Genomic DNA, 72089 nt, shown 5'->3' with positions numbered 1-72089 from the left:
TATTTATTTTGTATTTTATTCTTCTGGTGTTGACTTCTTAGGCCCTAACTATTCGATCTGGTGGAACAACGCCGTAGAGTGAAGCCTAGGTTGCCCGGAACGTAGAAATGACCATTACTTTCACACTGTTTGCAATTATTCCGTTTATACGATGGAAAAGCTGCTGTATTTATATTGTATTTTATGCTACTGGCGTTGACTTCTAAGGCACTAACTATTCGATCTGGTGGATCAACGCCATAGGGTGAAGCCTAGGTTGCTCGGAAAGTAGAAATGACCATAACTTTCACACTGGTTGCAATTATTCGTTTTATACGATGGAAAAACTGTTGTATTTAAAATGTATTTTATGCTTCTGGCGTTCACTTCTTAGGCCCTAACTATTCGATCTGGAGGAACAACGCCCTAGGGTGAAGCCTAGGTTGCCCGGAACGTAGATATGACCATAACTTTTACACTGGTAGCAATTATTCGATTTATACAATGGAAAAACTGTTCTGTAGCGCACATCTGCACCTACAAAGGAAAACATTTGGCGTGCAAATGGTGACAGGGTTTAGGACGCCAGTAACAATGGAAAGCTATTTTTGAGAAAGCCAAGTAACTGTCTCTTTTATAAGCATGTTGTCGTCAAGTTTCGTTTTAGGCCTCAATAGCTAATACAGGCATCATAAACCCCAGAATTTCTGAAAGGCCCAACGGTGCTGGGTCCGCGAGAGCGAGGCCGGCGGTGGACGCCGAGGTCAACCGCGCCGTCGAGCGAGGGCCTAGAGGAAATTCCGATGAGTCATCGGGGTTTTCCCTGGGGGTGTTTTCCCCCAAATTGTCACGCGCTTGTTCTTAGGTTAAGCTTACGAATTAAGAAAATAGAGGGTGCGGAAGTACTTCGGTGAGCCGGCTGATTGGTCAGCACTCGCGTCCGAAACAGAAAAAAGAGGGCGCAAGTTTTCCGCGCGCAGTTTTCGAGCGAGCGAGAAGCGCGGCCAACGACAGTTGACTCGATCACTTCCAACTGTAACTATCGAGAAAATAAATACACTGTTAGAACGGCACCTAAAATTAAAAGCGGCAATAAAGTGTCACTCAGATGAGAGTTGGTCCGACGTCCTCCCACTAGTGTTATTAGGAATACGCGCGGCATACCGGGAAGATTTAAATGCATCGGTCGCTGAGTTAGTTCTGGGGGAGACCATTCGTTTACCTGGCGAATTCTTTACAAATTCAGCAGGAAGTAACACAGAGCCTGTAGAATTGATTAAACGACTTCGTGACAGATTTCGACAAATACGACCAGTCGCGGGTTCAAGACACGGTAATCGGAAAATTTTTGTTTATAAGGATTTAGCTACCGTGTCTCATGTATTTTTGCGAGTAGATGCAGTAAAAGGTCCATTAGAGAATTCATATACAGGTCCTTTCCGTGTTATATCCAGATCGGATAAAACGTATGTAATTCGGATAAAAGACAAGGATGTTAGAGTAACAATTGACAGAATTAAGCCTGCGTATTTGTTTAAGAGTACAGATGACACGAAGGAGCCCATATCTAGGGTATCTTTGCGTTCTTCAGAACAAGCGGTAGAACAACATATTCAGAATAGCGAGCCAGTGCAGACTCGTTCGGGTAGACGTGTACATTTTCCAGTACGTTTACAAGTAGGTAAATAAGGAATTAATGTATATAGATAGGTTATCCTTAAGTTTGTATATATTAGTAGTACCGTAGTGTTAAGTTAGTTTTATTTAGTTTGTAAAATTTCGTTTGCACTGGCGAGGGGGTAATGTAGCGCACATCTGCACCTACAAAGGAAAACATTTGGCGTGCAAATGGTGACAGGGTTTAGGACGCCAGTAACAATGGAAAGCTATTTTTGAGAAAGCCAAGTAACTGTCTCTTTTATAAGCATGTTGTCGTCAAGTTTCGTTTTAGGCCTCAATAGCTAATACAGGCATCATAAACCCCAGAATTTCTGAAAGGCCCAACGGTGCTGGGTCCGCGAGAGCGAGGCCGGCGGTGGACGCCGAGGTCAACCGCGCCGTCGAGCGAGGGCCTAGAGGAAATTCCGATGAGTCATCGGGGTTTTCCCTGGGGGTGTTTTCCCCCAAATTGTCACGCGCTTGTTCTTAGGTTAAGCTTACGAATTAAGAAAATAGAGGGTGCGGAAGTACTTCGGTGAGCCGGCTGATTGGTCAGCACTCGCGTCCGAAACAGAAAAAAGAGGGCGCAAGTTTTCCGCGCGCAGTTTTCGAGCGAGCGAGAAGCGCGGCCAACGACAGTTGACTCGATCACTTCCAACTGTAACTATCGAGAAAATAAATACACTGTTAGAACGGCACCTAAAGTTCTTTTTATTTTGTATTTTATGCTTCGGGCGTTGACTTCTAAGGCCCTAACTGGTTGATCTGGTGGAACAACGCCCTAGAGTGAAGCCCAGGTTGCCCGGAACGTAGAAATGACAATTACTTTCACACTGTTTGCAATTATTCCTTTTATACGATGCAAAAGCTGTTGTATTTATATCGTATTTTATGCTTCGGGCGTTGACTTCTAAGGCCCTAACTATTCAATCTGTTGGAGCAACGCCCTAGAGTGAAGCCTAGGTTGCTCGGAATGTAGAAATGACCATAACTTTCACACTGGTTGCAATTATTCGTTTTCTACGATGGAAAAACTGTTGTATTTATATTGTATTTTATGCTTCTGGCGTTCACTCCTTAGGGCCTAACTATTCGATCTGATGGAACAATGCCCTAGGGTGACGCCTAGGTTGCTCGGAACGTAGAAATGACCACTACTTTCACACTGTTTGCAATAACTCATTTTATACGATGGAAAAGCTGTTGTATTTAAATCGTATTTTATGCTTCTGGCGTTGACTTCTAAGGACCTAACTATTCGATCTGGTGGAGCAACGCCCTACAGTGATGCCTAGGTTGCCCGGTACGTAGAAATGACCATCACTATCAAACTGGTTGCAATTATTTGTTTCATACGATGGAAAAGCAGTTGTATTTATATCGTATTTTATGCTTCTGGCGTTGACTTCTTAGGCCCAAACTATTCCATCTGGTGGAACAACGCCCTAGGGTGAAGCCTAGGTCGCCCGGAAAGCAGAAATGGCCATAACTTTCATACTGGCTGCAATTATTCGTTTTAAATGCCGGAAAAACTGTTGTATTTATATTGTATTTCATGCTTCGGGCGTTGACTTCTAAGGCCCTAACTGTTTGATCTGGTGGAGCAACGCTCTAGAGTGAAGCCTAGGTTGCCCGGAACGTAGAAATGACCATAACTTTCACACTGGTTGCTATTATTCGTTTTATACGGTGGAAAAACTGTTATATTTATATTGTATTTTATGCTTCTGGCGTTGACTGCTTAGGCCCTAACTATTCGATCTGGTGGAACAACGCCCTTGAGTGAAGCCTAGGTTCCCTGGAACGTAGAAATGACCATCACTTTCACTCGGGTTGCAATTATTCCTGTTATAGGATGGAAAAACTGTTGTATTTCTATTGTATTTTATGCTTCGGGCGTTGACTTCTTAGGCCCTAACACTTCGATCTGGTGGAGCAACGCCCTACAGTGAAGCCTAGGTTGCCCGTAACGTAGATATGACCATAACCTTCACACAGGTTGCAATTATTCGTTTTATACGGTGTAAAGGCTGTTGTATTTATTTTGTATTTTATTCTTCTGGTGTTGACTTCTTAGGCCCTAACTATTCGATCTGGTGGAACAACGCCGTAGAGTGAAGCCTAGGTTGCCCGGAACGTAGAAATGACAATTACTTTCACACTGTTTGCAATTATTCCTTTTATACGATGGAAAAGCTGCTGTATTTATATCGTATTTTATGCATCTGGCGTTGAATTCTAAGGACCTAACTATTCGATCTGGTGGAGCAACGCCCTCCAGTGAAGCCTAGGTTGCTCGGAATGTAGAAATGACCATAACTTTCACACTGGTTGCAATTATTCGTTTTATACGATGGAAAAACTGTTGTATTTAAAATGTTTTTTATGCTTCTGGCGTTCACTTCTTAGGCCCTAACTATTCGATCTGGAGCAACAACGCCCTAGGGTGAAGACCTGGTTGCCCGGAACGTAGAAATGACCATAACTTTTACACTGGTAGCAATTATTCGATTTATACAATGGAAAAACTGTTCTTTTTATTTTGTATTTTATGCTTCGGGCGTTGACTTCTAAGGCCCTAACTGGTTGATCTGGTGGAACAACGCCCTAGAGTGAAACCCAGGTTGCCCGGAACGTAGAAATGACAATTACTTTCACACTGTTTGCAATTATTCCTTTTATACGATGGAAAAACTGTTCTATTTATTTTGTATATTATGCTTCGGTCGTTGACTTCTTTGGCCCTAACAATTCGATCTGGTGGAGCAACGCCCTAGAGGGAAGCCTAGGTTGCCCGGAACGTAGAAATGACCACCACTTTCAAACTGTTTGCAATTAATCCTGTTATACGATGGAAAAACTGTTGTATTTTTATTGCATTTTATGCTTCGGGCGTTGACTTCTAAGGCCCTAACTGTTTGACCTGGTGGAGCAACGCCCTAGAGTGAAGCCTAGGTTGCCCGGAACGTAGAAATGACCATTACTTTCACACTGTTTGCAATTATTCCTTTTATACGATGTAAAAGCTGTTGTATTTATATCGTATTTTATGCTTCTGGCGTTGACTTCTTAGGCCCTAACTATTCGATCAGGGGGAGCGATGCCTCAGAGTTAAGTGTAGGATGCCCGAAACGCCGAAATGATCATTACATTCACGCTTGTTGCAATTATTCGTTTTATACGATGGAAAAACTGTTGCATCTTTATCGTATTTTGTGCTTCTGGCGCTGACTTCTTAGGCCGTAACTATACGATCTGGTGGAGCACCGCCCTGGAGTGAAACCTAGGTTGCCCGGAACGTAGAAATGACCACTACTATCGCACTGGTTGCAAATTATTCCTGCCATACGATGGAAAAGCTGTTGTATTTTTATTGCATTTTATGCTTCGGGCGTTGACTTCTAAGACCCTAACTATTCAATCTGTTGGAACAACGCCCTAGAGTGAAGCCTAGGTTGCTCGGAATGTAGAAATGACCATAACTTTCACACTGGTTGCAATTATTCGTTTTATACGATGGAAAAACTGTTGTATTTATATTGTATTTAATGCTTCTGGCGTTCACTTCTTGGGCCCTAACTATTCGATCTGGTGGAACAACGCCCTAGGGTGAAGCCTAGGTTGCCCGGAACGTAGAAATGACCATAACTTTTACACTGGTAGCAATTATTCGTTTTATACAATGGAAAAACTGTTGTATTTATATTGTATTTTATGCTTCTGGCGTTGACTTCTTAGGCCCTAACTATTCGATCTGGTGGAGCAATGCCTCACAGTTAAGTCTAGGATGCCCGAAACGCCGAAATGATCACTACTTTCACGCTTATTGCTATTATTCCTTTAATACGATGAAACGACTGTTGTATTTTTATTGTATCTTATGTTCCTGGCGTTGACTTCTAAGGCCCTAACTATTCGATCTGGTGGAGCAACACCCTGGAGTGAAGCCTAGGTTGCCCGGAACGTGGAAATGACCAGAACTCTCACACTGGTTGCAATTATTCGTTTTATACGATGTAAACGCTGTTGTATTTATATCGTATTTTATGCTTCTGGCATCGACTTCTTAGGCCCTAACTATTCGACCTGGTGGAGCAACGCCCTAGAGTGAAACCTAGGTTGCCCGGAACGTAGAAATGACCATTACATTCACACTGGTTGCAATTATTCATGTTATACGATGGAAAAACTGTTGTATTTTTATTGTATTCTATGCTTCTGGCGTTTAATTCTAAGTCGCTAGCTATTTGATCTGGTGGAGCAACGACCTAGAGTGATGCCTAGGTTGCCCGGAACGTAGAAATGACAATTACTTTCACACTGTTTGGTATTATTCATTTTGTACGATGGAAAAGCTGTTGTATTTATATTGTATTTTGTGCCTCTGGCGTTGACTTCTAAGGCCGTATCTATTAGATGCGGTGGAGCAACGCCCTAGAGTGACGCCTAGGTTGCCCAGAACGTAGAAATGACCATGACTTTCACAGTGGTTGCTATCATTCGTTTTATACGATGGAAAAACTGTTATATTTATATTGTATTTTATGCTTCTGGCGTTGACTCCTTAGGCCCTAACTATTCGATCTGGTGGAACAACGCCCTAGGGTGAAGCCTAGGTTGCCCGGAACGTAGAAATGACCATAACTTTTACACTGGTAGCAATTATTCGTTTTATACAATCGAAAAACTGTTCTATTTATTTTGTATTTAATGATTCGGGCGTCGACTTCTAAGGCCCTAACTGTTTGATCTGGTTGAGCAACGCCCTAGAGTGAAGCCTAGGTTGCACGGAACGTAGAAATGACCATAACTTTCACACGGGTTGCAATTATTCCTGTTATAGGATGGAAAGACAGTTGTATTTTTATTGTATTTTATACTTCAGGCGTTGACTTCTGAGGCCGTAGCTATTCGATGTGGTGGAAGAACGCCATACAGTGAAGCCTAGGTTGCCCGGAACGTAGAAATGACCATAACTTTTACACTGGTAGCAATTATTCGTTTTATACAATGGAAAAGCCGTTGTATTTTTATTGCATTTTTTGCTTCGGGCATTGACTTCTAAGGCCCTAACTATGCAATCTGTTGGAGCAACGCCCTAGGGGGAAGCCTAGGTTGCTCGGAACGTTGAAATGACCATAACCTTCACACTGGTTGCAATTATTCGTTTTATACGATGGAAAAGCTGTTGTATTTATATCGTATTTTATGCTTCTGGCGTTGACTTCTTAGGCCCTAACTATTCCATCTGGTGGAACAACGCCCTAGGGGGAAGTCTAGGTTGCCCGGAAAGTAGAAATGACCATAACTTTCACACTGGTAGCAATTATTCGTTTTATACGATGGAAAAACTGTTCTATTTATTTTGTATTTTATGCTTCGGGCGTTGACTTCTAAGGCCCTAACTATTCGATCTGGTGGAGCAACGCCCTAGAGTGAAGCCTAAGTTGTCCGGTACGTAGAAATGACCATCACTTTCAAAATGGTTGCAATTATTCGTGTTATATGATGGAAAAACTGTTGTATTTTTATTGCATTTTATGCTTCGGGCATTGACTTCTAAGGCCCTAACTATTCAATCTGTTGGAGCAACGCCCTAGGGTGAAGCCTAGGTTGCCCGGAAAGTAGAAATGACCATAACTTTCATACTGGTTGCAATTATTCGTTTTATATGGTGGAAAAACTGTTGTATTTATATCGTATTTTATGCTTCTGGCGTTCACTTCTTAGGCCCTAACTATTCGATATGGTGGAACAACGCCCTAGGGTGAAGCCTAGGTTGCCCGGAACGTAGAAATGACCATAACTTTTACACTGGTAGCAATTATTCGTTTTATACAATGGAAAAACTGCTGTATTTATATTGTATTTTATGCTTCTGGCGTTGACTTCTCAGGCCCTAGCTATTCGATCTGGTGGAGCAATGCCTCAGAGTTAAGTCTAGGATGCCCGAAACGCCGAAATGATCATCACTTTCACGCTTGTTGCAATTATTCCTGTTATACGATGAAAAGACCGTTGTATTTTTATTGTATTTTATGCTTCAGGCGTAGGCTTCTAAGGCCGTTGCTATTCGATCTGGTGGAGCAGCACCCTGGAGTGAAGCCTGGGTTGCCCGGAACGTGGAAATGACCAGAACTCTCACACTGGTTGCAATTATTCGTTTTATACGATGTAAAAGCTGTTGTATTTATATCGTATTTTATGCTTCTGGCGTTGACTTCTTAGGCCCTAACTATTCGATCAGGGGGAGCGATGCCACAGAGTTAAGTCTAGGATGCCCGAAACGCCGAAGTGATCATTACATTCACGCTTGTTGCAATTATTCGTTTTATACGATGGAAAAACTGTTGCATCTTTATCGTATTTTGTGCTTCTGGCGTTGACTTCTTAGGCCGTAACTATACGATCTGGTGGAGCACCGCCCTGGAGTGAAACCTAGGTTGCCCGGAACGTAGAAATGACCACTACTATCGCACTGGTTGCAAATTATTCCTGCCATACGATGGAAAAGCTGTTGTATTTTTATTGGATTTTATGCTTCGGGCGTTGACTTCTAAGACCCTAACTATTCAATCTGTTGGAACAACGACCTAGAGTGAAGCCTAGGTTGCTCGGAATGTAGAAATAACCATAACTTTCACACTGGTTGCTATTATTCGTTTTATACGATGGAAAAACTGTTATATTTATATTGTATTTATGCTTCTGGCGTTCACTTCTGAGGCCGTTGCTATTCTATGTGGTGGAAGAACGCCATAGAGTGAAGCCTAGGTTGCCCGGAACGTAGAAATGACCATAACTTTTACACTGGTAGCAATTATTCGTTTTATACAATGGAAAAACTGTTCTATTTATTTTGTATTTAATGCTTCTGGCGTTGACTTCTTAGGCCCTAACTATTCGATCCGGTGGAGCGATGCCTCAGAGTTAAGTCTAGGATGCCCGAAACGCCGAAATGATCATTACTTTCACGCTTGTTGCAATTATTCCTGTTATAGGATGGAAAGACTGTTGTATTCTTATTGTATTTTATACTTCGGGCGTTGACTTCTGAGGCCGTAGCTATCCGATGTGGTGGAAGAACGCCATACAGTGAAGCCTAGGTTGCCCGGAACGTAGAAATGACCATAACTTTCACACTGGTTGCAATTATTTGTTTTATACGGTGGAAAAGCTGTTGTATTTATATCGTATTTTATGCTTCGGGCGTTGACTTCTAAGGCCCTAACTGTTTGATCTGGTGGAGCAACGCCCTAGAGTGAAGCCTAGGTTGCCCGGAACGTAGAAATGACCATAACTTTCACACTGGTTGCAATTATTCGTTTTTTACGATGGAAAAGCTGTTGTATTTGTATTGTATTTTATGACTCTGGCGTTGACTTCTAAGGCCCTAGCTATTCGATCTGGTGGAACAACGCCCTAGGGTGAAGCCTAGATTGCCCGGAACGTAGAAATGACCATAACTTTCACACTGGTTGCTATTACTCGTTTTATACGATGGAAAAGCCGTTATATTTATATTGTATTTTATGCTTCTGGCGTTGACTTCTGAGGCCGTTGCTGTTCGATGTGGTGGAAGAACGCCATAGAGTGAAGCCTAGGTAGCCCGGAACGTAGAAATGTTCATATCTTTCACACTGTTTGCAATTATTCATTTTATACGATGGCAAAGCTGTTGTATTTATATTGTATTTTCTGCTTCTGGCGTTGACTTCTTAGGCCCTAACTGTTTGATCTGGTGGAGCAACGCCCTAGAGTGAAGCCTAGGTTGCCTGGAACGTAGAAATGACCATAACTTTTACACTGGTAGCAATTATACGTTTTATACAATGGAAAAACTGTTGTATTTATATTGTATTTTATGCTTCTGGCGTTGACTTCTTAGGCCCTAACTATTCGATCTGGTGGAGCAATGCCTCAGAGTTAAGTGTAGGATGCCCGAAACGCCGAAATGATCATTACTTTCACGCTTGTTGCAATTATTCCTGTTATACGATGAAAAGACCGTTGTATTTTTATTGTATTTTATGCTTCAGGCGTAGGCTTCTAAGGCCGTAGCTATTGGATATGGTGGAGCACCGCCCTAGAGTGAAGCCTAGGTTGCTCGGAATATAGAAATGACCATAACTTTCACACTGGTTGCAATTATTCGTTTTCTACGATGGAAAAACTGTTGTATTTATATTGTATTTTATGCTTCGGGCGTTGACTTCTTTGGCCCTAACAATTCGATCTGTTGGTGCAGCGCCCTAGAGTGAAGCCTAGGTTGCTCGGAATGTAGAAATAACCATAACTTTCACACTGGTTGCAATTATTCGTTTTTTACGATGGAAAGGCTGTTGTATTTGTATTGTATTTTATGCCTCTGGCGTTGACTTCTAAGGCCCTAGCTATTCGATCTGGTGGAACAACGCCCTAGGGTGAAGCCTAGGTTGCCCGGAACGTAGAAGTGACCATATCTTTTACACTGGTAGCAATTATTCGTTTTATACAATGGAAAAACTGTTCTATTTATTTCGTATTTTATGCTTCGGGCGTTTACTTCTAAGGCCCTATCTGTTTGATCTGGTGGAGCAACGCCCTAGGGTGAAGCCTAGGTTGCCCGGAACGTAGAAATGACCATTACCTTCACACTGGTTGCAATTATTCATGTTATACGATGGAAAAACTGTTGTATTTTTATTGTATTCTATGCTTCTGGCGTTTAATTCTAAGTCGCTAGCTATTTGATCTGGTGGAGCAACGCCCTAGAGTGACGCCTAGCTTGCTCGGAACGTAGAAATGACCATTACTTTCACACTGGTTGCAATTATTCGTTTTATACGATGGAAAAGCTGTTGTATTTATATCGTATTTTATGCTTCTGGCATTGACATCTTATGACCTAACTATTCGATCTGGTGGATCAACGCCTGGAGTGAAACCTAGGTTGCCCGGAACGTAGAAATGACCATAACTTTTACACTGGTAGCAATTATTCGTTTTATACAATGGACAAAACTGTTTTATTTATTTTGTATTTTATGCTTCTGGCGTTGACTTCTGAGGCCCTAACTATTCGATCTGGTGGAACAACGCCCTGGAGTGAAACCTGGGTTGCCCGGAACGTAGAAATGACCATAACTTTCACACTGGTTGCTATCTTTCGTTTTATACGATGTAAAGGCTGTTGTACTTAATTGGTATTTTATTCTTCTGGTGTTGATTTCTTAGGCCCTAACTATTCGATCTGGTTGAACAACGCCGTAGAGTGAAGCCTAGGTTGCCCGGAACGTAGAAATGACCATAACTTTTACACTGGTAGCAATTATTCGTTTTATAGGATGGAAAGACAGTTGTATTTGTATTGTATTTTATACTTCAGGCGTTGACTTCTGAGGCCGTAGCTATTCGATGTGGTGGAAGAACGCCATACAGTGAAGCCTAGGTTGCCCGGACCGTAGAAATGACCATAACTTTTACACTGGTAGCAATTATTCGTTTTATACAATGGAAAAACCGTTGTATTTTTATTGTTTTTTTTGCTTCGGGCATTGACTTGTAAGGCCCTAACTATGCAATCTGTTGGAGCAACGCCCTAGGGGGAAGCCTAGGTTGCTCGGAACGTTGAAATGACCATAACCTTCACACTGGTTGCAATTATTCGTTTTATACGATAGAAAAGCTGTTGTATTTATATCGTATTTTATGCTTCTGGCGTTGACTTCTCAGGCCCTAACTATTCCATCTGGTGGAACAACGCCCTAGGGGGAAGTCTAGGTTGCCCGGAAAGTAGAAATGACCATAACTTACACACTGGTAGCAATTATTCGTTTTATACGATGGAAAAACTGTTCTATTTATTCTGTATTTTATGCTTCGGGCGTTGACTTCTAAGGCCCTAACTATTCGATCTGGTGGAGCAACGCTCTAGAGTGAAGCCTACGTTGCCCGGTACGTAGAAATGACCATCACTATCAAAATGGTTGCAATTATTCGTGTTATATGATGGAAAAACTGTTGTATTTTTATTGCATTTTATGCTTCGGGCATTGACTTCTAAGGCCCTAACTATTCAATCTGTTGGAGCAACGCCCTAGTGTGAAGCCTAGGTGGCCCGGAAAGTAGAAATGACAATAACTTTCATACTGGTTGCAATTATTCGTTTTATATGGTGGAAAACCTGTTGTATTTATATCGTATTTTATGCTTCTGGCGTTCACTTCTTAGGCCCTAACTATTCGATATGGCGGAACAACGCACTAGGGTGAAGCCTAGGTTGCCCGGAACGTAGAAATGACCATAACTTTTACACTGGTTGCAATTATTCGTTTTATACGATGTAAAAGCTGTTGTATTTATATCGTATTTTATGCTTCTGGCGTTGACTTCTTAGGCCCTAACTATGCGACCTGGTGGAGCAACGCCCTAGAGTAAAACCTAGGTTGGCCGGAATGTAGAAATAACCATAACTTTCACACTGGTTGCAATTATTCGTTTTTTACGATGGAAAAGCTGTTGTATTTTTATTGTATCTTATGTTCCTGGCGTTGACTTCTAAGGCCCTAACTATTCGATCTGGTGGAGCAACACCCTGGAGTGAAGCCTAGGTTGCCCGGAACGTGGAAATGACCAGAACTCTCACACTGGTTGCAATTATTCGTTTTATACGATGTAAAAGCTGTTGTATTTATATCGTATTTTATGCTTCTGGCGTTGACTTCTTAGGCCCTAACTATTCGACCTGGTGGAGCAACGCCCTAGAGTGAAACCTAGGTTGCCCGGCACGTATAAATGACCATTACATTCACACTGGTTGCAATTATTCCTGTTATACGATGGAAAAACTGTTGTATTTTTATTGTATTCTATGCTTCTGGCGTTTAATTCTAAGTCGCTAGCTATTTGATCTGGTGGAGCAACCACCTAGAGTGATGCCTAGGTTGCCCGGAACGTAGAAATGACCATAACTTTTACACTGGTAGCAATTATTCGTTTTATACAATGGAAAAACTGTTCTATTTATTTTGTATTTTATGCTTCGGGCGTTGACTTCTAAGGCCCTAACTGTTTCATCTGGTGGAGCAACGCCCTAGAGTGAAGCCTAGGTTGCCCGGAACGTAGAAATGCCCATTACTTTCACACTGTTTGCAATTATTCCTTTTATACGATGGAAAAACTGTTCTATTTATTTTGTATATTATGCTTCGGTCGTTGACTTCTTTGGCCCTAACAATTCGATCTGGTGGAGCAACGCCCTAGAGGGAAGCGTAGGTTGCCTGGAACGTAGAAATGACCATCACTTTCACACGGGTTGCAATTATTCCTGTTATAGGAAGGAAAGACTGTTGTATTTTTATTGCATTTTATGCTTCGGGCATTGACTTCTAAGGCCCTAACTATGCAATCTGTTGGAGCAACCCCCTTAGGGGGATGCATAGGTTGCCCGGAACGTAGAAATGACCATAACTTTCACACTGGTTGCAATTATTCGTTTTATACGATGGAAAAACTGTTATATTTATATTGTATTTTATGCTTCTGGCATTCACTTCTTAGGCCCTAACTATTTGATATGGTGGAACAACGCCCTAGGGTGAAGCCTAGGTTGCCCGGAACGTAGAAATGACCATTACTTTCACACTGTTTGCAATTATTCCTTTTATACGATGGAAAAGCGGTTGTACTTATATTGTATTTTATGCTTCTGGCGTTGACTTCTTAGGCCCTAACTATTCGATCTGGTGTAGCAAAGCCTCAGAGTTAAGTCTAGGATGCCCGAAACGCCGAGATGATCATTATTTTCACGCTTATTGCAATTATTCCTGTAATACGATGAAACGACTGTTGTATTTTTATTGTATCTTATGTTCCTGGCGTTGACTTCTAAGGCCCTAACTATTCGATCTGGTGGAGCAACACCCTGGAGTGAAGCCTAGGTTGCCCGGAACGTGGAAATGACCAGAACTCTCACACTGGTTGCAATTATTCGTTTTATACAATGGAAAAACCGTTCTATTTATTTTGTATTTTATGCTTCGGGCGTTGACTTCTAAGGCCCTAGCTATTCAATCTGTTGTAGCATCGCCCTAGGGTGAAGCCTAGGTTGCTCGGAAAGTAGAAATGACCATAAGTTTCATACTGGTTGCAATTATTCGGTTTATAGGATGGAAAATCTGTTGTATTTATATTGTATTTTATGCTTCTGGCGTTCACTTCTTAGGCCCTAACTATTCGATCTGGTGCAACAACGACCTAGGGTGAAGCCTAGGTTGACCGGAACGTAGAAATGACCATAGCTTTTACACTGGTAGCAATTATTCGTTTTATACGATGGAAAAACTGTTTTATTTATTTTGTATTTTAAGCTTCGGGCGTTGACTTCTAAGGCCCTAACTATTCGATCTGGTGGAGCAACGCCCTAGAGTGAAGCCTAGGTTGCCCGAAACGTTGAAATGACCAGTACTTTCACACTGGATGCAGTTATTCGTTTTACACAATGAAAAAACTGTTCTATTTATTTTGCATTTTATGCTTCGGGCGCTGACTTCTAAGTCCCTAGCAATTCCATCTGGTGGAGCAACACCTTAGAGTGAAGCCTAGGTTGCTCGGAACGTAGAAATGACCATAACCTTCACACTGGTTGCAACTATTCGTTTCATACGATGGAAAAACTGTTGTACTTATATTGTATTTTATCCTTCTGGCGTTGAATTCTAAGTCCCTAGCTATTCGATCTGGTGGAGCAACGCACTAGAGTGAAGCCTAGGTTACCCGGAACGTAGAAATGACCAGTACTTTCTCACAGGTTGCAGCTATTCGTTTTATACAGTGGAAAAACTGTTCTATTTATTTTGCGTTTTATGCTTCGGGCGTTGATTTCTAAGGCCCTAACTATTCGATCTGGTGGAGCAACGCCCTAGAGTGAAGCCTAGGTTGCCCTGAACGTAGAAATGACCAGTACTTTCACACTGGTTGCAGTTATTCGTTTTATACAATGGAACAACTGTTCTATTTATTTTGCATTTTATGTTTCGGGCGTTGACTTCTAAGGCCCTAGCTATTCGATTAGGTGGAGCATCGCCCTAGAGTGAAACCTAGGTTACCCGGAACGTAGAAATGACCAGTACTTTCACACTGTTTGCAGTTATTCCTGTTGTATGATGGAAAAACTGTTGCATCTTTACTGTATTTTATGCTTCTGGCGTTGACTTCTAAGGCCCTAACTATTCGATCTGGTGGAGCAACGCCCTAGAGTGAAGCCTAGGTTGCTCGGAACGTAGAAACGACCATTACCTTCACACTGTTTGCAATTATTCATTTTATACCATGGCAAAGCTGTTGTATTTATATTGTATTTTATGCTTCCGGCGTTAACTTCTAAGGGCGTAGCTATCAGATGTGGAGCAGCAACGCCCTAGAGTGACGCGTAGGTTGCCCGGAACGTAGAAATGACCATCACTTTCACAATGTTCGCAATCATTCATTTTATACGATGGAAAAACTGTTGTACTTATATTGTATCTTATGATTCGGGCGTTGACTTCTAAGGCCCTAACTATACGATTTGGTGGAGCGACGCCCTACACTGAAGCCTAGGTTGCCCGGTACGTAGATATGTCCACAACCATCACACATGTTGCAATTATTCGTTTTATACGATGGAAAGAGTGTTGTATTTATTTTGTAGTTTATGCTTCTGGCGTTGACTTCTAAGGCCCTAACTGTTGGATCTGGTGGAGCAGCGCCTCAGAGTTAAGTCTAGGGTGCCCGAAATGTCGATATGATCATTACTTTCGCACTGGTTGCAATTAGTCATGCTATACGATGGAAAAACTGCTGCATTTTTATTGTATTTTGTGCTTCTGGCGTTGACTTCTAATTCCGTGGCTATTAGATATGATGGCGCAACGCCCTAGAGTGACGCCTAGGTTACCCGGAACGTAGAAATGACCATTACTTTCACACTGTTTGCAATTATTCATTTTATACGATGGAAAAGCTGTTGTACTTATATTGTATTTTATCCTTCTGGCGTTGAATTCTAAGTCCCTAGCTATTCGATCTGGTGGAGCAACGCACTAGAGTGAAGCCTAGGTTACCCGGAACGTAGAAATGACCAGTACTTTCACACTGGTTGCAGTTATTCGTTTTATACAGTGGAAAAACTGTTCTATTTATTTTGCGTTTTATGCTTCGGGCGTTGATTTCTAAGGCCCTAACTATTCGATCAGGTGGAGCAACGCCCTAGAGTGAAGCCTCGGTTGCCCGAAACATAGAAATGACCAGTACTTTCACACTGGATGCAGTTATTCGTTGTACACAATGAAAAAACTGTTGTATTTATTTTGCATTTTATGCTTCGGGCGCTGACTTCTAAGTCCCTAGCAATTCCATCTGGTGGAGCAACACCTTAGAGTGAAGCCTAGGTTGCTCGGAACGTAGAAATGACCATAACCTTCACACTGGTTGCAACTATTCGTTTTATACGATGGAAAAACTGTTGTACTTATATTGTATTTTATCCTTCTGGCGTTGAATTCTAAGTCCCTAGCTATTCGATCTGGTGGAGCAACGCACTAGAGTGAAGCCTATGTTACCCGGAGCGTAGAAATGACCAGTACTTTCACACAGGTTGCAGCTATTCGTTTTATACAGTGGAAAAACTGTTCTATTTATATCGTATTTTATGCTTCTGGCGTTGACTTCTTAGGCCCTAACTATTCCATCTGGTGGAACAGCGCCCTAGGGTGAAGTCTAGGTTGCCCGGAAGGTAGAAATTACCATATCTTTCACACTGGTAGCAATTATTCGTTTTATACGATGGAAAAACTGCACTATTTATTTTATACTTTATGCTTCGGGCGTTGACATCTAAGGCCCTAACTATGCAATCTGTTGGAGCAACCCCCTTAGGGGGAAGCCTAGGTTGCCCGGAGCGTAGAAATGACCATAACTTTCACACTGGTTGCAATTATTCGTTTTACACGATGGAAAAGCTGTTGTATTTATATCGTATTTTATGCTTCTGGCGTTGACTTCTTAGGCCCTAACTATTCCATCTGGTGGAACAACGCCCTAGGGTGAACCCTAGGTTGCCCGGAACGTAGAAATGATCATAACTTTTACACTGGTTGCTATTATACGTTTTATACGATGGAAAAACTGTTATTTTTATATTGTATTTTATGCTTCTGACGTTGACTTCTTAGGCCCTAACTACTCGATCTGGTGGAAGAACGCCCTTGAGTGAAGCCTAGGTTGCCTGGAACGTAGAAATGACCATCACTTTCACACGGGTTGCAATTACTCATTTTATACGATGGAAAAGCTGTTGTATTTATATCGTATTTTATGCTTCTGGCGTTGACTTCTAAGGACCTAACTATTCGATCTGGTGGAGCAACGCCCTACAGTGATGCCTAGGTTGCCCGGAACGTAGATATGACCATAACCTTCACACTGGTTGCAAATTATTCCTGCAATACGATGGAAAAACTGTTGTATTTTTATTGCATTTTATGCTTCGGGCATTGACTTCTAAGGCCCTAACTATGCAATCTGTTGGAGCTACGCCCTAGGGGGAAGCCTAGGTTGCCCGGAACGTAGAAATGACCATAACTTTCACACTGGTTGCAATTACTCGTTTTATACGATGGAAAAGCTGTTGCATTTATATCGTATTTTATGCTTCTGGCGTTGTCTTCTAAGGCCCTATCTATTCGATCTGGTAGAGCAACGCCCTAGAGTGAAGCCTAGGTTGCCCGGTACGTAGAAATGACCATCACTATCAAACTGGTTACAATTATTTGTTTTATACGACTGAAAAGCTGTTGTATTTATATTGTATTTTATGCTTCTGGCGTGGACTTCTCAGGCCCTAACTATTCCATCTGGTGGAACAACGCCCTAGGGTGAAGCCTAGGTTGCCCGGAAAGCAGAAATGGCCATAACTTTCATACTGGTTGCAATTATTCGTTTTATATGGTGGAAAAACTGTTGTATTTATATTGTATTTTATGCTTCTGGCGTTGACTTCTAAGGCCCTAACTATTCGATCAGGTGGAGCAACGCCCTAGAGTGAAGCCTAGGTTGCTCGAAATGCAGAAATGACCATAACGTTCACACTGGTTGCAATTATTCGTTTTATACGATGGAAAAGCTGTTGTATTTACATCGTATTTTATGCTTCTGGCGTTGACTTCTTAGGCCCTAACTATTCCATCTGGTGGAACAACGCCCTAGGGTAAAGCCAAGATTGCGCGGAACGTAGAAATGACCATAACTTTCACACTGGTTGCAATTATTCGTTTTATACAATGGAAAAACTTCTATTTATTTTGTATTTCATGCTTCGGGCGTTGACTTCTAAGGCCCTAACTGTTTCATCTGGTGGAGCAACGCCATAGAGTGAAGCCTAGGTTGCCCGGAACGTAGAAATGACCATTAATTTCACACTGTTTGCAATTATTCCTTTTATACGATGGAAAAACTGTTCTATTTATTTTGTATATTATGCTTCGGTCGTTGACTTCTTTGGCCCTAACAATTCGATCTGGTGGAGCAACGCCCTAGAGGGAAGCCTAGGTTGCCTGGAACGTAGAAATGACCATCACTTTCACACGGGTTGCAATTATTCATGTTATAGGTAGGAAAGACAGTTGTATTTTTATTGCATTTTATGCTTCGGGCATTGACTTCTAAGGCCCTAACTATGCAATCTGTTGGAGCAACGCCCTAGGGGGAAGTCTAGGTTGCCCGGAATGTAGAAATGGCCATAACTTTCACACTGGTAGCAATTATTCGTTTTATACGATGGAAAAACTGTTCTATTTATTTTGTATTTTATGCTTCGGGCGTTGACTTCTAAGGCCCTAACTATTCGATCTGGTGGAGCAACGCCCTAGAGTGAAGCCTACGTTGCCCGGTACGTAGAAATGACCATCACTTTCAAAATGGTTGCAATTATTCGTGTTATATGATGGAAAAGCTGTTGTATTTTTATTGCATTTTATGCTTCGGGCATTGACTTCTAAGGCCCTAACTACTCAATCTGTTGGAGCAACGCTCTAGGGTGAAGCCTAGGTTGCCCGGAAAGTAGAAATGACCATAACTTTCATACTGGTTGCAATTATTCGTTTTATATGGTGGAAAAGCTGTTGTATTTATATCGTATTTTATGCTTCTGGCGTTCACTTCTTAGGCCCTAACTATTTGATATGGTGGAACAACGCCCTAGGGTGAAGCCTAGGTTGCCCGGAACGTAGAAATGACCATTACTTTCACACTGTTTGCAATTATTCCTTTTATACGATGGAAAAGCGGTTGTACTTATATTGTATTTTATGCTTCTGGCGTTGACTTCTTAGGCCTTAACTATTCGATCTGGTGTAGCAAAGCCTCAGAGTTAAGTCTAGGATGCCCGAAACGCCGAGATGATCATTATTTTCACGCTTATTGCAATTATTCCTGTAATACGATGAAACGACTGTTGTATTTTTATTGTATCTTATGTTCCTGGCGTTGACTTCTAAGGCCCTAACTATTCGATCTGGTGGAGCAACACCCTGGAGTAAAGCCTAGGTTGCCCGGAACGTGGAAATGACCAGAACTCTCACACTGGTTGCAATTATTCGTTTTATACAATGGAAAAACCGTTCTATTTATTTTGTATTTTATGCTTCGGGCGTTGACTTCTAAGGCCCTAGCTATTCAATCTGTTGGAGCATCGCCCTAGGGTGAAGCCTAGGTTGCTCGGAAAGTAGAAATGACCATAAGTTTCATACTGGTTGCAATTATTCGGTTTATAGGATGGAAAATCTGTTGTATTTATATTGTATTTTATGCTTCTGGCGTTCACTTCTTAGGCCCTAACTATTCGATCTGGTGCAACAACGACCTAGGGTGAAGCCTAGGTTGACCGGAACGTAGAAATGACCATAGCTTTTACACTGGTAGCAATTATTCGTTTTATACGATGGAAAAACTGTTTTATTTATTTTGTATTTTAAGCTTCGGGCGTTGACTTCTAAGGCCCTAACTATTCGATCTGGTGGAGCAACGCCCTAGAGTGAAGCCTAGGTTGCCCGAAACGTTGAAATGACCAGTACTTTCACACTGGATGCAGTTATTCGTTTTACACAATGAAAAAACTGTTCTATTTATTTTGCATTTTATGCTTCGGGCGCTGACTTCTAAGTCCCTAGCAATTCCATCTGGTGGAGCAACACCTTAGAGTGAAGCCTAGGTTGCTCGGAACGTAGAAATGACCATAACCTTCACACTGGTTGCAACTATTCGTTTTATACGATGGAAAAACTGTTGTACTTATATTGTATTTTATCCTTCTGGCGTTGAATTCTAAGTCCCTAGCTATTCGATCTGGTGGAGCAACGCACTAGAGTGAAGCCTAGGTTACCCGGAACGTAGAAATGACCATAGCTTTTACACTGGTAGCAATTATTCGTTTTATACGATGGAAAAACTGTTTTATTTATTTTGTATTTTAAGCTTCGGGCGTTGACTTCTAAGGCCCTAACTATTCGATCTGGTGGAGCAACGCCCTAGAGTGAAGCCTAGGTTGCCCGAAACGTTGAAATGACCAGTACTTTCACACTGGATGCAGTTATTCGTTTTACACAATGAAAAAACTGTTCTATTTATTTTGCATTTTATGCTTCGGGCGCTGACTTCTAAGTCCCTAGCAATTCCATCTGGTGGAGCAACACCTTAGAGTGAAGCCTAGGTTGCTCGGAACGTAGAAATGACCATAACCTTCACACTGGTTGCAACTATTCGTTTTATACGATGGAAAAACTGTTGTACTTATATTGTATTTTATCCTTCTGGCGTTGAATTCTAAGTCCCTAGCTATTCGATCTGGTGGAGCAACGCACTAGAGTGAAGCCTAGGTTACCCGGAACGTAGAAATGACCAGTACTTTCACACAGGTTGCAGCTATTCGTTTTATACAGTGGAAAAACTGTTCTATTTATTTTGCGTTTTATGCTTCGGGCGTTGATTTCTAAGGCCCTAACTATTCGATCTGGTGGAGCAACGCCCTAGAGTGAAGCCTAGGTTGCCCTGAACGTAGAAATGACCAGTACTTTCACACTGGTTGCAGTTATTCGTTTTATACAATGGAACAACTGTTCTATTTATTTTGCATTTTATGTTTCGGGCGTTGACTTCTAAGGCCCTAGCTATTCGATTAGGTGGAGCATCGCCCTAGAGTGAAACCTAGGTTACCCGGAACGTAGAAATGACCAGTACTTTCACACTGTTTGCAGTTATTCCTGTTGTATGATGGAAAAACTGTTGCATCTTTACTGTATTTTATGCTTCTGGCGTTGACTTCTAAGGCCCTAACTATTCGATCTGGTGGAGCAACGCCCTAGAGTGAAGCCTAGGTTGCTCGGAACGTAGAAACGACCATTACCTTCACACTGTTTGCAATTATTCATTTTATAAAATGGCAAAGCTGTTGTATTTATATTGTATTTTATGCTTCCGGCGTTAACTTCTAAGGGCGTAGCTATCAGATGTGGAGCAGCAACGCCCTAGAGTGACGCGTAGGTTGCCCGGAACGTAGAAATGACCATTACTTTCACAATGTTCGCAATCATTCATTTTATACGATGGAAAAACTGTTGTACTTATATTGTATCTTATGATTCGGGCGTTGACTTCTAAGGCCCTAACTATACGATTTGGTGGAGCGACGCCCTACACTGAAGCCTAGGTTGCCCGGTACGTAGATATGTCCACAACCATCACACAGGTTGCAATTATTCGTTTTATACGATGGAAAGAGTGTTGTATTTATTTTGTAGTTTATGCTTCTGGCGTTGACTTCTAAGGCCCTAACTGTTGGATCTGGTGGAGCAGCGCCTCAGAGTTAAGTCTAGGGTGCCCGAAATGTCGATATGATCATTACTTTCGCACTGGTTGCAATTAGTCATGCTATACGATGGAAAAACTGCTGCATTTTTATTGTATTTTGTGCTTCTGGCGTTGACTTCTAATTCCGTGGCTATTAGATATGATGGCGCAACGCCCTAGAGTGACGCCTAGGTTACCCGGAACGTAGAAATGACCATTACTTTCACACTGTTTGCAATTATTCATTTTATACGATGGAAAAGCTGTTGTATTTATATTGTATTTTATGCTCCTGGCGTTGACTTCTAAGGCCGTAGCTTTTAGACGTGGTGTAGCAGTGCCCTAGAGTGACGCCTAGGTTCACCGGAACGTAGAAATGACCATTACTTTCACAATGTCTGCAATTATTCATTTTATACGATGTAAAAACTGTTGTACTTATATTGTATTTTATCCTTCTGGCGTTGAATTCTGAGTCCCTAGCTATTCGATCTTGTGGAGCAACGCACTAGAGTGAAGCCTAGGTTACCCGGAACGTAGAAATGACCAGTACTTTCACACTGGTTGCAGTTATTCGTTTTATACAGTGGAAAAACTGTTCTATTTATTTTGCGTTTTATGCTTCGGGCGTTGATTTCTAAGGCCCTAACTATTCGATCAGGTGGAGCAACGCCCTAGAGTGAAGCCTCGGTTGCCCGAAACGGAGAAATGACCAGTACTTTCACACTGGATGCAGTTATTCGTTGTACACAATGAAAAAACTGTTCTATTTATTTTGCATTTTATGCTTCGGGCGCTGACTTCTAAGTCCCTAGCAATTCCATCTGGTGGAGCAACACCTTAGAGTGAAGCCTAGGTTGCTCGGAACGTAGAAATGACCATAACCTTCACACTGGTTGCAACTATTCGTTTTATACGATGGAAAAACTGTTGTACTTATATTGTATTTTATCCTTCTGGCGTTGAATTCTAAGTCCCTAGCTATTCGATCTGGTGGAGCAACGCACTAGAGTGAAGCCTATGTTACCCGGAGCGTAGAAATGACCAGTACTTTCACACAGGTTGCAGCTATTCGTTTTATACAGTGGAAAAACTGTTCTATTTATTTTGCGTTTTATGCTTCGGTTGTTGATTTCTAAGGCCCTAACTATTCGATTAGGTGGAGCATCGCCCTAGAGTGAAACCTAGGTTACCCGGAACGTAGAAATGACCAGTACTTTCACACTGTTTGCAGTTATTCCTGTTGTATGATGGAAAAACTGTTGCATCTTTACTGTATTTTATGCTTCAGGCGTTGACTTCTAAGGCCCTAACTATTCGATCTGGTGGAGCAACGCCCTAGAGTGAAGCCTAGGTTGCTCGGAACGTAGAAACGACCATTACCTTCACACTGTTTGCAATTATTCATTTTATACCATGGCAAAGCTGTTGTATTTATATTGTATTTTATGCTTCCGGCGTTAACTTCTAAGGGCGTAGCTATCAGATGTGGAGCAGCAACGCCCTAGAGTGACGCGTAGGTTGCCCGGAACGTAGAAATGACCATTACTTTCACAATGTTCGCAATCATTCATTTTATACGATGGAAAAACTGTTGTACTTATGTTGTATCTTATGATTCGGGCGTTGACTTCTAAGGCCCTAACTATACGATTTGGTGGAGCGACGCCCTACACTGAAGCCTAGGTTGCCCGGTACGTAGATATGTCCATAACCATCACACAGGTTGCAATTATTCGTTTTATACGATGGAAAGAGTGTTGTATTTATTTTGTAGTTTATGCTTCTGGCGTTGACTTCTAAGGCCCTAACTGTTGGATCTGGTGGAGCAGCGCCACAGAGTTAAGTCTAGGGTGCCCGAAATGTCGATATGATCATTACTTTCGCACTGGTTGCAATTAGTCATGCTATACGATGGAAAAACTGCTGCATTTTTATTGTATTTTGTGCTTCTGGCGTTGACTTCTAAGGCCGTGGCTATTAGATATGATGGGGCAACGCCCTAGAGTGACGCCTAGGTTACCCGGAACGTAGAAATGACCATTACTTTCACACTGTTTGCAATTATTCATTTTATACGATGGAAAAGCTGTTGTATTTATATTGTATTTTATGCTCCTGGCGTTGACTTCTAAGGCCGTAGCTTTTAGACGTGGTGTAGCAGTGCCCTAGAGTGACGCCTAGGTTGACCGGAACGTAGAAATGACCATTACTTTCACAATGTCTGCAATTATTCGTTTTATACGATGGAAAAACTGTTGTACTTATATTGTATTATATCCTTCTGGCGTTGAATTCTAAGTCCCTAGCTATTCGATCTGGTGGAGCAACGCACTAGAGTGAAGCCTAGGTTACCCGGAACGTAGAAATGACCAGTACTTTCACACAGGTTGCAGCTATTCGTTTTATACAGTGGAAAAACTGTTCTATTTATTTGGCGTTTTATGCTTCGGTTGTTGATTTCTAAGGCCCTAACTATTCGATCTGGTGGAGCAACGCCCTAGAGTGAAGACTAGGTTGCCCGAAACGTTGAAATGACCAGTACTTTCACACTGGATGCAGTTATTCGTTTTACACAATGAAAAAACTGTTCTATTTATTTCGCATTTTATGCTTCGGGCGCAGACTTCTAAGTCCCTAGCAATTCCATCTGGTGGAGCAACACCTTAGAGTGAAGACTAGGTTGCTCGGAACGTAGAAATGACCATAACCTTCACACTGGTTGCAACTATTCGTTTTATACGATGGAAAAACTGTTGTACTTATATTGTATTTTATCCTTCTGGCGTTGAATTCTAAGTCCCTAGCTATTCGATCTGGTGGAGCAACGCACTAGAGTGAAGCCTAGGTTACCCGGAACGTAGAAATGACCAGTACTTTCACACAGGTTGCAGTTATTCGTTTTATACAATGGAACAACTGTTCTATTTATTTTGCATTTTATGTTTCGTGCGTTGACTTCTAAGGCCCTAGCTATTCGATTAGGTGGAGCATCGCCCTAGAGTGAAACCTAGGTTACCCGGAACGTAGAAATGACCAGTACTTTCACACTGTTTGCAGTTATTCCTGTTGTATGATGGAAAAACTGTTGCATCTTTACTGTATTTTATGCTTCTGGCGTTGACTTCTAAGGCCCTAACTATTCGATCTGGTGGAGCAACGCCCTAGAGTGAAGCCTAGGTTGCTCGGAACGTAGAAACGACCATTACCTTCACACTGTTTGCAATTATTCATTTTATACCATGGCAAAGCTGTTGTATTTATATTGTATTTTATGCTTCCGGCGTTAACTTCTAAGGGCGTAGCTATCAGATGTGGAGCAGCAACGCCCTAGAGTGACGCGTAGGTTGCCCGGAACGTAGAAATGACCATTACTTTCACAATGTTCGCAATCATTCATTTTATACGATGGAAAAACTGTTGTACTTATATTGTATCTTATGATTCGGGCGTTGACTTCTAAGGCCCTAACTATACGATTTGGTGGAGCGACGCCCTACACTGAAGCCTAGGTTGCCCGGTACGTAGATATGTCCATAACCATCACACAGGTTGCAATTATTCGTTTTATACGATGGAAAGAGTGTTGTATTTATTTTGTAGTTTATGCTTCTGGCGTTGACTTCTAAGGACCTAACTGTTGGATCTGGTGGAGCAGCGCCACAGAGTTAAGTCTAGGGTGCCCGAAATGTCGATATGATCATTACTTTCGCACTGGTTGCAATTAGTCATGCTATACGATGGAAAAACTGCTGCATTTTTATTGTATTTTGTGCTTCTGGCGTTGACTTCTAAGGCCGTGGCTATTAGATATGATGGGGCAACGCCCTAGAGTGACGCCTAGGTTACCCGGAACGTAGAAATGACCATTACTTTCACACTGTTTGCAATTATTCATTTTATACGATGGAAAAGCTGTTGTATTTATATTGTATTTTATGCTCCTGGCGTTGACTTCTAAGGCCGTAGCTTTTAGACGTGGTGTAGCAGTGCCCTAGAGTGACGCCTAGGTTGACCGGAACGTAGAAATGACCATTACTTTCACAATGTCTGCAATTATTCGTTTTATACGATGGAAAAACTGTTGTACTTATATTGTATTTTATCCTTCTGGCGTTGAATTCTAAGTCCCTAGCTATTCGATCTGGTGGAGCAACGCACTAGAGTGAAGCCTAGGTTACCCGGAACGTAGAAATGACCAGTACTTTCACACAGGTTGCAGCTATTCGTTTTATACAGTGGAAAAACTGTTCTATTTATTTTGCGTTTTATGCTTCGGTTGTTGATTTCTAAGGCCCTAACTATTCGATCTGGTGGAGCAACGCCCTAGAGTGAAGACTAGGTTGCCCGAAACGTTGAAATGACCAGTACTTTCACACTGGATGCAGTTATTCGTTTTACACAATGAAAAAACTGTTCTATTTATTTTGCATTTTATGCTTCGGGCGCTGACTTCTAAGTCCCTAGCAATTCCATCTGGTGGAGCAACACCTTAGAGTGAAGCCTAGGTTGCTCGGAACGTAGAAATGACCATAACCTTCGCACTGGTTGCAACTATTCGTTTTATACGATGGAAAAACTGTTGTACTTATATTGTATTTTATCCTTCTGGCGTTGAATTCTAAGTCCCTAGCTATTCGATCTGGTGGAGCAACGCACTAGAGTGAAGCCTAGGTTACCCGGAACGTAGAAATGACCAGTACTTTCACACAGGTTGCAGCTATTCGTTTTATACAGTGGAAAAACTGTTCTATTTATTTTGCGTTTTATGCTTCGGGCGTTGATTTCTAAGGCCCTAACTATTCGATCTGGTGGAGCAACGCCCTAGAGTGAAGCCTAGGTTGCCCTGAACGTAGAAATGACCAGTACTTTCACACTGGTTGCAGTTATTCGTTTTATACAATGGAACAACTGTTCTATTTATTTTGCATTTTATGTTTCGGGCGTTGACTTCTAAGGCCCTAGCTATTCGATTAGGTGGAGCATCGCCCTAGAGTGAAACCTAGGTTACCCGGAACGTAGAAATGACCAGTACTTTCACACTGTTTGCAATTAGTCATGCTATACGATGGAAAAACTGTTGCATTTTTATTGTATTTTCTGCTTCTGGCTTTGACTTCTAAGGTCGTAGCTATTAGCTGTGATGGGGCAACGGCCAAGAGTGAAGCCTAGGTTGCCCGGAACGTAGAAATGATCATTACTTTCGCACTGGTTGCAATTAGTCATGCTATACGATGGAAAAACTGTTGCATTTTTATTGTATTTTCTGCTTCTGGCTTTGACTTCTAAGGTCGTAGCTATTAGCTGTGGTGGGGCAACGGCCAAGAGTGAAGCCTATGTTGCCAGGAATGCAGAAATGACCATAACTTTCACACTGGTTGCAATTACGCGTTTTATACAATGGAAAAACTGTTGTATCTATATTGTATTTTATGCTTCCGGCGTTGACTTCTAAGGCCGTAGCTATTCGATCTGGTGGAGCAACACCCTGGAGTGAAGCCTGGGTTGCCCGGAACGTGGAAATGACCAGAACTCTCACACTGGTTGCAATTATTCGTTTTATACGATGTAAAAGCTGTTGTATTTATATTGTACTTTATGCTTCCGGCGTTAACTTCTAAGGGCGTAGCTATCAGATGTGGAGCAGCAACGCCATAGAGTGACGCGTAGGTTGCCCGGAACGTAGAAATGACCATTACTTTCACAATGTTCGCAATCATTCATTTTATACGATGGAAAATCTCTTGTACTTATATTGTATCTTATGATTCGGGCGTTGACTTCTAAGGCCCTAACTATACGATTTGGTGGAGCGACGCCCTACACTGAAGCCTAGGTTGCCCGGTAGGTAGATATGTCCATAACCATCACACAGGTTGCACTTATTCGTTTTATACGATGGAAAGACTGTTGTATTTATTTTGTAGTTTATGCTTCTGGCGTTGACTTCTAAGGCCCTAGCTATTCGATTAGGTGGAGCATCGCCCTAGAGTGAAACCTAGGTTACCCGGAACGTAGAAATGACCAGTACTTTCACACTGTTTGCAGTTATTCCTGTTGTATGATGGAAAAACTGTTGCATCTTTACTGTATTTTATGCTTCTGGCGTTGACTTCTAAGGCCCTAACTATTCGATCTGGTGGAGCAACGCCCTAGAGTGAAGCCTAGGTTGCTCGGAACGTAGAAACGACCATCACCCTCACACTGTTTGCAATTATTCGTTTTATACCATGGCAAAGCTGTTGTATTTATATTGTATTTTATGCTTCTGGCGTTGACTTCTAAGGCCCTAGCTGTTCGATCTAGTGGAGCAACGCCCTAGAGTGAAGCCTAGGCTGCCCGGAAGGGAGAAGTGACCATCACGTTCAAACTGGTTGCAATTATTCGTTTTATACGATGGAAAAACTGTTGTATTCATATTGTATTTTATGCTTCTGGCGTTCACTTCTAAGGCACTAACTATTCGATCTGGTGGAGCAACGCCCTAGAGTGAAGCCTAGGTTGCCCGGAAGGTAGAATTGGCCATCACTTTCAAACTGGTTGCAATTATTCCTTGTATACGATGGAAAAACTGTTGTATTTATATTGTATTTTATGCTACTGGCGTTGACTTCTAAGGCACTAACTATTCGATCTGGTGGATCAACGCCATAGGGTGAAGCCTAGGTTGCTCGGAAAGTAGAAATGACCATAAGTTTCATACTGGTTGCAATTATTCGCTTTATACGATGGAAAAGCTGTTGTATTTATATCGTATTTTATGCTTCTGGCGTTGACTTCTTAGGCCGTACTTATTCGGTCTGGTGGAGCAACGCCCTGGAGTGAAACCTGGGTTGCCCGGAACGTAGAATTGGCCATCACTTTCAAACTGGTTGCAATTATTGCTGCTATATGATGGAAACACTGTTGTATTTTTTTTGCATTTTATGGTTGGGGCGTTGACTTCTAAGGCCCTAACTATTCAATCCGTTGGAGCACCGCCCTAGGGTGAAGCCTAGGTTGTTCGGAAAGTAGAAATGACCATAAGTTTCATACTGGTTGCAATTATTCGTTTTATACGATGGAAAAACTGTTGTATTTATATTGTATTTTATGCTTCTGGCGTTGACTTCTAAGGCACTAACTATTCGATCTGGTGGAGCAACGCCCTAGAGTGAAGCCTAGGTTGCCCGGAAGGTAGAATTGGCCATCACTTTCACACTGGTTGCAATTATTCGTTCTATACGATGGAAAAGCTGTTGTATTTATATTGTATTTTATGCCTCTGGCGTTGACTTCTAAGGCCCTAACTATTCAATCTGTTGGAGCAACGTCCTAGGGTGAAGCCTAGGTTGCTCGGAAAGTAGAAATGACCATAAGTTTCATACTGGTTGCAATTATTCGTTTTATGCGATGGAAAAACTGTTGTATGTATATTGTATTTTATGCTTCTGGCGTCGACTTCTAAGGCCCTAGCAATTCGGTCTAGTGGAGCAACGCCCTAGAGTGAAGCCTAGGTTGCCCGGAAAGGAGAAATGACCATCACTTTCAAACTGGTTGCAGTTAATCCTGTTATACGATGGAAAAACTGTTGTATTTTTATTGCATTTTATGCTTCTGGCGCTCACTTCTTAGGCCCTAACTATTCGATCTGGTGGAACAACGGCCTAGGGTGAAGCCTAGCTTGCCCGGAACGTAGAAATGACCATTACTTTCACACTGGTTACAATTATTCGTTTTATACGATGGAATAGCTGTTGTATTTATATCGTATTTTATGCTTCTGGCGTTGACTTCTTAGGCCGTAACTATTCGGTCTGGTGGAGCAACGCCCTGGAGTGAAACCTAGGTTGCCCGGAACGTAGAATTGGCCATCACTTTCAAACTGGTTGCAATTATTCCTGTTATATGATGGAAACACTGTTGTATTTTTTTTGCATTTTATGGATCGGGCGTTGACTTCTAAGGCCCTAACAATTCAATCCGTTGGAGCAACGCCCTAGGGTGAAGCCTAGGTTGCCCGGAAAGTAGAAATGACCATAAGTTTCATACTGGTTGGAATAATTCGTTTTATACGATGGAAAAGCTGTTGTATTTATATTGTATTTTATGCCTCTGGCGTTGACTTCTAAGGCCGTAGCTATTAGATGTGGTGGAGCAACGCCCTAGAGAGACGCCTAGGGTGCTCGGAACGTAGAAATGACCATTACTTTCACACTGGTTGCAATTATTCGTTTTATACGATGGAAAAGCTGTTGTATTTATATCGTATTTTATGCTTCTCGCGTTGACTTCTTCGGCCGTAACTATTCGGTCTGGTGGAGCAACGCCCTGGAGTGAAACCTATGTTGCCCGGAACGCAGAATTGGCCATCACTTTCAAACTGGTTGCAATTATTCCTGTTATATGATGGAAACACTGTTGTATTTTTTTTGCATTTTATATTTCTGGCGTTGACTTCTAAGGCCCTAACTATTCAATCTGTTGGAGCAACGCCCTGGGGTGAAGCCTAGGTTGCTCGGAAAGTAGAAATGACCATAAGTTTCATACTGGTCGCAGTTATTCGTTTTATACGATGGAAAGACTGTTGTATTCATATTGTATTTTATGCTTCTGGCGTTCACTTCTAAGGCACTAACTATTCGATCTGGTGGAGCAACGCCCTAGAGTGAAGCCTAGGTTGCCCGGAAGGTAGAATTGGCCATCACTTTCAAACTGGTTGCAATTATTCCTTGTATACGATGGAAAAACTGTTGTATTTATATTGTATTTTATGCTACTGGCGTTGACTTCTAAGGCACTAACTATTCGATCTGGTGGAGCAACGCCCTAGGGTGAAGCCTAGGTTGCTCGGAAAGTAGAAATGACCATAAGTTTCATACTGGTTGCAATTATTCGCTTTATACGATGGAAAAGCTGTTGTATTTATATCGTGTTTTATGCTTCTGGCGTTGACTTCTTAGGCCGTAACTATTCGGTCTGGTGGAGCAACGCCCTGGAGTGAAATCTAGGTTGCCCGGAACGTAGAATTGGCCATCACTTTCAAACTGGTTGCAATTATTCCTGTTATATGATGGAAACACTGTTGTATTTTTTTTGCATTTTATGGTTGGGGCGTTGACTTCTAAGGCCCTAACTATTCAATCCGTTGGAGCACCGCCCTAGGGTGAAGCCTAGGTTGTTCGGAAAGTAGAAATGACCATAAGTTTCATACTGGTTGCAATTATTCGTTTTATACGATGGAAAAACTGTTGTATTTATATTGTATTTTATGCTTCTGGCGTTGACTTCTAAGGCACTAACTATTCGATCTGGTGGAGCAACGCCCTAGAGTGAAGCCTAGGTTGCCCGGAAGGTAGAATTGGCCATCACTTTCACACTGGTTGCAATTATTCGTTTTATACCATGGCAAAGCTGTTGTATTTATATTGTATTTTATGCTTCTGGCGTTGACTTCTAAGGCCCTAGCTGTTCGATCTAATGGAGCAACGCCCTAGAGTGAAGCCTAGGCTGCCCGGAAGGGAGAAGTGACCATCACGTTCAAACTGGTTGCAATTATTCGTTTTATACGATGGAAAAACTGTTGTATTTATATTGTATTTTATGCTTCTGGCGTTGACTTCTAAGGCCCTAGCTGTTCGATCTAGTGGAGCAACGCCCTGGAGTGATGCCTAGGTTACACGGAAGGGAGAAATGACCATCACGTTCAAACTGGTTGCAATTAATCCTTTTATACGATGGAAAAGCTGTTGTATCTATATTGTATTTTATGCTTCTGGCGTTTACTTCTAAGGACCTAACTATTCGATCTGGTGGAGCAACGCCCTAGAGTGAAGCCTAGGTTACACGGAATGTGGAAATGACCATAACTTTCACACTGGTTGCAATTATTCGTTTTATACGATGGAAACGCTGTTGTATTTATATTGTATTTTATGCGTCTGGCGTTGACTTCTAAGGCACTATCTATTCGATCTGGTCGAGCAACGCCCTAGAGAGAAGCCTAGGTTGCCCGGAACGTAGAATTGACCATCACTTTCAAACTGGTTGCAATTATTCCTGTTATATGATGGAAACACTGTTGTATTTTTCTTGCATTTTATGGTTCGGGCGTTCACTTCTAAGGTGCTAACTATTCAATCTGGTGGAGCAACGCCCTAGAGTGAAGCCTAGGTTACACGGAATGTGGAAATGACCATAAGTTTCATACTGGTTGGAATTATTCGTTTTATACGATGGAAAAGCTGTTGTACTTATATTGTATTTTATGCCTCTGGCGTTGACTTCTAAGGCCGTAGCTATTAGATGTGGTGCAGCAACGCCCTAGAGAGACGCCTAGGGTGCTCGGAACGTAGAAATGACCATTACTTTCACACTGGTTGCAATTATTCGTTATATACGATGGAAAAGCTGTTATATTTATATCGTATTTTATGCTTCTGGCGTTGACTTCTTAGGCCGTAACTATTCGGTCTGGTGGAGCAACGCCCTGGAGTGAAACCTAGGTTGCCCGGAACGTAGAATTGGCCATCACTTTCAAACTGGTTGCAATTATTGCTGTTATATAATGGAAACACTGTTGTATTTTTATTGCATTTTATGCTTCGGGCGTTGGCTTCTAAGGCCCTAACTATTCAATCTGTTGGAGCAACGCCCTAGGGTGAGGCCTAGGTTGCTCGGAAAGTAGAAATGACCATAAGTTTCATACTGGTTGCAATTATTCGTTTTATACGATGGAAAAGCTGTTGTATTTATATTGTATTTTATGCTTCTGGCGTTGACTTCTAAGGCCCTAGCTGTTCGATCTGGTGGAGCAACGCCCTAGAGTGAAGCCTAGGTTGCCCGGAAGGGAGAAATGACCATCACGTTCACACTGGTTGCAATTATTCGTATTATACGATGCAAACGCTTTGTATTTATATCGTATTTTATGCTTCTGGCGTTTACTTCTAAGGACCTAACTATTCGATCTGGTGGAGCAACGCCCTAGAGTGGATCCTAGGTTGCTCGGAATGTGGAAATGACCATAACTTTCACACAGGTTGCAATTATTCGTTTTATACGATGGAAACGCTGTTGTATTTATATTGTACTTTATGCCTCTGGCGTTGACTTCTAAGGCCGTAGCTATTAGATGTGGTGGAGCAACGCCCTAGGGTGAAGCCTAGGTTGCTCGGAAAGTAGAAATGACCATAAGTTTCATACTGGTTGCAATTATTCGTTTTATACGATGGAAAAACTGTTGTATTCATATTGTATTTTATGCTTCTGGCGTTCACTTCTAAGGCACTAACTATTCGATCTGGTGGAGCAACGCCCTAGAGTGAAGCCTAGGTTGCCCGGAAGGTAGAATTGGCCATCACTTTCAAACTGGTTGCAATTATTCCTTGTATACGATGGAAAAACTGTTGTATTTATATTGTATTTTATGCTACTGGCGTTGACTTCTAAGGCACTAACTATTCGATCTGGTGGAGCAACGCCCTAGGGTGAAGCCTAGGTTGCTCGGAAAGTAGAAATGACCATAAGTTTCATACTGGTTGCAATTATTCGCTTTATACGATGGAAAAGCTGTTGTATTTATATCGTATTTTATGCTTCTGGCGTTGACTTCTTAGGCCGTAACTATTCGGTCTGGTGGAGCAACGCCCTGGAGTGAAACCTAGGTTGCCCGGAACGTAGAATTGGCCATCACTTTCAAACTGGTTGCAATTATTGCTGCTATATGATGGAAACACTGTTGTATTTTTTTTGCATTTTATGGTTGGGGCGTTGACTTCTAAGGCCCTAACTATTCAATCCGTTGGAGCACCGCCCTAGGGTGAAGCCTAGGTTGTTCGGAAAGTAGAAATGACCATAAGTTTCATACTGGTTGCAATTATTCGTTTTATACGATGGAAAAACTGTTGTATTTATATTGTATTTTATGCTTCTGGCGTTGACTTCTAAGGCACTAACTATTCGATCTGGTGGAGCAACGCCCTATAGTGAAGCCTTGGATGCCCGGAAGGTAGAATTCGCCATCACTTTCACACTGGTTGCAATTATTCGTTTTATACGATGGAAAAGCTGTTGTATTTATATTGTATTTTATGCCTCTGGCGTTGACTTCCAAGGCCCTAGCTGTTCGATCTAGTGCAGCATCGCCCTAGAGTGAAGCCTAGGTTGCCCGGAAGGGAGAAATGACCATCACGTTCAAACTGGTTGCAATTAATCCTTTTATACGATGGAAAAGCTGTTGTATCTATATTGTATTTTATGCTTCTGGCGTTTGTTTCTAAGGACCTAACTATTCGATCTGGTGGAGCAACGCCCTAGAGTGAATCCTAGGTTGCTCGGAATGTAGAAATGACCATAACTTTCACACTGGTTGCAATTATTCGTTTTATACGACGCAAACGCTGTTGTATTTATATCGTATTTTATGCTTCTGGCGTTTACTTCTAAGGACCTAACTATTCGATCTGGTGGAGCAACGCCCTAGAGTGGATCCTAGGTTGCTCGGAATGTAGAAATGACCATAACTTTGACACTGGTTGCAATTATTCGTTTTATACGATGGAAACGCTGTTGTATTTATATTGTACTTTATGCCTCTGGCGTTGACTTCTAAGGCCGTAGCTATTAGATGTGGTGGAGCAACGCCCTAGAGTGACGTCTAGGGTGCTCGGAACGTAGAAATGACCATTACTTTCACACTGGTTGCAATTATTCGTTTTATACGATGGAAAAGCTGTTGTATTTATATCGTATTTTATGCTTCTCGCGTTGACTTCTTCGGCCGTAACTATTCGGTCTGGTGGAGCAACGCCCTGGAGTGAAACCTAGGTTGCCCGGAACGCAGAATTGGCCATCACTTTCAAACTGGTTGCAATTATTCCTGTTATATGATGGAAACACTGTTGTATTTTTTTTGCATTTTATATTTCGGGCGTTGACTTCTAAGGCCCTAACTATTCAATCTGTTGGAGCAACGCCCTGGGGTGAAGCCTAGGTTGCTCGAAAAGTAGAAATGACCATAAGTTTCATACTGGTTGCAATTATTCGTTTTATACGATGGAAAAGCTGTTGTATTCATATTGTATTTTATGCTTCTGGCGTTCACTTCTAAGGCACTAACTATTCGATCTGGTGGAGCAACGCCCTAGAGTGAAGCCTAGGTTGCCCGGAAGGTAGAATTGGCCATCACTTTCAAACTGGTTGCAATTATTCCTTGTATACGATGGAAAAACTGTTGTATTTATATTGTATTTTATGCTACTGGCGTTGACTTCTAAGGCACTAACTATTCGATCTGGTGGATCAACGCCATAGGGTGAAGCCTAGGTTGCTCGGAAAGTAGAAATGACCATAAGTTTCATACTGGTTGCAATTATTCGCTTTATACGATGGAAAAGCTGTTGTATTTATATCGTATTTTATGCTTCTGGCGTTGACTTCTTAGGCCGTACTTATTCGGTCTGGTGGAGCAACGCCCTGGAGTGAAACCTGGGTTGCCCGGAACGTAGAATTGGCCATCACTTTCAAACTGGTTGCAATTATTGCTGCTATATGATGGAAACACTGTTGTATTTTTTTGCATTTTATGGTTGGGGCGTTGACTTCTAAGGCCCTAACTATTCAATCCGTTGGAGCACCGCCCTAGGGTGAAGCCTAGGTTGTTCGGAAAGTAGAAATGACCATAAGTTTCATACTGGTTGCAATTATTCGTTTTATACGATGGAAAAACTGTTGTATTTATATTGTATTTTATGCTTCTGGCGTTGACTTCTAAGGCACTAACTATTCGATCTGGTGGAGCAACGCCCTAGAGTGAAGCCTAGGTTGCCCGGAAGGTAGAATTGGCCATCACTTTCACACTGGTTGCAATTATTCGTTCTATACGATGGAAAAGCTGTTGTATTTATATTGTATTTTATGCCTCTGGCGTTGACTTCTAAGGCCCTAACTATTCAATCTGTTGGAGCAACGTCCTAGGGTGAAGCCTAGGTTGCTCGGAAAGTAGAAATGACCATAAGTTTCATACTGGTTGCAATTATTCGTTTTATGCGATGGAAAAACTGTTGTATGTATATTGTATTTTATGCTTCTGGCGTCGACTTCTAAGGCCCTAGCAATTCGGTCTAGTGGAGCAACGCCCTAGAGTGAAGCCTAGGTTGCCCGGAAAGGAGAAATGACCATCACTTTCAAACTGGTTGCAGTTAATCCTGTTATACGATGGAAAAACTGTTGTATTTTTATTGCATTTTATGCTTCTGGCGCTCACTTCTTAGGCCCTAACTATTCGATCTGGTGGAACAACGGCCTAGGGTGAAGCCTAGCTTGCCCGGAACGTAGAATTGGCCATCACTTTCACACTGGTTGCAATTATTCGTTCTATACGATGGAAAAGCTGTTGTATTTATATTGTATTTTATGCCTCTGGCGTTGACTTCTAAGGCCCTAACTATTCAATCTGTTGGAGCAACGCCCTAGGTGAAGCCTAGGTTGCTCGGATAGTAGAAATGACCATAAGTTTCATACTGGTTGCAATTATTCGTTTTATACGATGGAAAAACTGTTGTATGTATATTGTAGTTTATGCTTCTGGCGTTGACTTCTAAGGCCCTAGCTGTTCGATCTAGTGGAGCAACGCCCTAGAGGGATGCCTAGCTTGCCCGGAAGGGAGAAATGACCATCACGTTCAAACTGGTTGCAATTAATCCTTTTATACGATAGAAAAGCTGTTGTATCTATATTGTATTTTATGCTTCTGGCGTTTACTTCTAAGGACCTAACTATTCGATCTGGTGGAGCAACGCCCTAGAGTGAAGCCTATGTTACACGGAATGTGGAAATGACCATAACTTTAACACTGGTTGCAATTATTCGTTTTATACGATGGAAACGCTGTTGTATTTATATTGTATTTTATGCGTCTGGCGTTGACTTCTAAGGCACTATCTATTCGATCTGGTGGAGCAACGCCCTAGAGAGAAGCCTAGGCTGCCCGGAAGATAGAATTGGCCATCACTTTCAAACTGGTTGCAATTATTCCTGTTATATGATGGAAACACTGTTGTATTTTTTTTGCATTTTATGGTTCGGGCGTTCAGTTCTAAGGTCCTAACTATTCAATCTGTTGGAGCCACGCCCTAGGGTGAAGCCTAGCTTGCTCGGAAAGTAGAAATGACCATAAGTTTCATACTGGTTGCAATTATTCGTTTTATACGCTGGAAACACTGTTGTATTTTTATTGCATTTTATGCTTCGGGCGTTGGCTTCTAAGGCCCTAACTATTCAATCTGTTGGAGCAACGCCCTAGGGTGAAGCCTAGGTTGCTCGGAAAGTAGGAATGACCATCAGTTTCATACTGGTTGCAATTATTCGTTTTATACGATGGAAAAACTGTTGAATTTATATTGTATTTTATGCTTCTGGCGTTGACTTCTAAGGCCCTAGCAAATCGGTCTAGTGGAGCAACGCCCTAGAGTGAAGCCTAGGTTGCCCGGAAAGGAGAAATGACCATCACTTTCAAACTGGTTGCAGTTAATCCTGTTATACGATGGAAAAACTGTTGTATTTTTATTGCATTTTATGCTTCTGGCGTTCACTTCTTAGGCCCTAACTATTCGATCTGGTGCAACAACGGCCTAGGGTGAAGCCTAGCTTGCCCGGAACGTAGAAATGGCCATTACTTTCACACTGGTTACAATTATTCGTTTTATACGATGGAATAGCTGTTGTATTTATATCGTATTTTATGCTTCTGGCGTTGACTTCTTAGGCCGTAACTATTCGGTCTGGTGGAGCAACGCCCTGGAGCGAATCCTAGGTTGCCCGGAACGTAGAATTGGCCATCACTTTCAAACTGGTTGCAATTATTCCTGTTATATGATGGAAACACTGTTGTATTCTTTTTGCATTTTATGGATCGGGCGTTGACTTCTAAGGCCCTAACAATTCAATCCGTTGGAGCAACGCCCTAGGGTGAAGCCTAGGTTGCCCGGAAAGTAGAAATGACCATAAGTTTCATACTGGTTGGAATAATTCGTTTTATACGATGGAAAAGCTGTTGTATTTATATTGTATTTTATGCCTCTGGCGTTGACTTCTAAGGCCGTAGCTATTAGATGTGGTGGAGCAACGCCCTAGAGAGACGCCTAGGGTGCTCGGAACGTAGAAATGACCATTACTTTCACACTGGTTACAATTATTCGTTTTATGCGATGGAAAAACTGTTGTATTTATATTGTATTTTATGCTTCTGGCGTTGACTTCTAAGGCCCTAGCTGTTCGATCTAGTGGAGCAACGCCCTAGAGTGAAGCCTAGGCTGCCCGGAAGGGAGAAGTGACCATCACGTTCAAACTGGTTGCAATTATTCGTTTTATACGATGGAAAAACTGTTGTATTTATATTGTATTTTATGCTTCTGGCGTTGACTTCTAAGGCCCTAGCTGTTCGATCTAGTGGAGCAACGCCCTGGAGTGATGCCTAGGTTACACGGAAGGGAGAAATGACCATCACGTTCAAACTGGTTGCAATTAATCCTTTTATACGATGGAAAAGCTGTTGTATCTATATTGTATTTTATGCTTCTGGCGTTTACTTCTAAGGACCTAACTACTCGATCTGGTGGAGCAACGCCCTAGAGTGAAGCCTAGGTTACACGGAATGTGGAAATGACCATAACTTTCACACTGGTTGCAATTATTCGTTTTATACGATGGAAACGCGGTTGTATTTATATTGTATTTTATGCGTCTGGCGTTGACTTCTAAGGCACTATCTATTCGATCTGGTGGAGCAACGCCCTAGAGAGAAGCCTAGGTTGCCCGGAACGTAGAATTGACCATCACTTTCAAACTGGTTGCAATTATTCCTGTTATATGATGGAAACACTGTTGTATTTTTCTTGCATTTTATGGTTCGGGCGTTCACTTCTAAGGTGCTAACTATTCAATCTGTTGGAGCAACGCCCTAGGGTGAGGCCTAGGTTGCTCGGAAAGTAGAAATGACCATAAGTTTCATACTGGTTGCAATTATTCGTTTTATACGATGGAAAAACTGTTGTATTCATATTGTATTTTATGCTTCTGGCGTTGACTTCTAAGGCCCTAGCTGTTCCATCTAGTGGAGCAACGCCCTAGAGTGAAGCCTAGGTTGCCCGGAAGGTAGAATTGGCCATCACTTTCAAACTGGTTGCAATTATTCGTTGTATACGATGGAAAAACTGTTGTATTTATATTGTATTTTATGCTACTGGCGTTGACTTCTAAGGCACTAACTATTCGATCTGGTGGAGCAACGCCCTAGAGTGAAGCCTAGGTTGCCCGGAACGTAGAATTGGTCATCACCTTCAAACTGGTTGCAATTATTCCTGTTATATGATGGAAACACTGTTGTATTTTTATTGCATTTTATGCTTCGGGCGTTGACTTCTAAGGCCCTAACTATTCAACCTGTTGGAGCAACGCCCTAGGGTGAAGCCTAGGTTGCTCGGAAAGTAGAAATGACCATAAGTTTCATACTGGTTGGAATTATTCGTTTTATACGATGGAAAAGCTGTTGTATTTATATTGTATTTTATGCTTCTGGCGTTGACTTCTAAGGCCCTAGCTGTTCGATCTAGTGGAGCAACGCCCTATAGTGAAGCCTAGGTTGCCCGGAAGTGAGAAATGACCATCACGTTCAAACTGGTTGCAATTAATCCTTTTATACGATGGAAAAGCTGTTGTATCTATATTGTATTTTATGCTTCTGGCGTTTGCTTCTAAGGACCTAACTATTCGATCTGGTGGAGCAACGCCCTAGAGTGAATCCTAGGTTGCTCGGAATGTAGAAACGACCATAACTTTCACACTGGTTGCAATTATTCGTTTTATACGATGCAAACGCTGTTGTATTTATATCGTATTTTATGCTTCTGGCGTTTACTTCTAAGGACCTAACTATTCGATCTGGTGGAGCAACGCCCTAGAGTGGATCCTAGGTTGCTCGGAATGTGGAAATGACCATAACTTTCACACAGGTTGCAATTATTCGTTTTATACGATGGAAACGCTGTTGTACTTATATTGTACTTTATGCCTCTGGCGTTGACTTGTAAGGCCGTAGCTATTAGATGTGGTGGAGCAACGCCCTAGAGTGACGCCTAGGGTGCTCGGAACGTAGAAATGACCATTACTTTCACACTGGTTGCAATTATTCGCTTTATACGATGGAAAAGCTGTTGTATTTATATCGTATTTTATGCTTCTGGCGTTGACTTCTTAGGCCGTAATTATTGGGTCTGGTGGAGCAACGCCCTGGAGTGAAATCTAGGTTGCCCGGAACGTAGAATTGGCCATCACTTTCAAACTGGTTGCAATTATTCCTGTTATATGATGGAAACACTGTTGTATTTTTTTTGCATTTTATATTTCGGGCGTTGACTTCTAAGGCCCTAACCATTCAATCCGTTGGAGCAACGCCCTAGGGTGAAGCCTAGGTTGCTCGGAAAGTAGAAATGACCATAAGTTTCATACTGGTTGCAATTATTCGTTTTATACGATGGAAAAACTGTTGTATTCATATTGTATTTTATGCTTCTGGCGTTCACTTCTAAGGCACTAACTATTCGATCTGGTGGAGCAACGCCCTAGAGTGAAGCCTAGGTTGCCCGGAAGGTAGAATTGGCCATCACTTTCAAACTGGTTGCAATTATTCCTTGTATACGATGGAAAAACTGTTGTATTTATATTGTATTTTATGCTACTGGCGTTGACTTCTAAGGCACTAACTATTCGATCTGGTGGAGCAACGCCCTAGGGTGAAGCCTAGGTTGCTCGGAAAGTAGAAATGACCATAAGTTTCATACTGGTTGCAATTATTCGCTTTATACGATGGAAAAGCTGTTGTATTTATATCGTATTTTATGCTTGTGGCGTTGACTTCTTAGGCCGTAACTATTCGGTCTGGTGGAGCAACGCCCTGGAGTGAAACCTAGGTTGCCCGGAACGTAGAATTGGCCATCACTTTCAAACTGGTTGCAATTATTCCTGTTATATGATGGAAACACTGTTGTATTTTTTTTGCATTTTATGGATCGGGCGTTGACTTCTAAGGCCCTAACTATTCAATCCGTTGGAGCAACGCCATAGGGTGAAGCCTAGGTTGCCCGGAAAGTAGAAATGACCATAAGTTTCATACTGGTTGGAATAATTCGTTTTATACGATGGAAAAGCTGTTGTATTTATATTGTATTTTATGCCTCTGGCGTTGACTTCTAAGGCCGTAGCTATTAGATGTGGTGGAGCAACGCCATAGAGAGACGCCTAGGGTGCTCGGAACGTAGAAATGACCATTACTTTCACACTGGTTACAATTATTCGTTTTATACGATGGAATAGCTGTTGTATTTATATCGTATTTTATGCTTCTGGCGTTCACTTCTTACGCCCTAACTATTCGATCTGGTGGAACAACGGCCTAGGGTGAAGCCCAGCTTGCACGGAACCTAGAAATGACCATTACTTTCACACTGGTTACAATTATTCGTTTTATGCGATGGAAAAACTGTTGTATTTATATTGTATTTTATGCTTCTGGCGTTGACTTCTAAGGCCCTAGCTGTTCGATCTAGTGGAGCAACGCCCTAGAGTGAAGCCTAGGCTGCCCGGAAGGGAGAAGTGACCATCACGTTCAAACTGGTTGCAATTATTCGTTTTATACGATGGAAAAACTGTTGTATTTATATTGTATTTTATGCTTCTGGCGTTGACTTCTAAGGCCCTAGCTGTTCGATCTAGTGGAGCAACACCCTGGAGTGATGCCTAGGTTACACGGAAGGGAGAAATGACCATCACGTTCAAACTGGTTGCAATTAATCCTTTTATACGATGGAAAAGCTGTTGTACCTATATTGTATTTTATGCTTCTGGCGTTTACTTCTAAGGACCTAACTATTCGATCTGGTGGAGCAACGCCCTAGAGTGAAGCCTAGGTTACACGGAATGTGGAAATGACCATAAGTTTCATACTGGTTGCAATTATTGGTTTTATACGATGGAAAAACTGTTGTATTCATATTGTATTTTATGCTTCTGGCGTTGACTTCTAAGGCCCTAGCTGTTCGATCTAGTGGAGCAACGCCCTAGAGTGAAGCCTAGGTTGCCCGGAAGGGAGAAATGACCATCACGTTCAAACTGGTTGCAATTAATCCTTTTATACGATGGAAAAGCTGTTGTATCTATATTGTATTTTATGCTTCTGGCGTTTGCTTCTAAGGACCTAACTATTCGATCTGGTGGAGCAACGCCCTAGAGTGAATCCTAGGTTGCTCGGAATGTAGAAATGACCATAACTTTCACACAGGTTGCAATTATTCGTTTTATACGATGGAAACGCTGTTGTATTTATATTGTACTTTATGCCTCTGGCGTTGACTTCTAAGGCCGTAGCTATTAGATGTGGTGGAGCAACGCCCTAGAGTGACGCCTAGGGTGCTCGGAACGCAGAAATGACCATTACTTTCACACTGGTTGCAATTATTCGCTTTATACGATGGAAAAGCTGTTGTATTTATATCGTATTTTATGCTTCTGGCGTTGACTTCTTAGGCCGTAATTATTGGGTCTGGTGGAGCAACGCCCTGGAGTGAAATCTAGGTTGCCCGGAACGTAGAATTGGCCATCACTTTCAAACTGGTTGCAATTATTCCTGTTATATGATGGAAACACTGTTGTATTTTTTTTGCATTTTATATTTCGGGCGTTGACTTCTAAGGCCCTAACCATTCAATCCGTTGGAGCAACGCCTTAGGGTGAAGCCTAGGTTGCTCGGAAAGTAGAAATGACCATAAGTTTCATACTGGTTGCAATTATTCCTGTTATATGATGGAAACACTGTTGTATTTTTATTGCATTTTATGCTTCGGGCGTTGACTTCTAAGGCCCTAACTATTCAACCTGTTGGAGCAACGCCCTAGCGTGAAGCCTAGGTTGCTCGGAAAGTAGAAATGACCATAAGTTTCATACTGGTTGGAATTATTCGTTTTATACGATGGAAAAACTGTTGTATTTATATTGTATTTTATGCTTCTGGCGTTGACTTCTAAGGCCCTAGCTGTTCGATCTAGTGGAGCAACGCCCTAGAGTGAAGCCTATGTTGCCCGGAAGGGAGAAATGACCATCACGTTCAAACTGGTTGCAATTAATCCTTTTATACGATGGAAAAGCTGTTGTATCTATATTGTATTTTATGCTTCTGGCGTTTGCTTCTAAGGACCTAACTATTCGATCTGGTGGAGCAACGCCCTAGAGTGAATCCTAGGTTGCTCGGAATGTAGAAATGACCATAACTTTCACACTGGTTGCAATTATTCGTTTTATACGATGCAAACGCTGTTGTATTTATATCGTATTTTATGCTTCTGGCGTTTACTTCTAAGGACCTAACTATTCGATCTGGTGGAGCAACGCCCTAGAGTGGATCCTAGGTTGCTCGGAATGTGGAAATGACCATAACTTTCACACAGGTTGCAATTATTCGTTTTATACGATGGAAACGCTGTTGTATTTATATTGTACTTTATGCCTCTGGCGTTGACTTCTAAGGCCGTAGCTATTAGATGTGGTGGAGCAACGCCCTAGAGTGACGCCTAGGGTGCTCGGAACGTAGAAATGACCATTACTTTCACACTGGTTGCAATTATTCGCTTTATACGATGGAAAAGCTGTTGTATTTATATCGTATTTTATGCTTCTGGCGTTGACTTCTTAGGCCGTAATTATTGGGTCTGGTGGAGCAACGCCCTGGAGTGAAATCTAGGTTGCCCGGAACGTAGAATTGGCCATCACTTTCAAACTGGTTGCAATTATTCCTGTTATATGATGGAAACACTGTTGTATTTTTTTTGCATTTTATATTTCGGGCGTTGACTTCTAAGGCCCTAACCATTCAATCCGTTGGAGCAACGCCCTAGGGTGAAGCCTAGGTTGCTCGGAAAGTAGAAATGACCATAAGTTTCATACTGGTTGCAATTATTCCTGTTATATGATGGAAACACTGTTGTATTTTTATTGCATTTTATGCTTCGGGCGTTGACTTCTAAGGCCCTAACTATTCAACCTGTTGGAGCAACGCCCTAGGGTGAAGCCTAGGTTGCTCGGAAAGTAGAAATGACCATAAGTTTCATACTGGTTGGAATTATTCGTTTTATACGATGGAAAAACTGTTGTATTTATATTGTATTTTATGCTTCTGGCGTTGACTTCTAAGGCCCTAGCTGTTCGATCTAGTGGAGCAACGCCCTAGAGTGAAGCCTAGGTTGCCCGGAAGGGAGAAATGACCATCACGTTCAAACTGGTTGCAATTAATCCTTTTATACGATGGAAAAGCTGTTGTATCTATATTGTATTTTATGCTTCTGGCGTTTGCTTCTAAGGACCTAACTATTCGATCTGGTGGAGCAACGCCCTAGAGTGAATCCTAGGTTGCTCGGAATGTAGAAATGACCATAACTTTCACACTGGTTGCAATTATTCGTTTTATACGATGCAAACGCTGTTGTATTTATATCGTATTTTATGCTTCTGGCGTTTACTTCTAAGGACCTAACTATTCGATCTGGTGGAGCAACGCCCTAGAGTGGATCCTAGGTTGCTCGGAATGTGGAAATGACCATAACTTTCACACAGGTTGCAATTATTCGTTTTATACGATGGAAACGCTGTTGTATTTATATTGTACTTTATGCCTCTGGCGTTGACTTCTAAGGCCGTAGCTATTAGATGTGGTGGAGCAACGCCCTAGAGTGACGCCTAGGGTGCTCGGAACGTAGAAATGACCATTACTTTCACACTGGTTGCAATTATTCGCTTTATACGATGGAAAAGCTGTTGTATTTATATCGTATTTTATGCTTCTGGCGTTGACTTCTTAGGCCGTAATTATTGGGTCTGGTGGAGCAACGCCCTGGAGTGAAATCTAGGTTGCCCGGAACGTAGAATTGGCCATCACTTTCAAACTGGTTGCAATTATTCCTGTTATATGATGGAAACACTGTTGTATTTTTTTTGCATTTTATATTTCGGGCGTTGACTTCTAAGGCCCTAACCATTCAATCCGTTGGAGCAACGCCCTAGGGTGAAGCCTAGGTTGCTCGGAAAGTAGAAATGACCATAAGTTTCATACTGGTTGCAATTATTCGTTTTATACGATGGAAAAACTGTTGTATTCATATTGTATTTTATGCTTCTGGCGTTCACTTCTAAGGCACTAACTATTCGATCTGGTGGAGCAACGCCCTAGAGTGAAGCCTAGGTTGCCCGGAAGGTAGAATTGGCCATCACTTTCAAACTGGTTGCAATTATTCCTTGTATACGATGGAAAAACTGTTGTATTTATATTGTATTTTATGCTACTGGCGTTGACTTCTAAGGCACTAACTATTCGATCTGGTGGAGCAACGCCCTAGGGTGAAGCCTAGGTTGCTCGGAAAGTAGAAATGACCATAAGTTTCATACTGGTTGCAATTATTCGCTTCATACGATGGAAAAGCTGTTGTATTTATATCGTATTTTATGCTTCTGGCGTTGACTTCTTAGGCCGTAACTATTCGGTCTGGTGGAGCAACGCCCTGGAGTGAAACCTAGGTTGCCCGGAACGTAGAATTGGCCATCACTTTCAAACTGGTTGCAATTATTCCTTGTATACGATGGAAAAACTGTTGTATTTATATTGTATTTTATGCTACTGGCGTTGACTTCTAAGGCACTAACTATTCGATCTGGTGGAGCAACGCCCTAGGGTGAAGCCTAGGTTGCTCGGAAAGTAGAAATGACCATAAGTTTCATACTGGTTGGAATTATTCGTTTTATACGATGGAAAAGCTGTTGTATTTATATTGTATTTTATGCCTCTGGCGTTGACTTCTAAGGCCGTAGCTATTAGATGTGGTGGAGCAACGCCCTAGGGAGACGCCTAGGGTGCTCGGAACGTAGAAATGACCATTACTTTCACACTGGTTACAATTATTCGTTTTATAGGATGGAATAGCTGTTGTATTTATATCGTATTTTATGCTTCTGGCGTTCACTTCTTAGGCCCTAACTATTCGATCTGGTGGAACAACGGCCTAGGGTGAAGCCCAGCTTGCACGGAACCTAGAAATGACCATTACTTTCACACTGGTTACAATTATTCGTTTTATGCGATAGAAAAACTGTTGTATTTATATTGTATTTTATGCTTCTGGAGTTGACTTCTAAGGCCCTAGCTGTTCGATCTAGTGGAGCAACGCCCTAGAGTGAAGCCTAGGTTGCCCGGAAGGGAGAAGTGACCATCACGTTCAAACTGGTTGCAATTATTCGTTTTATACGATGGAAAAACTGTTGTATTTATATTGTATTTTATGCTTCTGGCGTTGACTTCTAAGGCCCTAGCTGTTCGATCTAGTGGAGCAACGCCCTGGAGTGATGCCTAGATTACACGGAAGGGAGAAATGACCATCACGTTCAAACTGGTTGCAATTAATCCTTTTATACGATGGAAAAGCTGTTGTATCTATATTGTATTTTATGCTTCTGGCGTTTACTTCTAAGGACCTAACTATTCGATCTGGTGGAGCAACGCCCTAGAGTGAAGCCTAGGTTACACGGAATGTGGAAATGACCATAACTTTCACACTGGTTGCAATTATTCGTTTTATACGATGGAAACGCTGTTGTATTTATATTGTATTTTATGCGTCTGGCGTTGACTTCTAAGGCACTATCTATTCGATCTGGTGGAGCAACGCCCTAGAGAGAAGCCTAGGTTGCCCGGAACGTAGAATTGACCATCACTTTCAAACTGGTTGCAATTATTCCTGTTATATGATGGAAACACTGTTGTATTTTTCTTGCATTTTATGGTTCGGGCGTTCACTTCTAAGGTGCTAACTATTCAATCTGGTGGAGCAACGCCCTAGAGTGAAGCCTAGGTTACACGGAATGTGGAAATGACCATAACTTTCACACTGGTTGCAATTATTCGTTTTATACGATGGAAACGCTGTTGTATTTATATTGTATTTTATGCGTCTGGCGTTGACTTCTAGGGCACTATCTATTCGATCTGGTGGAGCAACGCCCTAGAGAGAAGCCTAGGTTGCCCGGAACGTAGAATTGACCATCACTTTCAAACTGGTTGCAATTATTCCTGTTATATGATGGAAACACTGTTGTATTTTTTTTGCATTTTATGTTTCGGGCGTTCACTTCTAAGGTCCTAACTAGTCAATCTGTTGGAGCAACGCCCTAGGGTGAAGCCTAGCTTGCTCGGAAAGTAGAAATGACCATAAGTTTCATACTGGTTGCAATTATTCGTTTTATACGATGGAAACACTGTTGTATTTTTATTGCATTTTATGCTTCGGGCGTTGGCTTCTAAGGCCCTAACTATTCAATCTGTTGGAGCAACGCCCTAGGGTGAAGCCTAGGTTGCTCGGAAAGTAGAAATGACCATCAGTTTCATACTGGTTGCAATTATTCGTTTTATACGATGGAAAAACTGTTGAATTTATATTGTATTTTATGCTTCTGGCGTTGACTTCTAAGGCCCTAACTATTCGATCTGGTGGAACAACGGCCTAGGGTGAAGCCTAGCTTGCCCGGAACGTAGAAATGACCATTACTTTCACACTGGTTACAATTATTCGTTTTAAACGATGGAACAGCTGTTGTATTTATATCGTATTTTATGCTTCTGGCGTTGACTTCTTAGGCCGTAACTATTCGGTCTGGTGGAGCAACGCCCTGGAGTGAAACCTAGGTTGCCCGGAACGTAGAATTGGCCATCACTTTCAAAGTGGTTGCAATTATTCCTGTTATATGATGGAAACACTGTTGTATTTTTTTTGCGTTTTATGGTTCGGGCGTAGACTTCTAAGGCCCTAACTATTCAATCTGTTGGAGCAACGCCCTAGGGTGAAGCCTATGTTGCTCGGAAAGTAGAAATGACCATAAGTTTCATACAGGTTACAATTATTCGTTTTATACGATGGAAAAGCTGTTGTATTTATATCGTATTTTATGCTTCTGGCGTTGACTTCTAAGGCACTAACTATTCGCTCTGGTGGAGCAACGTCCTGGAGTGAAATCTAGGTTGCCCGGAACGTAGAATTGGCAATCACTTTCAAACTGCTTGCAATTATTCCTGTTATATGATGGAAACACTGTTGTATTTTTTTTGCATTTTATGGTTCGGGCGTTGACTTCTAAGGCCCTATCTATTCAATCTGTTTGAGCAACGCCCTAGGGTGAAGCCTAGCTTGCTCGGAAAGTAGAAATGACCATAAGTTTCATACTGGTTGGAATTATTCGTTTTATACAATGGAAAAGCTGTTGTACTTATATCGTATTTTATGCTTCTGGCGTTGACTTCTTAATCCGTAACTATTCGGTCTAGTGGAGCAACGCCATGGAGTGAAACCTAGGTTGCCCGGAACGTAGAATTGGCCATCACTTTCAAACTGGTTGCAATTATTCCTGTTATATGATGGAAACACTGTTGTATTTTTTTGGCATTTTATGGTTCGGGCGTTCACTCCTAAGGTCCTAACTATTGAATCTGTTGGAGCAACGCCCTAGGGTGAAGCCTAGCCTGCTCGGAAAGTAGAAATGCCCATAAGTTTCATACTGGTTGCAATTATTCGTTTTATACGATGGAAACACTGTTGTATTTTTATTTCATATTATGCATCGGGCGTTGACTTCTAAGGCCCTAACTATTCAATCTGTTGGAGCAACGCCCTAGAGTGAAGCCTAGGTTGCCCGGAAAGGAGAAATGACCATCACTTTCAAACTGGTTGCAATTAATCCTGTTATACATTGGAAAAACTGTTGTATTTATATCGTATTTTATGCTTCTGGCGATTACTTCTAAGGACCTAACTATTCGATCTGGTGGAGCAACGCCCTAGAGTGACGCCTAGGGTGCTCGGAACGTAGAAATGACCATTACTTTCACACTGGTTGCAATTATTCGTTTTAAACGATGGAAAAGCTGTTGTATTTATATCGTATTTTATGCTTCTGGCGTTGACTTCTTAGGCCGTAACTATTCGGTCTGGTGGAGCAACGCCCTGGAGTGAAACCTAGGTTGCCCGGAACGTAGAATTGGCCATCACTTTCAAAGTGGTTGCAATTATTCCTGTTATATGATGGAAACACTGTTGTATTTTTTTTGCGTTTTATGGTTCGGGCGTAGACTTCTAAGGCCCTAACTATTCAATCTGTTGGAGCAACGCCCTAGGGTGAAGCCTAGGTTGCTCGGAAAGGAGAAATGACCATAAGTTTCATACAGGTTCCAATTATTCGTTTTATACGATGGAAAAGCTGTTGTATTTATATCGTATTTTATGCTTCTGGCGTTGACTTCTAAGGCACTAACTATTCGATCTGGTGGAGCAACGCCCTAGAGTGAAGCCTAGGTTGCCCGGAACGTAGAATTGTCCATCACTTTCAAACTGGTCGCAATTATTCCTGTTATATGATGGAAACACTGTTGTATTTTTTTTGCATTTTATGGTTCGGGCGTTGACTTCTAAGGCCCTATCTATTCAATCTGTTTGAGCAACGCCATAGGGTGAAGCCTAGCTTGCTCGGAAAGTAGAAATGACCATAAGTTTCATACTGGTTGGAATTATTCGTTTTATACAATGGAAAAGCTGTTGTACTTATATCGTATTTTATGCTTCTGGCGTTGACTTCTTAATCCGTAACTATTCGGTCTGGTGGAGCAACGCCATGGAGTGAAACCTAGGTTGCCCGGAACGTAGAATTGGCCATCACTTTCAAACTGGTTGCAATTATTCCTGTTATATGATGGAAACACTGTTGTATTTTTTTGGCATTTTATGCATCGGGCGTTGACTTCTAAGGCCCTAACTATTCAATCTGTTGGAGCAACGACCTAGAGTGAAGCCTAGGTTGCCCGGAAAGGAGAAATGACCATCACTTTCAAACTGGTTGCAATTAATCCTGTTATACATAGGAAAAACTGTTGTATTTTTATTGCATTTTATGCTTCTGGCGTTCACTTCTTAGGCCCTAACTATTCGATCTGGTGGAACAACGGCCTAGGGTGAAGCCTAGCTTGCCCGAAACGTAGAAATGACCATTACCTTCACACTGTTTGCAATTATTCCTTTTATACGATGGAAAAGCTGTTGTATTTATATCGTATTTTATGCTTCTGGCGATTACTTCTAAGGACCTAACTATTCGATCTGGTGGAGCAACGCCCTAGAGTGACGCCTAGGGTGCTCGGAACGTAGAAATGACCATTACTTTCACACTGGTTGCAATTATTCGTTTTAAACGATGGAAAAGCTGTTGTATTTATATCGTATTTTATGCTTCTGGCGTTGACTTCTTAGGCCGTAACTATTCGGTCTGGTGGAGCAACGCCCTGGAGTGAAACCTAGGTTGCCCGGAACGTAGAATTGGCCATCACTTTCAAAGTGGTTGCAATTATTCCTGTTATATGATGGAAACACTGTTGTATTTTTTTTGCGTTTTATGGTTCGGGCGTAGACTTCTAAGGCCCTAACTATTCAATCTGTTGGAGCAACGCCCTAGGGTGAAGCCTAGGTTGCTCGGAAAGTAGAAATGACCATAAGTTTCATACAGGTTGCAATTATTCGTTTTATACGATGGAAAAGCTGTTGTATTTATATCGTATTTTATGCTTCTGGCGTTGACTTCTAAGGCACTAACTATTCGATCTGGTGGAGCAACGCCCTAGAGTGAAGCCTAGGTTGCCCGGAACGTAGAATTGTCCATCACTTTCAAACTGGTCGCAATTATTCCTGTTATATGATGGAAGCACTGTTGTATTTTTTTTGCATTTTATGGTCCTGGCGTAGACTTCCAAGGCCCTAACTATTCAATCTGTGGGAGCAACGCCCTAGGGTGAAGGCTAGGTTGCTCGGAAAGTAGAAATGACCATAAGTTTCATACTGGTTGCAATTAATCGTTTTATACGATGGAAAAGCTGTTGTATTTATATTGTATTTTATGCTTCTGGCATTGACTTCTAAGGCGCTAGCTGTTCGATCTGGTGGAGCAACGCCCCAGAGAGACGCCTAGGGTGCTCGGAACGTAGAAATGACAATTACTTTCACACTGGTTGCTATTATTCGTTTTATACGATGGAAAAACTGTTGTATTTATATTGCATTTTATGCTTCTGGCGTTGACTTCTAAGGCACTAACTATTCGATCTGGTGGAGCAACGTCCTAGAGTGAAGCCTAGGATACCCGGAAGGTAGAATTGGCCATCACTTTCAAACTGGTTGCAATTATTCGTTTTATACGATGGAAAAACTGTTGTATTTATATTGTATTTTATGCTTCTGGCGTTGACTTCTGAGGCACTAACTATTCGATCTGGTGGAGCAACGCCCTGGAGTGAAGCCTAGGTTGCCCGGAACGTAGAATTGGTCATCACTTTCAAACTGGTTGCAATTATTCCTGTTATATGATGGAAACACTGTTGTATTTTTATTGCATTTTATGCTTCGGGCGTTGACTTCTAAGGCCCTAACTATTCAATCTGTTGGAGCAACGCCCTAGGGTGAAGCCTAGCTTGCTCGGAAAGTAGAAATGACCATAAGTTTCATACTGGTTGCAATTATTCGTTTTATACGATGGAAAAGCTGTTGTATTTATATCGTATTTTATGCTTCTGGCGTTGACTTCTTAGGCCGTAACTATTCGGTCTGGTGGAGCAACGCGCTGGAGTGGAACCTAGGTTGCGCGGAACGTAGAATTGGCCATCACTTTCAAACTGGTTGCAATTATTCCTGATATATGATGGAAACTCTGTTGTATTTTTTTTGCAGTTTATGGTTCGGGCGTTGACTTCTAAGGTCCTAACTATTGAATCTGTTGGAATAACGCCCTAGGGTGAAGCCTAGCTTGCTCGGAAAGAAGAAATGACCATAAGTTTCATACTGGTTGCAATTATTCGTCTTATACGATGGAAACACTGTTGTATTTTTATCGTATTTTATGCTTCTGGTGTTGACTTCTAAGGCCCTAGCTATTCGATCTAGTGGAGCAATGCCCTAGAGTGAAGCCTAGGTTGCCCGGAAAGGAGAAATGACCATCACTTTCAAACTGGTTGCAATTAATCCTGTTATACATTGGAAAAACTGTTGTATTTTTATTGCATTTTATGCTTCTGGCGTTCACTTCTTAGGCCCTAACTATTCGATCTGGTGGAATAACGGCCTAGGGTGAAGCCTAGCTTGCCCGGAACGTAGAAATGACCATTACTTTCACACTGGTTACAATTATTCCTGTTATATGATGGAAACACTGTTGTAGTTTTTTTGCATTTTATGGATCGGGCGTTGACTTCTAAGGCCCTAACTATTCAATCCGTTGGAGCAACGCCCTAGGGTGAAGCCTAGGTTGCTCGGAAAGTAGAAATGACCATAAGTTTCATACTGGTTGGAATTATTCGTATTATACGATGGAAAAGCTGTTGTATTTATATTGTATTTTATGCCTCTGGCGTTGACTTCTAAGGCCGTAGCTATTAGATGTGGTGGAGCAACGCCCTAGAGAGACGCCTAGGTTGCTCGGAACGTAGAAACGACCATTACTTTCACACTGGTTGCAATTATTCGTTATATACGATGGAAAAGCTGTTGTATTTATATCGTATTTTATGCTTCTGGCGTTGACTTCTTAGGCCGTAACTATTCGGTCTGGTGGAGCAACGCCCTGGAGTGAAACCTAGGTTGCCCGGAACGTAGAATTGGCCATCACTTTCAAACTGGTTGCAATTATTTCTGTTATATAATGGAAACACTGTTGTATTTTTATTGCATTTTATGCTTCGGGCGTTGGCTTCTAAGGCCCCAACTATTCAATCTGTTGGAGCAACGCCCTAGGGTGAGGCCTAGGTTGCTCGGAAAGTAGAAATGACCATAAGTTTCATACTGGTTGCAATTATTCGTTTTATACGATGGAAAAACTGTTGTATTCATATTGTATTTTATGCTTCTGGCGTTGACTTCCAAAGCCCTAGCTGTTCGATCTAGTGGAGCAACGCCCTAGAGTGAAGCCTAGGTTGCCCGGAAGGGAGAAATGACCATCACGTTCAAACTGGTTGCAATTAATCCTTTTATACGATGGAAAAGCTGTTGTATCTATATTGTATTTTATGCTTCTGGCGTTTACTTCTAAGGACCTAACTATTCGATCTGGTGGAGCAACGCCCTAGAGTGAAGCCTAGGTTACACGGAATGTGGAAATGACCATAACTTTCACACTGGTTACAATTATTCGTTTTATACGATGGAATAGCTGTTGTATTTATATCGTATTTTATGCTTCTGGCGTTGACTTCTTAGGCCGTAACTATTCGGTCTGGTGGAGCAACGCCCTGGAGTGAAACCTAGGTTGCCCGGAACGTAGAATTGGCCATCACTTTCAAACTGGTTGCAATTATTCCTGTTATATGATGGAAACACTGTTGTAGTTTTTTTGCATTTTATGGATCGGGCGTTGACTTCTAAGGCCCTAACTATTCAATCCGTTGGAGCAACGCCCTAGGGTAAAGCCTAGGTTGCTCGGAAAGTAGAAATGACCATAAGTTTCATACTGGTTGGAATTATTCGTTTTATACGATGGAAAAGCTGTTGTATTTATATTGTATTTTATGCCTCTGGCGTTGACTTCTAAGGCCGTAGCTATTAGATGTGGTGGAGCAACGCCCTAGAGAGACGCCTAGGGTGCTCGGAACGTAGAAACGACCATTACTTTCACACTGGTTGCAATTATTCGTTATATACGATGGAAAAGCTGTTGTATTTATATCGTATTTTATGCTTCTGGCGTTGACTACTTAGGCCGTAACTATTCGGTCTGGTGGAGCAACGCCCTGGAGTGAAACCTAGGTTGCCCGGAACGTAGAATTGGCCATCACTTTCAAACTGGTTGCAATTATTTCTGTTATATAATGGAAACACTGTTGTATTTTTATTGCATTTTATGCTTCGGGTGTTGGCTTCTAAGGCCCCAACTATTCAATCTGTTGGAGCAACGCCCTAGGGTGAGGCCTAGGTTGCTCGGAAAGTAGAAATGACCATAAGTTTCATACTGGTTGCAATTATTCGTTTTATACGATGGAAAAACTGTTGTATTCATATTGTATTTTATGCTTCTGGCGTTGACTTCTAAGGCCCTAGCTGTTCGATCTAGTGGAGCAACGCCCTAGAGTGAAGCCTAGGTTGCCCGGAAGGGAGAAATGACCATCACGTTCAAACTGGTTGCAATTAATCCTTTTATACGATGGAAAAGCTGTTGTATCTATATTGTATTTTATGCTTCTGGCGTTTACTTCTAAGGACCTAACTACTCGATCTGGTGGAGCAACGCCCTAGAGTGAAGCCTAGGTTACACGGAATGTGGAAATGACCATAACTTTCACACTGGTTGCAATTATTCGTTTGATACGATGGAAACGCTGTTGTATTTATATTGTATTTTATGCGTCTGGCGTTGACTTCTAAGGCACTATCTATTCGATCTGGTGGTGCAACGCCCTAGAGAGAAGCCTAGGTTGCCCGGAACGTAGAATTGGGCATCACTTTCAAACTGGTTGCAATTATTCCTGTTATATGATGGAAACACTGTTGTATTTTTTTTGCATTTTATGCTTCGGGCGTTCACTTCTAAGGTCCTAACTATTCAATCTGTTGGAGCCACGCCCTAGGGTGAAGCCTAGCTTGCGCGGAAAGTAGAAATGACCATAAGTTTCATACTGGTTGCAATTATTCGTTTTATACGATGGAAACACTGTTGTATTTTTATTGCATTTTATGCTTCGGGCGTTGGCTTCTAAGGCTCTAACTATTCAATCTGTTGGAGCAACGCCCTAGGGTGAAGCCTAGGTTACACGGAATGTGGAAATGACCATAACTTTCACACTGATTGCAATTATTCGTTTTATACGATGGAAAAACTGTTGAATTTATATTGTATTTTATGCTTCTGGCGTTGACTTCTAATGCCCTAGCAATTCGGTCTAGTGGAGCAACGCCCTAGAGTGAAGCCTAGGTTGCCCGGAAAGGAGAAATGACCATCACTTTCAAACTGGTTGCAGTTAATCCTGTTATACGATGGAAAAACTGGTGTATTTTTATTGCATTTTATGCTTCTGGCGTTCACTTCTTAGGCCCTAACTATTCGATCTGGTGGAACAACGGCCTAGGGTGAAGCCTAGCTTGCCCGGAACGTAGAAATGATCATTACTTTCACACTGGTTACAATTATTCGTTTTATACGATGGAATAGCTGTTGTATTTATATTGTATTTTATGCGTCTGGCGTTGACTTCTAAGGCACTATCTATTCGATCTGGTGGAGCAACGCCCTAGAGAGAAGCCTAGGTTGCCCGGAACGTAGAATTGACCATCACTTTCAAACTGGTTGCAATTATTCCTGTTATATGATGGAAACACTGTTGTATTTTTTTTGCATTTTATGGTTCGGGCGTTGACTTCTAAGGCCCTAACTATTCAATCCGTTGGAGCAACGCCCTAGGGTAAAGCCTAGGTTGCTCGGAAAGTAGAAATGACCATAAGTTTCATACTGGTTGGAATTATTCGTTTTATACGATGGAAAAGCTGTTGTATTTATATTGTATTTTATGCCTCTGGCGTTGACTTCTAAGGCCGTAGCTATTAGATGTGGTGGAGCAACGCCCTAGAGAGACGCCTAGGGTGCTCGGAACGTAGAAACGACCATTACTTTCACACTGGTTGCAATTATTCGTTATATACGATGGAAAAGCTGTTGTATTTATATCGTATTTTATGCTTCTGGCGTTGACTACTTAGGCCGTAACTATTCGGTCTGGTGGAGCAACGCCCTGGAGTGAAACCTAGGTTGCCCGGAACGTAGAATTGGCCATCACTTTCAAACTGGTTGCAATTATTTCTGTTATATAATGGAAACACTGTTGTATTTTTATTGCATTTTATGCTTCGGGCGTTGGCTTCTAAGGCCCCAACTATTCAATCTGTTGGAGCAACGCCCTAGGGTGAGGCCTAGGTTGCTCGGAAAGTAGAAATGACCATAAGTTTCATACTGGTTGCAATTATTCGTTTTATACGATGGAAAAACTGTTGTATTCATATTGTATTTTATGCTTCTGGCGTTGACTTCTAAGGCCCTAGCTGTTCGATCTAGTGGAGCAACGCCCTAGAGTGAAGCCTAGGTTGCCCGGAAGGGAGAAATGACCATCACGTTCAAACTGGTTGCAATTAATCCTTTTATACGATGGAAAAGCTGTTGTATCTATATTGTATTTTATGCTTCTGGCGTTTACTTCTAAGGACCTAACTATTCGATCTGGTGGAGCAACGCCCTAGAGTGAAGCCTAGGTTACACGGAATGTGGAAATGACCATAACTTTCACACTGGTTGCAATTATTCGTTTGATACGATGGAAACGCTGTTGTATTTATATTGTATTTTATGCGTCTGGCGTTGACTTCTAAGGCACTATCTATTCGATCTGGTGGTGCAACGCCCTAGAGAGAAGCCTAGGTTGCCCGGAACGTAGAATTGGGCATCACTTTCAAACTGGTTGCAATTATTCCTGTTATATGATGGAAACACTGTTGTATTTTTTTTGCATTTTATGCTTCGGGCGTTCACTTCTAAGGTCCTAACTATTCAATCTGTTGGAGCCACGCCCTAGGGTGAAGCCTAGCTTGCGCGGAAAGTAGAAATGACCATAAGTTTCATACTGGTTGCAATTATTCTTTTTATACGATGGAAACACTGTTGTATTTTTATTGCATTTTATGCTTCGGGCGTTGGCTTCTAAGGCTCTAACTATTCAATCTGTTGGAGCAACGCCCTAGGGTGAAGCCTAGGTTACACGGAATGTGGAAATGACCATAACTTTCACACTGGTTGCAATTATTCGTTTTATACGATGGAAACGCTGTTGTATATATATTGTATTTTATGCGTCTGGCGTTGACTTCTAAGGCACTATCTATTCGATCTGGTGGAGCAACGACCTAGAGAGAAGCCTAGGTTGCCCGGAACGTAGAATTGGCCATCACTTTCAAACTGGTTGCAATTATTCGTTTTATACGATGGAAAAACTGTTGTATTTATATTGTATTTTATGCTACTGGCGTTGACTTCTAAGGCACTAACTATTCGATCTGGTGGAGCAACGCCCTAGAGTGAAGCCTAGGTTGCCCGGAACGTAGAATTGGTCATCACTTTCAAACTGGTTGCAATTATTCCTGTTATATGATGGAAACACTGTTGTATTTTTATTGCATTTTATGCTTCGGGCGTTGACTTCTAAGGCCCTAACTATTCAACCTGTTGGAGCAACGCCCTAGGGTGAAGCCTAGGTTGCTCGGAAAGTAGAAATGACCACCAGTTTCATACTGGTTACAATTATTCGTTTTATACGACGGAAAAGCTGTTGTATTTATATCGTATTTTATGCTTCTGGCGTTGACTTCTACGGCACTAACTATACGATCTGGTGGAGCAACGCCCTGGAGTGAAACCTAGGTTGCCCGGAACGTAGAATTGGCCATCACTTTCAAACTGGTTGCAATTATTCCTGTTATATGATGGAAACACTGTTGTATTTTTTTTGCATTTTATGGTTCGGACGTTGACTTCTAAGGCCCTAACTATTGAATCCGTTGGAGCAACGCCCTAGGGTGAAGCCTAGGTTGCTCGGAAAGTAGAAATGACCATAAGTTTCATACTGGTTGGAATTATTCGTTTTATACGATGGAAAAGCGGTTGTATTTATATTGTGTTTTATGCCTCTGGCGTTGACTTCTAAGGCCGTAGCTATTAGATATGGTGGAGCAACGCCCTAGAGAGACGCCTAGGGTGCTCGGAACGTTGAAATCACGATTACTTTCACACTGCTTGCAATTATTCGTTATATACGATGGAAAAGCTGTTGTATTTATATCGTATTTTATGCTTCTGGCGTTGACTTCTTAGGCCGTAACTATTCGGTCTGGTGGAGCAACGCCCTGGAGTGAAACCTAGGTTGCCCAGAACGTAGAATTGGCCATCACTTTCAAACTGGTTGAAATTATTGCTGCTATATGATGGAAACACTGTTGTATTTTTTTTGCATTTTATGGGTGGGGCGTTGACTTCTAAGGCCCTAACTATTCAATCCGTCGGAGCAACGCCCTATGGTGAAGCCTAGGTTGTTCGGAAAGTAGAAATGACCATAAGGTTCATACTGGTAGCAATTATTCGTTTTATACGATGGAAAAACTGTTGTATTTATATTGTATTTTATGCTTCTGGCGTTGACTTCTAAGGCACTAACTATTCGATCTGGTGGAGCAACGCACTAGAGTGAAGCCTAGGTTGCCCGGAAGGTAGAATTGGCCATCACTTTCACACTGGTTGCAATTATTCGTTTTATACGATGGAAAAGCTGTTGTATTTATATTGTATTTTATGCCTCTGGCGTTGACTTCTAAGGCCCTAACTATTCAATCTGTTGGAGCAACGCCCTGGGGTGAAGCCTAGCTTGCGCGGAAAGTAGAAATGACCATAAGTTTCATACTGGTTGCAATTATTCGTTTTATACGATGGAAACACTGTTGTATTTTTATTGCATTTTATGCTTCGGGCGTTGGCTTCTAAGGCTCTAACTATTCAATCTGTTGGAGCAACGCCCTAGGGTGAAGCCTAGGTTACACGGAATGTGGAAATGACCATACCTTTCACACTGGTTGCAATTATTCGTTTTATACGATGGAAACGCTGTTGTATTTATATTGTATTTTATGCGTCTGGCGTTGACTTCTAAGGCACTATCTATTCGATCTGGTGGAGCAACGACCTAGAGAAAAGCCTAGGTTGCCCGGAACGTAGAATTGGCCCTCACTTTCAAACTGGTTGCAATTATTCGTTGTATACGATGGAAAAACTGTTGTATTTATATTGTATTTTATGCTACTGGCGTTGACTTCTAAGGCACTAACTATTCGATCTGGTGGAGCAACGCCCTAGAGTGAAGCCTAGGTTGCCCGGAACGTAGAATTGGTCATCACTTTCAAACTGGTTGCAATTATTCCTGTTATATGATGGAAACACTGTTGTATTTTTATTGCATTTTATGCTTCGGGCGTTGACTTCTAAGGCCCTAACTATTCAACCTGTTGGAGCAACGCCCTAGGGTGAAGCCTAGGTTGCTCGGAAAGTAGAGATGACCATCAGTTTCATACTGGTTACAATTATTCGTTTTATACGACGGAAAAGCTGTTGTATTTATATCGTATTTTATGCTTCTGGCGTTGACTTCTACGGCACTAACTATTCGATCTGGTGGAGCAACGCCCTGGAGTGAAACCTAGGTTGCCCGGAACGTAGAATTGGCCATCACTTTCAAACTGGTTGCAATTATTCCTGTTATATGATGGAAACACTGTTGTATTTTTTTTGCATTTTATGGTTCGGGGGTTGACTTCTAAGGCCCTAACTATTCAATCCGTTGGAGCAACGCCCTAGGGTGAAGCCTAGGTTGCTCGGAAAGTAGAAATGACCATAAGTTTCATACTGGTTGGAATTATTCGTTTTATACGATGGAAAAGCTGTTGTATTTATATTGTATTTTATGCCTCTGGCGTTGACTTCTAAGGCCGTAGCTATTAGATATGGTGGAGCAACGCCCTAGAGAGACGCCTAGGGTGCTCGGAACGTTGAAATGACGATTACTTTCACACTGGTTGCAATTATTCGTTATATACGATGGAAAAGCTGTTGTATTTATATCGTATTTTATGCTTCTGGCGTTGACTTCTTAGGCCGTAACTATTCGGTCTCGTGGAGCAACGCCCTGGAGTGAAACCTAGGTTGCCCAGAACGTAGAATTGGCCATCACTTTCAAACTGGTTCAAATTATTGCTGCTATATGATGGAAACACTGTTGTATTTTTTTTGCATTTTATGGGTGGGGCGTTGACTTCTAAGGCCCTAACTATTCAATCCGTCGGAGCAACGCCCTAGGGTGAGGCCTAGGTTGTTGGGAAAGTAGAAATGACCATAAGCTTCATACTGGTAGCAATTATTCGTTTTATACGATGGAAAAACTGTTGTATTTATATTGTATTTTATGCTTCTGGCGTTGACTTCTAAGGCCCTAGCTGTTCGATCTAGTGGAGCAACGCCCTAGAGTGAAGCCTAGGTTGCCCGGAAGGGAGAAATGACCATCACGTTCAAACTGGTTGCAATTAATCCTTTTATACGATGGAAAAGCTGTTGTATCTATATTGTATTTTATGCTTCTGGCGTTTACTTCTAAGGACCTAACTATTCGATCTGGTGGAGCATCGCCCTAGAGTGAAGCCTAGGTTACACGGAATGTGGAAATGACCATAACTTTCACACTGGTTGCAATTATTCGTTTTATACGATGGAAACGCTGTTGTATTTATATTGTATTTTATGCGTCTGGCGTTGACTTCTAAGGCACTATCTATTCGATCTGGTGGAGCAACGCCCTAGAGAGAAGCCTAGGTTGCCCGGAACGTAGAATTGGCCATCACTTTCAAACTGGTCGCAATTATTCCTGTTATATGATGGAAACACTGTAGTATTTTAATAGCATTTTATGCTTCGGGCGTTGACTTCTAAGGCCCTAACTATTCAATCTGTTGGAGCAACGCCCTAGGGTGAAGCCTAGCTTGCTCGGAAAGTAGAAATGAACATAAATTTCATACTGGTTGCAATTATTCGTTTTATACGATGGAAAAGCTGTTGTATTTATATCGTATTTTATGCTTCTGGTGTTGACTTCTTAGGCCGTAACTATTCGGTCTGGTGGAGCAACGCGCTGGAGTGAAACCTAGGTTGCGCGGAACGTAGAATTGGCCATCACTTTCAAACTAGTTGCAATTATTCCTGATATATGGTGGAAACTCTGTTGTATTTTTTTTGCATTTTATGGTTCGGGCGTTGACTTCTAAGGCCCTAACTATTCAATCTGTTGGAGCAAGGCCCTAGGGTGAAGCCTAGGTTGCTTGGAAAGTAGAAATGACCATAAGTTACATACTGGTTGCAATTATTCGTCTTATACGATGGAAAAACTGTTGTATTTAAATTGTATTTTATGCTTCTGGCGTTGACTTCTAAGGCACTATCTATTCGATCTGGTGGTGCAACGCCCTAGAGAGAAGCCTAGGTTGCCCGGAACGTAGAATTGGCTATCACTTTCAAACTGGTTACAATTATTCATGTTATATGATGGAAACACTGTTGTATTTTTTTTGCATTTTATGGTTCGGGCGTTCACTTCTAAGGTCCTAACTATTGAATCTGTTGGAATAACGCCCTAGGGTGAAGCCTAGCTTGCTCGGAAAGAAGAAATGACCATAAGTTTCATACTGGTTGCAATTATTCGTCTTATACGATGGAAACACTGTTGTATTTTTATTGCATTTTATGCTTCGGGCGTTGACTTCTAAGGCCCTAACTATTCAATCTGTTGGAGCAACGCCCTAAGGTGAAGCCTAGGTTGCTCGGAAAGTAGAAATGACCATCAGTTTCATACTGGTTGCAATTATTCGTTTTATACGATGGAAAAACTGTTGTATTTATATCGTATTTTATGCTTCTGGTGTAGACTTCTAAGGCCCTAGCTATTCGATCTAGTGGAGCAGTGCCCTAGAGTGAAGCCTAGGTTGCCCGGAAAGGAGAAATGACCATCACTTTCAAACTGTTTGCAATTAATCCTGTTATACATTGGAAAAACTGTTGTATTTTTATTGCATTTTATGATCCTGGCGTTCACTTCTTAGGCCCTAACTATTCGATCTGGTGGAATAACGGCCTAGGGTGAAGCCTAGCTTGCCCGGAACGTAGAAATGACCATTACCTTCACACTGTTTGCAATTATTCCTTTTATACGATGGAAAAGCTGTTGTATTTATATCGTATTTTATGCTTCTGGCGGTTACTTCCAAGGACCTAACTATTCGATCTGGTGGAGCAACGCCCTAGTGTGAATCCTAGGTTGCTCGGAATGTAGAAATGACCATAACTTTCACGCTGGTTGCTATTATTCGTTTTTTACGATGCAAACGCTGTTGTATTTATATCGTATTTTATGCTTCTGGCGTTTACTTCTAAGGACCTAACTATTCGATCTGGTGGAGCAACGCCCTAGAGTGGATCCTAGGTTGCTCGGAATGTAGAAATGACCATAACTTTCACACTGGTTGCAATTATTCGTTTTATACGATGGAAACGCTGTTGTATTTATATTGTACTTTATGCCTCTGGCGTTGACTTCTAAGGCCGTAGCTATTAGATGTGGTGGAGCAACGCACTAGAGTGACGCCTAGGGTGCTCGGAACGTAGAAATGACCATTACTCTCACACTGGTTGCAATTATTCGTTTTATACGATGGAAAAGCTGTTGTATTTATATCGTATTTTATGCTTCTGGCGTTGACTTCTTACGCCGTAACTATTCGGTCTGGTGGAGCAACGCCCTCGAGTGAAACCTAGGTTGCCCGGAACGTAGAATTGGCCAGCACTTTCTAACTGGTCGAAATTATTCCTGTTATATGATGGAAACACTGTTGTACTTTTTTTGCATTTTATGGTTCGGGCGTAGACTTCTAAGGCCCTAACTATTCAATCTGTTGGAGCAACGCCCTAGGGTGAAGCGTAGGTTGCACGGAAAGTAGAAATGACCATAAGTTTCATACTGGTTGCAATTATTCGTTTTATACGATGGAAAAGCTGTTGTGTTTATATCGTATTTTATGCTTCTGGCGTTGACTTCTAAGGCACTAACTATTCGATCTGGTGGAGCAACGCCCTAGAGTGAAGACTAGGTTGCCCGGAAAGGAGAAATGACCATCACTTTCAAACTGGTTGCAATTAATCCTGTTATACATTGGAAAAACTGTTGTATTTTTATTGCATTTTATGCTTCTGGTGTTCACTTCTTAGGCCCTAACTATTCGATCTGGTGGAACAACGCCCTAGAGTGAAGCCTAGGTTGCCCGGAAGGGAGAAATGACCATCACGTTCAAACTGGTTTCAGTTAACCCTTTTATACGATGGAAAAGCTGTTGTATTTATATCGTATTTTATGCTTCTGGCGTTTACTTCTAAGGACCTAACTATTCGATCTGGTGGGGCAACGCCCTAGAGTGAAGCCTAGGTTACTCGGAATGTGGAAATGACCATAACTTTCACACTGGTTGCAGTTATTCGTTTTATACGATGGAAACGCTGTTGTATTTATATTGTATTTTATGCCTCTGGCGTTGACTTCTAAGGCACTATCTATTCGATCTGGTGGCGCCACGCCCTAGAGAGAAGCCTAGGTTGCCCGGAACGTAGAATTGGGTATCACTTTCAAACTGGTTGCAATTATTCCTGTTATATGATGGAAACACTGTTGTATTTTTTTTCCATTTTATGGTCCTGGCGTTTACTTCTATGGACCTAACTATTCGACCTGGCGGAGCAACGCCCTAGAGTGAAGCCTAGGTTGCTCGGAATGTGGAAATGATCATAACTTTCAAACTGGTTGCAATTATTCGTTTTATACGATGTAAACGCTGTTGTATTTATATTGTATTTTATGCCTCTGGCGTTGACTTCTAAGGCCGTAGCTATTAGATGTGGTTGAGCAACGCCCTAGAGTGACGCCTAGGGTGCTCGGAACGTAGAAATGACCATTACTTTCACACTGGTTGCAATTATTCGGTTTATATGATGGAAAAGCTGTTGTATTTATATCGTATTTTATGCTTCTGGCGTTGACTTCTTAGGCCGTAACTATTCCGTCTGGTGGAGCGACGCCCTGGTGTGAAACCTAGGTTGCCCGGAACGTAGAATTGGCCATCACTTTCAAACTGGTTGCAATTATTCCTGATATATGATGGAAACACTGTTGCATTTTTTTTGCATTTTATGGTTCGGGCGTTGACTTCTAAGGCCCTAACTATTTAATCTGTTGGACCAACGCCCTAGGGTGAAGCCTAGGTTGCTCGGAAAGTAGAAATGACCATAAGTATCATACTGGTTGCAATTATTCGTTTTATACGATGGAAAAGCTGTTGTATTTATATTGTGTTTCATGCTTCTGGCGTTGACTTCTAAGGCACTAACTATTCGATCTGGTGGAGCAACGCCCTAGAGTGAAGCCTAGGTTGCCCGGAACGTAGAATTGGCCATCACTTTCCAAATTGGTTGCAATTATTCCTGTTATATGATGGAAACACTGTTGTATTTTTTTTGCATTTTATGGTTCGGGCGTTGACTTCTAAGGCCCTAACTATTCAATCCGTTGAGCAACGCCCTAGGGTGAAGCCTAGGTTGCTCGGAAAGTAGAAATGACCATAAGTTTCATACTGGTTGGAATTATTCGTTTTATACGATGGAAAACCTGTTGTATTTATATTGTATTTTATGCCTCTGGCGTTGACTTCTAAGGCCGTAGCTATTAGATGTGGTGGAGCAACGCCCCAGAGAGACGCCTAGGGTGCTCGGAACGTAGAAATGACCATTACTTTCACACTGGTTGCGATTATTCGTTTTATACGATGGAAAAACTGTTGTATTTATATTGCATTTTATGCTTCTGGCGTTGACTTCTAAGGCACTAACTATTCGATCTGGTGGAGCAACGTCCTAGAGTGAAGCCTAGGATACCCGGAAGGTAGAATTGGCCATCACTTTCAAACTGGTTGCAATTATTCCTGTTATATGATGGAAACACTGTTGTATTTTTATTGCATTTTATGCTTCGGGCGTTGACTTCTAAGGCCCTAACTATTCAATCTGTTGGAGCAACGCCCTAGGGTGAAGCCTAGCTTGCTCGGAAAGTAGAAATGACCATAAGTTTCATACTGGTTGCAATTATTCGTTTTATACGATGGAAAAGCTGTTGTATTTATATCGTATTTTATGCTTCTGGCGTTGACTTCTTAGGCCGTAACTATTCGGTCTGGTGGAGCAGCGCGCTGGAGTGAAACCTAGGTTGCGCGGAACGTAGAATTGGCCATCACTTTCAAACTGGTTGCAATTATTCCTGATATATGGTGGAAACTCTGTTGTATTTTTTTTGCATTTTATGGTTCGGCCGTTGACTTCTAAGGCCCTAACTATTCAATCTGTTGGAGCAAGGCCCTAGGGTGAAGCCTAGGTTGCTTGGAAAGTAGAAATGACCATAAGTTACATACTGGTTGCAATTAGTCGTCTTATACGATGGAAAAACTGTTGTATTTAAATTGTATTTTATGCTTCTGGCGTTGACTTCTAAGGCACTATCTATTCGATCTGGTGGTGCAACGCCCTAGAGAGAAGCCTAGGTTGCCCGGAACGTAGAATTGGCTATCACTTTCAAACTGGTTGCAATTACTCCTGTTATATGATGGAAACACTGTTGTATTTTTTTTGCATTTTATGGTTCGGGCGTTCACTTCTAACGTCCTAACTATTGAATCCGTTGGAATAACGCCCTAGGGTGAAGCCTAGCTTGCTCGGAAAGAAGAAATGACCATAAGTTTCATACTGGTTGCAATTATTCGTCTTATACGATGGAAACACTGTTGTATTTTTATTGCATTTTATGCTTCGGGCGTTGACTTCTAAGGCCCTAACTATTCAATCTGTTGGAGCAACGCCCTAAGGTGAAGCCTAGGTTGCTCGGAAAGTAGAAATGACCATCAGTTTCGTACTGGTTGCAATTATTAGTTTTATACGAGGGAAAAACTGTTGTATTTATATCGTATTTTATGCTTCTGGTGTTGACTTCTAAGGCCCTAGCTATTCGATCTAGTGGAGCAGTGCCCTAGAGTGAAGCCTAGGTTGCCCGGAAAGGAGAAATGACCATCACTTTCACACTGGTTGCAATTATTCGTTTTATACGATGGAAAAGCTGTTGTATTTATATCGTATTTTATGCTTCTGGCGTTGACTTCTTAGGCCGTAACTATTCGGTCTGGTGGAGCAACGCCCTCGAGTGAAACCTAGGTTGCCCGGAACGTAGAATTGGCCAGCACTTTCAAACTGGTCGAAATTATTCCTGTTATATGATGGAAACACTGTTGTACTTTTTTTGCATTTTATGGTTCGGGCGTAGACTTCTAAGGCCCTAACTATTCAATCTGTTGGAGCAACGCCCTAGGGTGAAGCCTGGGTTGCACGGAAAGTAGAAATGACCATAAGTTTCATACTGGTTGCAATTATTCGTTTTATACGATGGAAAAGCTGTTGTATTTATATTGTATTTTATGCTTCTGGCGTTGACTTCTAAGGACCTAACTATTCGATCTGGTGGAGCAACGCCCTAGAGTGGATCCTAGGTTGCTCGGAATGTAGAAATGACCATAACTTTCACACTGGTTGCAATTATTCGTTTTATACGATGGAAACGCTGTTGTATTTATATTGTACTTTATGCCTCTGGCGTTGACTTCTAAGGCCGTACCTATTAGATGTGGTGGAGCAACGCACTAGAGTGACGCCTAGGGTGCTCGGAACGTAGAAATGACCATTACTTTCACACTGGTTGCAATTATTCGTTTTATACGATGGAAAAGCTGTTGTATTTATATCGTATTTTATGCTTCTGGCGTTGACTTCTTAGGCCGTAACTATTCGGTCTGGTGGAGCAACGCCCTCGAGTGAAACCTAGGTTGCCCGGAACGTAGAATTGGCCAGCACTTTCAAACTGGTCGAAATTATTCCTGTTATATGATGGAAACACTGTTGTACTTTTTTTGCATTTTATGGTTCGGGCGTAGACTTCTAAGGCCCTAACTATTCAATCTGTTGGAGCAACGCCCTAGGGTGAAGCCTGGGTTGCACGGAAAGTAGAAATGACCATAAGTTTCATACTGGTTGCAATTATTCGTTTTATACGATGGAAAAGCTGTTGTATTTATATTGTATTTTATGCTTCTGGCGTTGACTTCTAAGGCACTAACTATTCGATCTGGTGGAGCAACGCCCTAGAGTGAAGACTAGGTTGCCCGGAACGTAGAATTGTCCATCACTTTCAAACTGGTCGCAATTATTCCTGTTATATGCTGGAAACACTGTTGTATTTTTTTTGCATTTTATGGTTCGGGCGTAGACTTCTAAGGCCCTAACTATTCAACCTGTGGGAGAAACGCCCTAGGGTGAAGCCTAGGTTGCTCGGAAAGTAGAAATGACCATAAGTATCATACTGGTTGCAATTATTCGTTTTATACGATGGAAAAGCTGTTGTATTTATATTGTATTTCATGCTTCTGGCGTTGACTTCTAAGGCACTAACTATTCGATCTGGTAGAGCAACGCCCTAGAGTGAATCCTAGGTTGCCCGGAACGTAGAATTGGCCATCACTTTCCAAATTGGTTGCAATTATTCCTGTTATATGATGGAAACACTGTTGTATTTTTTTTGCATTTTATGGTTCGGGCGTTGACTTCTAAGGCCCTAACTATTCAATCCGTTGAGCAACGCCCTAGGGTGAAGCCTAGGTTGCTCGGAAAGTAGAAATGACCATAAGTTTCATACTGGTTGGAATTATTCGTTTTATACGATGGAAATCCTGCTGTATTTATATTGTATTTTATGCCTCTGGCGTTGACTTCTAAGGCCGTAGCTATTAGATGTGGTGGAGCAACGCCCCAGAGAGACGCCTAGGGTGCTCGGAACGTAGAAATGACCATTACTTTCACACTGGTTGCAATTATTCGTTTTATACGATGGAAAAGCTGTTGTATTTATATTGTATTTTATGCTTCTGGCGTTGACTTCTTAGGCCGTAACTATTCGGCCTGGTGGAGCAACGCCCTCGAGTGAAACCTAGGTTGCGCGGAACGTAGAATTGGCCAGCACTTTCAAACTGGTCGAAATTATTCCTGTTATATGATGGAAACACTGTTGTACTTTTTTTGCATTTTATGGTTCGGGCGTAGACTTCTAAGGCCCTAACTATTCAATCTGTTGGAGCAACGCCCTAGGGTGAAGCCTGGGTTGCACGGAAAGTAGAAATGACCATAAGTTTCATACTGGTTGCAATTATTCGTTTTATACGATGGAAAAGCTGTTGTATTTATATCGTATTTTATGCTTCTGGCGTTGACTTCTAAGGCACTAACTATTCGATCTGGTGGAGCAACGCCCTAGAGTGAAGACTAGGTTGCCCGGAACGTAGAATTGTCCATCACTTTCAAACTGGTCGCAATTATTCCTGTTATATGATGGAAACACTGTTGTATATTTTTTGCATGTTATGGTCCTGGCGTAGACTTCTAAGGCCCTAACTATTCAATCTGTGGGAGCAACGCCCTAGGGTGAAGGCTAGGTTGCTCGGAAAGGAGAAATGACCATCACGTTCAAACTGGTTGCAATTATTCGTTTTGTACGATGTAAACGCTGTTGTATTTATATTGTATTTTATGCCTCTGGCGTTGACTTCTAAGGCCGTAGCTATTAGATGTGGTGGAGCAACGCCCTAGTGTGACGCCTAGGGTGCTCGGAACGTAGAAATGACCATTACTTTCACACTGGTTGCAATTATTCGGTTTATACGATGGAAAAGCTGTTGTATTTATATCGTATTTTATGCTTCTGGCGTTGACTTCTTAGGCCGTAACTATTCCGTCAGGTGGAGCAACGCCCTGGTGTGAAACCTAGGTTGCCCGGAACGTAGAATTGGCCATCACATTCAAACTGGTTGCAATTATTCCTGTTATATGATGGAAACACTGTTGTATTTTTTTTTGCATTTTATGGTTCGGGCGTTGACTTCTAAGGCGCTGACTATTCAATCTGTTGGAGCAACGCCCTAGGGTGAAGCCTAGTTTGCTCGAAAAGTAGAAATGACCATCAGTTTCACGCTGGTTGCAATTATTCGTTTTATACGATGGAAAAACAGTTGTATTTAAATTGTATTTTATGCTTCTGGCGTTGACTTCTAAGGCCCTAGCTATTCGATCTAGTGGAGCAACGCCCTAGAGTGAAGCCTAGGTTGCCCGGAAAGGAGAAATGACCATCACTTTCAAACTGGTTGCAATTAATCCTGTTATACATTGGAAAAACTGTTGTACTTTTATTGCATTTTATGCTTCTGGCGTTCACTTCTTAGGCCCTAACTATTCGATCTGGTGGAACAACGGCCTAGGGTGAAGCCTAGCTTGCCCGGAACGTAGAAATGACCATTACCTTCACACTGTTTCCAATTATTCCTTTTATACGATGGAAAAACTGTTGTATTTATATCGTATTTTATGCTTCTGGCGTTTACTTCTAAGGACCTAACTATTCGATCTTGTGGAGCAACGGTCTAGTGTGAATCCTAGGTTTCTCGGAATGTAGAAATGACCATAACTTTCACACTGGTTGCAATTATTCGTTTTATACGATGCAAACGCTGTTGTATTTATATCGTATTTTATGCCTCTGGCGTTGACTTCTAAGGACCTAACTATTCGATCTGGTGGAGCTACGCCCTAGAGTGGATCCTAGGTTGCTCGGAATGTAGAAATGCCCATAACTTTCACACTGGTTGCAATTATTCGTTTTATACGATGCAAACGCTGTTGTATTTATATTGTATTTTATGCTTCTGGCGTTCACATCTTAGGCCCTAACTATTCGATCTGGTGGAACAACGCCGTAGGGTGAAGCCTAGGTTGCCCGGAACGTAGAAATGACCATTACTTTCACACTGGTTGCAATTATTCGTTTTATACGATGGAAAAGCTGTTGTATTTATATTGTATTTAATGCCTCTGGCGTTGACTTCTAAGGCCGTAGCTATTAGATGTGGTGGAGCAATGCCCTAGAGAGACGCCTAGGGTGCTCGGAACGTAGAAATGACCATTACTTTCACACTGGTTGCAATTATTCGTTTTATACGATGGAAAAGCTGTTGTATTTATATCGTATTTTATGCTTCTGGCGTTGACTTCTTAGGCCGTAACTATTCGGTCTGGTGGAGCAACGCCCTGGAGTGAAACCTAGGTTGCCCGGAACGTAGAATTTGCCATCACTTTCAAACTGGTTGCAATTATTCCTGATATATGATGGAAACACTGTTGTATTTTTTTTGAATTTTATGGTTCGGGCGTTGACTTCTAAGGTCCTAACTATTCAATCTGTTGGAGCAACGCCTTAGGGTGAAGCCTAGCTTGCTCGGAAAGTAGAAATGACCATCAGTTTCATACTGGTAGCAATTATTCGTTTTATGCGATGGTAAAACTGTTGTATTTATATTGTATTTTATGCTTCTGGCGTTGACTTCTAAGGCACTAACTATACGATCTGGTGGAGCAACGCCCTAGAGTGAAGCCTAGGTCGCCCGGAACGTAGAATTGGTCAACACTTTCAAACTGGTTGCAATTATTCCTGTTATATGATGGAAATACTGTTGTATTTTTGTTGCATTTTATGGTTTGGGCGACCACATCTAAGGTCCTAACTATTCAATCCGTTGAGCAACGCCCTAGGGTGAAGCCTAGGTTGCTCGGAAAGTAGAAATGACCATAAGTTTCATACTGGTTGGAATTATTCGTTTTATACGATGGAAAACCTGTTGTATTTATATTGTATTTTATGCCTCTGGCGTTGACTTCTAAGGCCGTAGCTATTAGATGTGGTGGAGCAACGCCCCAGAGAGACGCCTAGGGTGCTCGGAACGTAGAAATGACCATTACTTTCACACTGGTTGCGATTATTCGTTTTATACGATGGAAAAACTGTTGTATTTATATTGCATTTTATGCTTCTGGCGTTGACTTCTAAGGCACTAACTATTCGATCTGGTGGAGCAACGTCCTAGAGTGAAGCCTAGGATACCCGGAAGGTAGAATTGGCCATCACTTTCAAACTGGTTGCAATTATTCCTGTTATATGATGGAAACACTGTTGTATTTTTATTGCATTTTATGCTTCGGGCGTTGACTTCTAAGGCCCTAACTATTCAATCTGTTGGAGCAACGCCCTAGGGTGAAGCCTAGCTTGCTCGGAAAGTAGAAATGACCATAAGTTTCATACTGGTTGCAATTATTCGTTTTATACGATGGAAAAGCTGTTGTATTTATATCGTATTTTATGCTTCTGGCGTTGACTTCTTAGGCCGTAACTATTCGGTCTGGTGGAGCAGCGCGCTGGAGTGAAACCTAGGTTGCGCGGAACGTAGAATTGGCCATCACTTTCAAACTGGTTGCAATTATTCCTGATATATGGTGGAAACTCTGTTGTATTTTTTTTGCATTTTATGGTTCGGCCGTTGACTTCTAAGGCCCTAACTATTCAATCTGTTGGAGCAAGGCCCTAGGGTGAAGCCTAGGTTGCTTGGAAAGTAGAAATGACCATAAGTTACATACTGGTTGCAATTAGTCGTCTTATACGATGGAAAAACTGTTGTATTTAAATTGTATTTTATGCTTCTGGCGTTGACTTCTAAGGCACTATCTATTCGATCTGGTGGTGCAACGCCCTAGAGAGAAGCCTAGGTTGCCCGGAACGTAGAATTGGCTATCACTTTCAAACTGGTTGCAATTACTCCTGTTATATGATGGAAACACTGTTGTATTTTTTTTGCATTTTATGGTTCGGGCGTTCACTTCTAACGTCCTAACTATTGAATCCGTTGGAATAACGCCCTAGGGTGAAGCCTAGCTTGCTCGGAAAGAAGAAATGACCATAAGTTTCATACTGGTTGCAATTATTCGTCTTATACGATGGAAACACTGTTGTATTTTTATTGCATTTTATGCTTCGGGCGTTGACTTCTAAGGCCCTAACTATTCAATCTGTTGGAGCAACGCCCTAAGGTGAAGCCTAGGTTGCTCGGAAAGTAGAAATGACCATCAGTTTCATACTGGGTGCAATTATTAGTTTTATACGAGGGAAAAACTGTTGTATTTATATCGTATTTTATGCTTCTGGTGTTGACTTCTAAGGCCCTAGCTATTCGATCTAGTGGAGCAGTGCCCTAGAGTGAAGCCTAGGTTGCCCGGAAAGGAGAAATGACCATCACTTTCACACTGGTTGCAATTATTCGTTTTATACGATGGAAAAGCTGTTGTATTTATATCGTATTTTATGCTTCTGGCGTTGACTTCTTAGGCCGTAACTATTCGGTCTGGTGGAGCAACGCCCTCGAGTGAAACCTAGGTTGCCCGGAACGTAGAATTGGCCAGCACTTTCAAACTGGTCGAAATTATTCCTGTTATATGATGGAAACACTGTTGTACTTTTTTTGCATTTTATGGTTCGGGCGTAGACTTCTAAGGCCCTAACTATTCAATCTGTTGGAGCAACGCCCTAGGGTGAAGCCTGGGTTGCACGGAAAGTAGAAATGACCATAAGTTTCATACTGGTTGCAATTATTCGTTTTATACGATGGAAAAGCTGTTGTATTTATATTGTATTTTATGCTTCTGGCGTTGACTTCTAAGGACCTAACTATTCGATCTGGTGGAGCAACGCCCTAGAGTAGATCCTAGGTTGCTCGGAATGTAGAAATGACCATAACTTTCACACTGGTTGCAATTATTCGTTTTATACGATGGAAACGCTGTTGTATTTATATTGTACTTTATGCCTC

This window comes from Calliopsis andreniformis, unplaced genomic scaffold (assembly GCF_051401765.1).
Source record: "Calliopsis andreniformis isolate RMS-2024a unplaced genomic scaffold, iyCalAndr_principal scaffold0007, whole genome shotgun sequence".
NCBI classification, from domain to species: Eukaryota; Metazoa; Arthropoda; class Insecta; order Hymenoptera; family Andrenidae; genus Calliopsis; species Calliopsis andreniformis.
This window is presented reverse-complemented; position numbering follows the sequence as displayed.